The 60948-nt window shown below is 36.7% G+C and overlaps 4 protein-coding genes across 8 annotated transcripts; 1 reads left to right on the top strand and 3 right to left on the bottom strand.

Annotated features, from left to right (window-relative positions):
* Nucleotides 1-4761: 4761 nt before the first annotated feature.
* LOC110706703 (probable ubiquitin-like-specific protease 2B) lies at nt 4762-21384 on the bottom strand. Of its 4 annotated transcripts, XM_021884664.1 has the most exons (17): nt 21104-21384; nt 17600-17940; nt 17421-17514; nt 17200-17243; nt 16821-17033; nt 16643-16718; nt 14580-14688; nt 13660-13731; nt 13428-13559; nt 11258-11458; nt 11106-11161; nt 10792-10900; nt 10357-10447; nt 7770-7889; nt 6429-6833; nt 5445-6008; nt 4762-5408 (listed from the first exon to the last, which is right to left on the bottom strand). In XM_021884664.1, the coding sequence occupies exons 1-17, from the start codon at nt 21243-21245 to the stop codon at nt 5115-5117; spliced, it is 3063 nt and encodes a 1020-aa protein (XP_021740356.1). In that variant the 5' UTR covers nt 21246-21384; the 3' UTR covers nt 4762-5114. The 4 variants fall into 4 exon arrangements, with proteins under 4 accessions (XP_021740356.1, XP_021740353.1, XP_021740355.1 ...); XM_021884661.1 differs by having other exon boundaries at nt 4762-6008; nt 21104-21383; XM_021884663.1 differs by having other exon boundaries at nt 4762-6008; nt 10792-10885; nt 21104-21383.
* A 2638-nt stretch (nt 21385-24022) lies between these two features.
* On the bottom strand, nt 24023-33705 carry LOC110706702 (MADS-box protein JOINTLESS-like). Of its 2 annotated transcripts, XM_021884659.1 has the most exons (9): nt 33579-33705; nt 32829-33033; nt 26589-26667; nt 26221-26282; nt 25998-26097; nt 25457-25498; nt 25254-25295; nt 25000-25157; nt 24023-24529 (listed from the first exon to the last, which is right to left on the bottom strand). In XM_021884659.1, the coding sequence occupies exons 2-9, from the start codon at nt 33008-33010 to the stop codon at nt 24514-24516; spliced, it is 681 nt and encodes a 226-aa protein (XP_021740351.1). In that variant the 5' UTR covers nt 33011-33033; nt 33579-33705; the 3' UTR covers nt 24023-24513. The 2 variants fall into 2 exon arrangements, with proteins under 2 accessions (XP_021740351.1, XP_021740352.1); XM_021884660.1 differs by lacking the exon at nt 24023-24529 and having other exon boundaries at nt 24996-25157.
* Nucleotides 33706-51857: 18152 nt separating this feature from the next.
* Nucleotides 51858-57716, top strand: LOC110706701 (proteasome assembly chaperone 4-like). The gene is made up of 6 exons (XM_021884658.1): nt 51858-53237; nt 55644-55797; nt 56528-56596; nt 56834-56909; nt 57014-57078; nt 57201-57716. Exons 2-6 carry the CDS (start codon nt 55663-55665, stop codon nt 57279-57281), a joined length of 426 nt encoding a protein of 141 aa, XP_021740350.1. The 5' UTR covers nt 51858-53237; nt 55644-55662; the 3' UTR covers nt 57282-57716.
* A 263-nt stretch (nt 57717-57979) lies between these two features.
* LOC110706700 lies at nt 57980-59785 on the bottom strand. Its single transcript, XM_021884657.1, has one exon. The coding sequence runs from the start codon at nt 59669-59671 to the stop codon at nt 58400-58402; it is 1272 nt and encodes a 423-aa protein (XP_021740349.1). The 5' UTR covers nt 59672-59785; the 3' UTR covers nt 57980-58399.
* Between the last annotated feature and the right edge of the window lie 1163 nt (nt 59786-60948).

Below are 60948 nucleotides of genomic sequence, written 5' to 3'. Positions count from 1 at the left end.
TAAATTGGTCGTTTAAAGCCAAATTGGATGGTTCCACCCACCCAATTAGACTCCCGGAGGTTATTAGTGACCATAGTAAACATTTAAGGAATTTTTTTTTCGAGCAAAAAAAGTCAAAAAAATTCCAAAATTAAAGGCTAAGATCCACGTTTTTGAGATAATTTGCAGGTTTCGAGTCCTAGTGTCGAAAAGCCTTTAAATTTTAGGGGATACATCTCGGGGTCTTGTAATTCCGTTTGGAACCATTTATTATCATTATATGTTGTTATAAATGTTCGTGGTAGGCTTGATTTAAAGAAATCGGTGCAAGTTGTAAACCGGTAAATTGGTCGTTTAAAGGCAAATTGGATATTTCAACCCACACAATTGGACTCCCGGAGGGTATTAGGAACCATGGTAAAAAATTTGACAATTTTAATTTCCGGGCGAAAAAAAGCCGAAAAATTCAAAATTGAAGGCTAATATCCACGCTTTTTGAGAAATTTTGAAGATTTCGAGGCCCGGTGACGAAAAGTCTCGAAAATTTTAGGGATACATCTCAGGGTCCTATAATGCCGTTTGAATCATATATAATCATTATATGTTGTCATAAAAGTTCTTGGTAGGCTTCATTTAATGAAATTGGTGCAAGTCGTATACCGGTAAATTGGCCGTTTAAAGGCAAATTGGATGGCTCCATCCACCCAATTGGATTATCGGATGATATTAGGGACCATGGTAACAATTCGGCAATTTTTATTTACGGGCGAAAAGAGTCAAAAAATTTCAAAATTGAAGCTAATATCTACACTTTTTGAGAAAATTTGGAGGTTTTGAGCCCGGTGTCGAAAAGTCTTGAAATTCTAGGGGATATATCCTGGGGTCATATAATGCTGTTTGGAATAATATATGTTCATTATTTGTTGTCATAAATTTTCGTGGTAGGCTTGAATTAATGAAATCGGTGCAAGTTGTAAACCGATAAATTGGTCGTTTAAAAGCAAATTGGATGGTTCCACCCACCCAATTGAACTCTCAGAGGGTATTAGGGATTATGGTAAACATTTTGTTAATTTTTATTTCCGGGTGAAAAAATCAAAAAATTCCAAAATTGAAGTCTAATGTCCACGCTTTTTAAGAAATTTTGGAGGTTTCGGGGTCCGTTGACGAAAAGACACGAGATTTTAGGGGGCACATCTTGGGGTCATATAATGCCATTTGAAACCATATATAATCATTATATGTTGTCATAAATTTTCGTGGTAGACTTGAATTAATGAAATCGGTGCAAGTTGTATATCGTAAATTGTCCGTTTAAAGGCAAATTGGTTCCTACCCAATTGGACTCTCGGATGGTATTAGGGACCATGGTAAACATTTCGGCAATTTTTATTTCCGGCCGAAAAAAAAGTAAAAAAAATTCAAAAATTAAAGGCTTATATCCACGCTTTTAAAGAAATTTTGGAGTATTCGGGGCCGGTGTCTAAAAGTCTAGAAATTCTAGGGAATACATCTTGTGGTTATATAATGTCGTTTGGACCAATATATGATCATTATTTGTTGTTATAAATGTTCGTGGTAGGCTTGAGTTATTGAAATCGGTGCAAGTTGTAAACCAGTAAATTGGCCGTTTAAAGGCAAATTGGATGGTTCCACCCACCCAATTGGACTCCCGGAGGGTATTAGGGACCATGGTAATTATTTCGGCAATTATTATTTCTGGGCGAAAAAAGTCAAAAAATTCCAAAATTGAAATCCACGCTTTTTGAGAAATTTGGTATGTTTCGAGACCCGATGTCAAAAAGGTTTGAGATTTTATGGGATACATCTCGGGGTCATATAATGCCGTTTTGAACCATAAATGATTATTATATGTTGTCATAAATGTTCGTAGTAGGCTTGAGTTAACTAAATCGGTGGAAGTTGTAAACCAATAAATTGGCCGTTTAAAGGAAAATATGATGGTTCCACCCACCCAGTTTGACTCCTGGAGGGTATTAGGGAACATAGTAAACATTTCGGCAATTTTTATTTCCGGGCGAAAAAAATGTAAAAAAATTTCAAAATTGAATGCTAATATCCACACTTTTTGAGAAATTTTGGAAGTTTCGAGGCCCGGTGTCGAAAATCTTTTAGGTTATAGAGGATACATCTCGGGGTCGTATAAGCCATTTGGAACCATATATGATCATTATATTTTGTCATAAATGTTTGTGGTAGACTTGAGTTAATGAAATCGGCGAAAGTTGCAAACCGGTAAATTGGCCGTTTAAAGACAAATTGGATGGTTCCACCCACCCAATTGGACTCCCAGAGGGTATTAGAGACCTTGGTAAACATTTCGGAAATTTTTATATCCGGGCTATATCCACGCTTTTTGATAAATTTTGGAGGTTTCGGGGCCCAGTGTCGAAAAGTCTTCAAATTCATGGAAATACATCTCGGGGTCTTATAATGTCGTTTGGAACCTTATATGATCATTATTTGTTGTAATAAATGTTCGTGGTAGGCTTGAATTAATGAAATCAATGCAAGTTGTAAACCGGTAAATTGGTCGTTTAAAGGTAAATTGGATGGTTCCACCCACCCAATTGGACTCCCGGTGGGTATTAGGGCCCATGGAAAACGTTTCGGCAATTTTTATATTCGGGCGAAAAAAGTCAAAAAATTCCAAAATTAAAGGCTAATATCCACCCGTTTTGAGAAATTTCGAATGTTTCGGGGCTCGATATCGAAAAGCACTGAGTTTTTAGGGGTTACATTTCGGGTATATATAATGTCGTTTGGAACCATATATGATTATTATATGTTGTCATAAATGTTTGTGGTAGGCTTGAATTAATGAAATCGGTGCAAGTTGTAAACCGGTAAATTGCTCGTTTAAGGGAAAATTGGATGGTTCCACCCAGCTAATTGGACTCCCGGAGGATATTAGGGATCATGGTAAATATTTCGAAATTTTTTATTTTCAAGTATAAAAAAGTCAAAAAATTCCAAAATTGAAGACTATTATCCACATTTTTTGAGTAATTTTGGAGGTTTCGAGTAGAGATGTCGATTCGGGTAAACGAGTCGGGTTTGGGTCGGTAAGAGTGGCTCGGGTCAACTCTGGTCGGGTCAATTTGGATTAATTCCATAACCTATGCGGGTTGGGTTTGGGTTGGGTCATGCTTTAGTCTAGTCACGTCAGGTCATACTTCTTATCTGGTTTGGGTCAGGTTAATAACATGTCGGGTTACATTCGGGTTGGGTGAGCAATAGGTCGGGTTTAATTCGGCGGGTTAAAACGGGTTAGGGTAATTATCGGGTTCGACTCGAGTTTGGTTCAAGTAAATAGTTTGCGGGTTATAATCAGGTCGGTTCATTCTCGGGTTTGAGTCGGGTTCGGTTCAAGTCAATAATTTGTTGGTTATAATCAGGTCGGGTCATTTTCAAGTCGGGTCATTCTCGGGTTCAACGTGCGGGTTTTAATCAGGTTGGGTCATTCTCGAATTCAAGTCAGGTTATGTTCAAGTCAATATTTTGCAGGTTACAATCAGGTCGGGTCATTTCCTAGTGAGGTCATATTCGGGTTCAACTAATTATAAATAGATAATTATCATTTTTTAAAGCTAATTATTTCCTTTGACTATAATATATATGGCAATATACTAGGGAAATATAATCTATAAATTAGGAAGATAATTATCTCCTTTGACCATACAACAAATATATATACTATATTTAACTCTTAAATTTGAGGATGATGCTCCTTTCTTTTGCTGGCCTGGACCGACTTGGTCTCCCTAGACAAAATGCTTTGATCAACGATAATAAGGTGGTCTAAATTGTATTTAAGGTGATTTGAAACAGGGTCGGGAACAATTTAGGTTGAATTTAGGTCGGGTCAATAACAAGTCGTGTTGATTTCGAGTCGGGTTAGTAACAGATCGGGTTGAATTTTAGGGTCGGGTTAGTAATAGGTCTGGTAAAATTCGGGTTGGGTCAATAACAACTCGGGTTGAATTTGGGTCAGGTCAATAATAAGTCGGGTTGATTTCGGGTCGGATTTGTAACAAGTTGGGTTAAATTCGGGTCGGGTTGAATTCAGGTCAGGTTAGTAACAAATCGGGTTAAATTCGGGTTTTGACGAGTTAAAACGGGTTTGGGTCAATTTCGGTTCAAGTCGGGTTCAGGTCAATAATTTACGGGTTACATTCGGGTTGGGTTATCTCCAGGTCAATTAATGTTCGGGTTCGGGTCTCACATACTCAGGTCAACTCGGGTCTAGGGTTGGTTTCTAGTCGGGTTTGAGTCACCATTTTTTGTAGTTTAGATGGGTCGGTTAATAATCGAGTTTAAGTCGGTATTTCGAATCGGGTTAACTTTTGACAGCTCTAGTGCAAGCTACCTTTTGGCTTTGCCTAGGCTACATGTTTGTAGCACTAAACATGTCATATCATAGTCTATGGGATCCGCCCATGTGATGGGGTTCGATTCCTCAAAGCTCCTTCTCCTGTGATAGGAAAAGGGCCCCTCCCCCGTAATTTACTGAAGAAAAAAAAAACATAGTATATGGGACGAAGACCATACCACAACCATGACACAAGAGTTCAAGTTAACCGCATGTGGCAGCTAGACATGGACGGTTCTGTCAAGTGTTTAGGCAGCCCTGTGAATTTGACAGCATGACAAAAGAGCTTGGGCAATCCACTGGCACAAGAGTAAGAACTGAAGTCTGAATTTAAAAACTACTAAAATGAGTATAATAATTATAAATCTGACGTTAGAGCTCAATACATATTTTCAAAAATTTCTGATCAAGAGTAATAAATTTCGCGTTAGAACTCAATACATATTTTCAGATATTTATGATCAAGAATGAAAATTTTGACAACTAAACTATACTGCAGCATATGCCAGAAGCCCAGAACAGAAGGTAATACTAAAATGCCTGATTCTTAATAATAACTAGAAGTATAGAACATTTAGAGTTTCTTGGACCCAAAAATATGGACCCAAACAAATAATTCAGACTGTTAGCATTGCCAAATCGCCATGTTACAACACTGAAGATATTCACACCCCATGGCAAACCCAAAGATCCTAGATAGAAAAAGATTAAAGGACATTTACATTTCTATAAATTGGGGGCCTCATACCTCCAGTTCCTTAGACAAGCTTCTTACAATTTCTGTTTCGCCTTCACCTGAAGGTGTAAGCCGAATTCTCTTTGCCAGTCGCACCTCATCTGAGTCTGAAGCTGAATCTTCAACCATCTCATTAATGCCTGCAGTTTCTCCTTCATCTCCAATATTCTGGAATTCTTGATGAGATTGCTCCTTACCCTCTTCATGATTCAGAGTTTGAGTTTCTTCCTTAGCTTCTTCATGATTCGGAGTTTGGGTTTCTTCCTTAGCCTCTTCATGATTCGGAGTTTGGGTTTCTTCCTTAGCCTCTTCATGATTCGGAGTTTGGGTTTCTTCCAGATCTTTGTTTAATAATTCCTTTGTCTCTTCTTGATTCGGAGTATGTGATTCTTCCAGATCACTGTTTGGCAATTCCTTTGCCTCTATTTGATTAGTAGTATGTAATTCCTCCAGATCATTCTTTGAAAATTTCTCAGCCTCTACTTGATATACACGTGAATCCTCCATATCATTGTCCCCGTAAATTTTAGCCAACTCCTGAGAATCCTCAGCTGGGGTCTCCATCATATCACTAGAAGCAGAGGCATAGCTTTCTGTCAAACTGTCTATATTTTCTTTCAGTTGATCAAAATTTTGATTTTGACCAAGAACGTCTTGGAATTCTTGCTCAGATTCAATGATCATCATATCCTCAGAGTCATCAGAACAATTCGAAGAAGGTGGTGAGTTATCCTCAGGCTCCCCTTGATTTGACATTCTCAAGTTCCATTGAAACCCACTATTAAAATCTGTGGGTGTATAACCAATGTCACAAGCATCAGAAGTTATTTCATTCATTTGCGGAAGTTCAGTTTGGCCCAAAGTGGAGGGGTCAAGATGCTCAACATCTCCTACTTCCTCCTGAAAAAGAGCACACAAAATTAATTCCAGAAAAATCATAATTTAACCCAAGGAGAAAAGCTCTCTTATATCAAAAGAGGACTATAATGGGACCTTGTGGTATTTGGCATATAGAGAACTGCATCAATTACATAAAAGACAAGAGGAAGGAAAAGAGGAAACAAATGCAACAAGCTTGGATTACACATTGAAATAGAAACTTCAAGAGGTGTAACAGTTAAAACATTTCAGGTTGATAGAGTATGTGCCCCACAAGAAGTCAACCGAATAACAAAAATTAGCCAACTTTATGGTAGGGGGAAATGACATTGAGGCAAGAAGCCCTCAGTATTGAGATTCCCATATGCTGCTCCTCTCTCTCTATAAAAACATATTTTAAACCATAGATGACCTAGTTACATGCAACCTACAATGACTCACCTTGATTGTTGGCATTGGACATCCAGGCCGCCCAAATGAAGCTCCTTGATCATAATGACACTGTTCAAAAAGCTCTCTCATACCTATACGGGCTATGCTTGAGGCATCGCTGCACTCAGGAGTCCTATATAGCGAGGGCATATCCAGCAGACCCATTTCCATCCCCAGAACAGGTTGGGAGTGCAAAGAATTCACAGGTTTCAATGGGCTCCTCTCTGAAATAAACTCTATGCCATTGTCATTCTCCTTATTTTCTGGTAATGCTGTGGGTTGTGACCCTTGGGAGTCATGATTACAAGTTGTAGCATTGTCCAACGGCCGATTTTCAAGGAGTTCATGGATCAATTTCTGGATACGAACACGCTTAAGAGAAGCTTCAGCAGGCATAAACCAATCCGGCTTAAGCTGCAAAGTTTAAGCATGCTATCCATCAAAATTCAAATATGCAAAAATAAACATCCAATCATTACCTGTTTATTTATGAGGCTGCATTATAAAAGCCAGCCAACGCAGCAACTATACCCTATACGAGATCTTATTTGTCTACTGCTTTGAATTCAATGTAATATAGTAATCTTCCTCCGTTATTTTTTAATCACAACTTGGAGATTTTACACTATTACACACTCCTTTGTCCGTCTTTAGTGATTTATATATAGGAAAACAGTCATATGGGATCTTGACCACCTTGTTAGATTCGTCTCGAAATATACTTTCAAAATATTAATTTTTATTTTTTACAAAAATATAATTAAACATATTAGTGATATAAAATGCGCACGAGCAAGCATGACAACTCAAACATTGAGATTAAAAAAGATTGGAGGAAGCATAATTTTTTAAAATGAAATATGTACTAGTACAATTAAAATAACAATGCAACACATTTTTAATTCATGTCCATAAGGTCCCTCAAAAAAAAAAAAAAAAAAAAAAAAAAGAAAAAAAAAAAAAAGAGGTCCATGAGGCATAAGCTTGTAATTCAGGAGAGATAAAACAAAATGAAGTATTTATCAGGTAACAGGAAATATACAATCATTAAGCTGTAATTAAAAAACAAGCACTGAAAAGAGTAGCAAGTCACAAGATTCTTAGCTACAATTGTTTACAAGAAACAAGTGCCATGCCACTGATTCTATTTTCAATGAGAAACTGGACACTACGAATACTTGTAAGTGAGGAGTACTGGAGAACAAGCACATAGCAGATATCAATACATTTCATCACAAGAGAAGCCATATGATAAGCAAACACAAACTCTACTATCAAATACCTGCATCTACTGAATCTGATCACAAATTACAAAATAGAAGGTAAGATCTGTAGAAACAGAGTACTCACAAAATTCTCAAACTTATTGATCTGGAAAGGACTGAAATTATGAGGTGCTTCGGCTATAAAGAGTTCTGCATAATGAAGCAGGAAAAGGCCGCAATCAGAACAGTTTTCCTGCTGTGGAAGCTGCCATGGAAAGGAAAAAAGTCAGGCTTCATTTAATGTATACAATAGTTTTCCTTTGTTTCCTACAAGAAAACTTATCGAGGAAGAGGAAAGGGCAGTTTAAGGGAGGAGGGAAGTGGGGAGGAAAATAAGGCGTCCCTTCACTTCCTTTCATAAGGAATAAGTTTTCCACTCTCAGGAAAATTATTTTCCACCCTTTACAAACTAAGCAACAGGAAATAAAAATTTCATTTTCTGGACAATGTTATCCATCAAAAAGACGGAGACTCAAGGCAAGAATGAACAGTTCATACATTCCATCCATAAGAAAAGAGTGGGTAAAAGGTAAATTTAATAATAATTTTTTCAAAGCAGGATATCAACTTGTATAATATCGATAACTGTATGAAAGAGGAATAAATTACACGACAATTTACTGCAATCCTTCAATTCAAAACCAATAAGCTTAAAGCATTTCATATATTCTTACATGATGCACCTAAACAATAAAGATAATAAATCACCAACCCTCTACAATAAAAAAATATATCTGTTGTATCATGATGACTTGGGAAGACCTTCATCCATAAACAATCAAGATAAAGGATGTCATGTCGCAACATACAGCTCTGAAATCCATGCTACCCATGGATGTCGAAAGGAGCAGTATGAAACCCATGCTACTGAAATCAATCATCCCACAATTAATTGCCAGTGCCAACCATAAACTATATATAAGCAGCCTAGACCTATATAAATGAAATTGTATGCCCACTAAAACTATGATTCCAGTTTTGTTGCCTGAGCCTATTAAGGCACCATGATAGATTTTACATGACATAATCTAACCTAACTTGGTCAATAGTTTTAATATTAAAAGAAAATTCAAGCAAATATTACAACATAAACAACAAACTATATAGTAAACTGGATATCCAGCCTACAAAAATACAAGAACTAGTATCTAGTCAGTATGCGTAAGAAATAGGAAAATTTGTCAAAAAAAAAAAAAACCTTTCAAATGCACCATTTTGCATTTTGCGGAAGAAAAAAAAACCTTTTAAAAGCTTTATCGTAAAAGAAAACCCGAAGTTTTTTTTTTTTTTTTTTTTTGTTCAACACAACCTGTACCTCTAATTCACTTAATTAATTCTAATTTCTTCTAATTAGCCTTTAACTCTCACTTAACCATATCATAATTAAATTAATTTACTACATCCGTCTCGTATTAGTTGCAACTTTGGGGTATTATTTGTGAGATATAAAATACTCCAAAGTTGCAACTAATATGAGACGGAGGTAGTATTTTTTTTATATAAAAAAAAAAAGCAAAAACCACCACCTCAACCACCAGCCAACCGCCTCTCCCTTTCCCCCTCCCCTGACTGCAGCCCCCTCCCTTGACTGAGCCGCGCCACCTTGAACCCCCTACCCCGGAGACTCACCTCTACCGCCGGCTGAGACTGCCACATCCCAAAAACCAGAGACCTCAAAAACACTTAACAATAGTGTCCAATAAGCTTCCATCAACATTTTCTCTCTCCTCTTTCTCTTCACTTTCTCTCTCCTCATTTCTACAATGGCGTCTTCTTACTTGCTTCATCCCACCATTGCAATACCCCTCAAACATTCAAATCACCCACTTCTTCATTCCAAGATCTTCCTCAAAACCCAAACAACAACCATTTATGTTAAGGGTTTCCGAATTCGAGCTTCTGATGGGAGTAACAATGGCGATTCTTACCTTAATGTGAAAGAAAGCTGTTAATCAAGAGAAAATGTAGATTGAGTTTAATATGATTGCCCAGAATTTGCCCCCTGTTGAGGAAACCCCAGATGTTTTGGAGAGGAAGAGTAGTGAGTTCCAGAAGATTATGGAAATTTCTAAAGAGGAGAGAGATAGAGTTCAGAGGATGCAGGTTATTAATCGTGCTGCTGCCGCTCTTTCTGCTGCTCGTGTTCTTCTTAAGGATAAGAAGGCTGCTGCCATTGCAGAAGCTGTCCGTTCGAGCGCTGCCAAGGGATGGAGTCATGGAGAAAGGGAGGGGGTGGCTGGCCGGTGATAGGGGTGGTGGTTTTTGTTTTTCTGTTTTTATTTATAAATTTATTTAATTATTAAATTGTTAAGTGAGAGTTAGAGTTTAATTAGAAGAAATTAGGTGTTAATTAAGATAATTAAAGGCATTAGGTTGTATTAAACAAAAAATTTCACAATCGGGTTTTCTTTTGCCAAAATGTTAAAAGTCCGGTTTCCTTTTTGAGAGATTGTTATATACACCCGGGTGCACGGTACACCCAAGGGTATTTGTTTGTTCATTTGACGATAAAATGAGCAATAATCATCAAAATGAGCAAAAAAATACTTTTGGTTGCACCGTGCACCCGGGTGTATAAAACAATTTCTAGCCAAAAAGCTTTTAAAAGGTTTTTTTTTCGCAAAATGGTGCATTTAAAAGATTTTTTTAACAAATTTTCCTAAGAAATATACCTCAAGTGACAGAAATCGAAGATTTAAAAATTTCGAAACTACATCTTCAGAAGTCTCTTTTTGCTTCTCTTTCCACTCTTCTGAGAGGTAGCTGCCATTTCAACAAAAATAAAGTTTGAAACCCAATTAATTAATAAAAGAAAAAAAAAAATATTCAATAGCAACCATAATGATACACCAAAGCAGCTAACAAGCTCTTCCCACCAAGACACAGGTTCTATGAAACATACTTTCCACTTTGCCAAAATAGCACGACAGACACCAACATAGTGGGAAGGGAGCAAGGCAAGGATGAAAAAATTCAAGTACACAGGAGCACACAACTTTCAGCACTACAGTGGGCAGAGAGCAGATCACTATAGTAAGCCTGCCTGAAGGACCATCAGTGTACTGTTTCAAAGAAAATATGTTGATGATCCTAATAGAAGGACATACCTTTGAATGAGATCCTTTAACCCTGCATGACTTCCTCTGATAGAGTCCATATGCAATATACAAGGAACCTTCACAGATTCATCAACATTCTCATCTGAAATCAAGGGACCTTACGGTATCAATGTCAGTTTTAGTTTTTGGCACGAAGATATAAAAAAGCATAAGTTACAGCTTCTATGATAAATTTAAAATAGTCCTACTTAAATTACTCATGCAGAAACTGAAGTCTGACAGGTGACAGCTACAAAAAAAAAAAAACTCTTTATTATTATTTTTTTCTCTTGAAAATGAAGTATCATAAAAAGAGCACCTACCATTGAAGTTAGCAACTTCACCAGGATGGCATACAACAATCAAACTCCAGTGAAGACTGATGTTACAAACAAACAGAAAAGTAAGTGTCCACACACATCACGTAACCATAATTCCATAAATGAACTTAAAGCATACAAAGCTGATTTCTTACTTATAATTAACCGGAATAAAAATGTAATCCTTCTCAAATATGTTCACTTTCCTTGTCCATTTCCGAACACGTTGATAACCAGCCTTGCCATCAAAAACACCTGATGGGTTTTTGTCTGGATCAGCCAGCTTGCGGAAAAAGAAGCAATTAAAAAAGTGAAATCTGCCTCTTTCTGTGGAAGCAATTTCATTCTCTAAATACCTGTTCAAGGGCAAAAAATTGTGAGCAAATGTACAAAATGAAAAAAAACCTAATAATCCTTAAATGAAGAGTCTAAGATTACATCAGATGATCAGAATAACTAGATATTGCCTGCTACAAGTGCTACCATTATGCATAATAGATAATACTTTAGCCAACAGATAAAAAAAATTTGGCAAAAACGCCATTTATTCTAAAAGCCATATTTTTAAACAGTTCAATTAATTCAATTTATACAACAGTTTAGGTAAAGAAATTTCTTTTCTGTTTTTTCTCTGTTTTAAAATTATAGGTAAAGAAAAAAAATTGAGCATATGAAAGTAGCTTTGAGCAAACCATCTCCATAGCTCTTGTCTCTCCACAGCAAGCAAGCAAAGAGCCGACGAGACTAACTTGAAATACTTTAAAGAGGCAGACAAGTATGCTAAATATGTAATCCATACATATGATCATCTTTTATATTCATATTTTATTTTTGAAAAAAATAATACAGATAAATATTGACAGTTATATTTTATATAAGTTACATAAAAAGTCAGATAGTCATTATCAAACACTTTTGAATATCATATTATTTCAAAGTTGTTAAGAATGGATATGAATATAATAATGCTAATTTCAGAAACTCAATCCATTATCAGCCATAACAAGACACACAAAATCTCCAAAACTTACAAACACCAACTAAAAGCCAAGATAAGAAGCAATTATCCTAAAAAAAATAATAAAAAAAAAAGTTAAATCCTTCAATAGTGACAACTCAAAGAAATAAGCCAACCTATTCAAAAAAAGGATGCAAATATTGAAATAAATCACCCCTAAGTAAGTGATCAATTCCCATAACCGACATGAACTAAGAAAAAAAAAGGTACACCACCCTTCAAGGCTTAAATGCATTCTCACAACACCCTCCACCATAATTTATCCAAATAAGCATCAAAGGATCTTTAGTTTACACTAACCTTATTTAGACCATAATAGAACAAATCAAAATTCTTGTTACATGTATTAATATAATACACCCTGCCTTGGCCGTATCTTCTTTTAGGCCATTGTATGATGATGGTATTTTCATATGTCAACAAGTACTAATTAGGTATATTTCCCCTATAATGGAACTTCAATTCAGGTTCAAGGCCTTCAAGATAAATTAAATCCATTCAATTAAAAGGGTACTACTGCATGATGAAAATTTAGTTAAGGGGGATTTCAAAGCTCATTCAAATACCATCTCGTTCTTCTATGAAAATAACCAACAAGGAAGAACTTATCCGCAAAGCATTTTAATACAAAGGGGAGTTCTTCCTTTATGGGGGTTATTGTCACTGGGTAGTTGGGATGAGACTCATGGTTGAGGTGTCGATGGTTTGTTTAGCATTGTAAGGAAAAGCAAGTATCTCGTTTACAAAATTGAGTCCAATTGAGAAGTCTAGTGTTGAAAATCGAATAATAAATGAGTAATTGTTTAGATAATAGAGAGGGGTGGCGTTGACTATACATTTATGGGCTAAGAGGTAGTTTGTAATTTTTAGTTAGGAGTAGTTATGACTTCTATGAGTATAGAGCACTTAAGAGCGTTAATGATTCAAAATCCTAAAAGCAAAATCAAATTGACCTTATAGAGTTTAGAAGAATTTAGAGGTACAATTACCAACTCAAATATTACAACAACAAAGCCTTAGTCCCAAAATGATTTAGGGTCGACTAACATGAATTGTCATAAGAAACCGCCAGACAAAGAAAAAAAGACAGAACAAGATAGCCAGCTGCAGTAGTTTGGAAAAAAAAAAAAAGGCAAGTAAAGTGAGAAAAAGAAAGATCATCCAAGTAAAATTTAAGAGAGATTTAAAAGAGTATCAATAATAAAATTTAAGAAAGTTTTGAAGGGAGTGAAGAATTTAGAGGTCAATCACCAACTCTAACCTTTAAAAATAAAATATACAACACAATATCCATGGAGCATACTTACTTAATATAGAAATCAATTATTGTATCATTAAGGAAAGTATCAGGCTCCAATAAATCCACATCTCTTTTACTGATTACAACCGCATCTACAGCACCTTTGGGGTAGACAACCTCTTCAAAAGGCTCCTCGAAACTGTAATAAATTTAAAAACATAAATAAAAATTAATTTTATAATGTGCCTCGAAAAAATGACAGATAATCTATATCAACCCTTTTCAACAATTTCACTTACTTGGGAAGATACGAATCAGAAGAAGACTCACAGTTCTCTAAAGGATTTGTACCTCCTTCGCAAATTTTGCCACTATATACAAAACCATTTAAACATCAAAGGACATAGATAACAGAGCAAAATGCTGTCAATAGAATCAGCAAAGATATAAAGATCATAATCGCATAGCATAATTCAAAACACTAACTTGTACTACGCAATAATTAGATCGGCATACTCCCTCTTTTACTTCCATTTTAGAGTAGACTCTTGTTCCTAGGAAAGATGAGTGGGTTTAAGAAAAAGGTGGACTAAGTAAGAAAAATAAAATAAATAAGGTGGGTAGCTCATAGGTGTTAAGGAAAAAAGTGAATAAAGTGGGTGGGTGAAAAGGGTGTAAATATTGTGAAGGGGGCTATGGTAGCAATATGAGTTTTCCACATATAGATTAATGCAGAAGTAGGTACATCAAAAATAAATTTATTTTTTTTTTAACAAAAAAAAAGAGTACCAAGGTTCAAAATCCATGACCAGTGTAAGCCAATATGACTTTCACAGCCTTGAGATGTCCAGTATTAAAAGGATTCAAATTAAAACAAATACGAGACAATGCAAACAAAACTTTACCCCTATATCTCCTGTTATATCATTGCAGTCAACCTACTTAAAAACTTGTTAGAATGGTATCTGTTCGACCCAGCCAGCTAAAATTGGGCCAAACAAACAACCAACAGAGGGCAGCACAAATGAGCAGACTGTTTTAAGAAACCTAAGCAAAATGGTATCTCAGTGTATGAGAATAAAAGAAAGAAATAACAGAGTGCCACTCAGCCTTCTACCTTCACCTATCCAAAGATTCTATCCAACCCTTCTAAAGCAATTAGACAACATATAACTTTACTACAGACAGATGGTTCCCATAAATCAAATCAGATACTCACTTCAGCCCAAGGTTCCAGAGAGCCTGGTACCTAGTATCAAGTGTCATGATCCACTCTTGTCTCTGGAGCCATTCAGGATCATGAACCAAGAATTCCAATACTTCAATGCCTGCACATCGTACAAGAGTATTGATAAGCAATCACTTGCAAGATCCAAAGACACCCCCAAACTCTCAATCTTATCAATGCTTTTAAAGATTTTAAAACAAATTGGTTGCAGATACCTATTACAATGTACTGGTCAATTACCTAAGAACTGAAATTAAGAAGTACAGCTACAAAACACAAGTTTCACATATATCCTGAATAAAAAAAAAAAAAAATTCCTTCTCTTCCAAAATATTCTAATTGGTTAATGTAGACTCCTATTCCTATGAAAGTTTGAAAAAGGTGAGTATATAAAAAGCTGGATAAAGTAACAGAGAGTGAGGGGAAAGGTGCCAAACTGCCAAAATTGTGGTGTCGTGAAAAAGGATGGGTAATATGTAGTAAGAGCAATTCCATTCGAGTTCAATTCGAATCTGACCGATCCGAAGAAAAAATTCCGATCCAAATCTGTTTAATAGTAGTCCAAATCCAAAAAGTATATGAGGCGGATCGGACTTGAACTCTACGCAAAGTCCGACCGAGTCTGAGTATGAGGATATGCTTTATAATTTGGGACAATTGCATGCTTTTTTGTGGAAAATTTTTGTTATGTAACTTAATTCATAATTTAAATATGTTATGTTTAGACTTTATACCCAAAGTTTTTTCTAATTTTTTACACAACAATATTATATTAAAGTTTGTTAAGGAAAACCCTAGCAATTACAGATATATCATACATATATACATATAAAAATAAAAAAAAAAACAAAAAAGGTAGTCGGATCATTCGAAAGTCCGAATAAAAGGATTGGATTCGGCTCCTATAAAATACAAGTCGGATCAAACTCAGACTTTTCGGATTCGTATCCGATTACAAGGTCTGTTTACTAAACAGATCAAATTCAGATTTAGCCGTATCCAACACCAATCCGATCCGTTGTCATTCCTAGTAATATGGGGTTGAGTAGGATATTATGAAACATTCAAAACAAAAAGTGAGTTAAACATTTGGGAACAAAATGAATAAATAATAAACCATGTAACATCTTAAAGAGACTTGCCATGTTATATTCATCCTGAAAATGAGTTTCAATTCAATTATGTTTCCAAAAAAAAAAAAAGGTTCATACAAAAATGTTAACTTTAGAAAACCCTTTTTTTTTTTTTTGGGGGGGGGGGTGTGGGGCATTCTACAAAAAATCAATTCTATTTCCCCAAACCTAGGATAATATTACCCTGATGTTTCTTTGTCAGACACCCCAGCCCTACTTAGGAAATTGAATTCCCTTGTTTGATAAAGCAACAAAAGATACAAGTACAACAACACAATTAAGTAAAAGCAAATCTTATCAAACGGAAAAGTCAAAGCAAAAGATAAATAAAACAGCAATCGAGCAAAGCATCATCCTCAAGGCCATCACTCCTTTCCCAACACCAATTCACTAACCATCGTAATAACCATTGAACTACCCCAATCATTATACTGTTTATGGGATCACTCGCCATACTTCAACAGCCATAGGTGGCAGTGGCAGTGGCACTTTGAGATTTGGGCAACGCTGACAGTACTGATCCAAGCCAGAGGCAGTAGATCAGCCAAAAATCAACCATAGAAAGGTAGTTCTACCAAAACAACCATCCTCAACAACCATAATAACCACAAAGAAAGTAACAAATTGAGCATCTACAGCTTCTACAATGAGATGCTAGAAGCACTGCTTTGGTGGTAAGAAATAACTGAGTTCAAAATCAACCATAAGTAGATTTGATTAATCAAATCCCTATTACCAAATAGGGGCATTGTGGCAGAGAGTGCCTATGACCACGATGAAGACAGAATGGTGACGAATAATAATTGTTGATCATCACTATGAGAGGTGAAGTAGGAAGAGGTAACATTTGGCAATAATAAGGCCATAAGGGTTATAACCAAAAGACATGTCATCAAACAGCCTTTAAAATTCAAAACAAACCTGTCATGCCATGTGCATTTTCTGCTTCTACTGCATCCCTTGTGAAAAGGTAGACTTTCACTTTAGCAGTACAAGCCTGAAATAAATACCATACATGTGAGCTACATGACTATCGCATGACAGGCAAATGTTAACAATAAATTCATAATAGAAAAGACAAAAGAGATAATTGACATACAACGTTACTCCACTGTGACTCAATTTTTAAAATCTCATCCAGTCTCCATTCGGACCTAGATGCCTCAGATTCCTCTTCTAAGGTTGACATCTCAATTTTGATTGAGGTTTTGGAAAACAATATATGGCAGCCAGGAAAATATTTATCACCGTAGGAGACATAATCAGTATAAACAGCTCCCATATCCATATCCATATCCATATCCATATCCCCCTGAAATATATGCACATTATTGTCAGCATAAACATTGTGTAGCAGACATTTTCTTCTCGATAACACCACTAATAATAAGTCAAATACACAAATAAATTTAAAGAAGGCTTATGTCTACAAGGACATGCCTGAAAAAAAATTATAAAAAGAACAGTAGAGTAATTACCATATACCAACCACTATCTAATTGATCCTCAGCTGGTCCATCTACTGAGAAAAAAAAAGAGAGAGAGAGAGTAATGAGTTTTATTTGATAAGTCCAGCTTTGCCAGCAATCAAATTTGGGAGAGAGGAGGGAAGCTAAACACACACACACGCAAAAAAAAAAAAAAAAAAAAAAAAAAAAAAAAAAAAAAAAAAAAAAAAAGAAAAGAAAGAAAGTTATACCATAATCCTCTTCCTGCTCATAACCAGAAGTGGAAGGACAGCTCTCTTGAATACTATCACAAGTTTCTGATGCCTCGGCATCAGCTGAACCATTCTGCGAAATTCCCATGCAAAGTGAAATTGTGCTCAAACCAAAAACATTAAATAAAAAAAATGATACAAGGAAAATAACAGCATACACTGCATGGTGAATCTGGGATGGAATCACTGATATGACCATTTCCAGATGGAAGTCCGGCAGGACAGGAGATCCTTATCTCCATGTCCAAAGACGAACATTCGGGTTTTACACTATCTCCAGTAAAATGACAGTGCTTTTGCAAGATTCTGTCTGATACAGCACCAAAAACCTCAGCTTGTGGAGAAGCAGCTTTATCCGATTCACTTTCAGGGCGACCAGAAACATCATTGACAAGACCACGATCATCGTCATCAATTGCAACAACATGAATTTGTTTCACATTACGAATTTCTTTCATGCTGCGAATTTCTTTCATCTGAGCAATGGACCCAGAAGAAGCTAATGACAAAGAAGGCAGTCAAATTCATCAATTATCTTACTGAATACAGGCCTGAACATTTACAAGAAAATTTAGCTAGTCCTCTTGCAAAAACATGATGAGAAAGGGCATCAAAATGCAACATAAGCATATGAGATTTTGTGAATGGAGATTGAACACAAACTCGAAGTTAAAAAAAAAAAAAAAAAATGAGTCAAGAAAATACTAAAGCTGATGCCATAAGCCTTTGTTCAACAAGATCCAACTTATCTTAACATAAATTTTTTCAATTTACTCCTGGCATGCAGTAAAACTTACACTGTCACAAATCACAGTGATACACTTCACTCTGATTAAGTTTAAACAGGCAAGGAAGAATGGAAGTTGTTGGGACCTGAGGTATCTTGTATTTGTGCTAAACTGCAAATGAAACCCAGAAACAGCGAGCATTCTTGTTTCCAAAAAAACGAGGGTTTTGTGCTACATAGTAAACATGTACAACAACAACAACAACAACAACAAAGCTTGGTCCAAAAATGATTTGAGGTTGGCTAAAATAAATCATGACGAGGAAGTGTACGCAAAAAGTGAAACAATAAAGGTAAACAAAGAAAAGTGATTAGATGAAAGTGCCGGAAAACGAGAGAAACATAATGAGCAAGATAACAAAGGAGGTTAAAGTGGAAACCCAAAAATGAGGACATACAAAAATAATTTGGGGAAGCCTTAAAAAATAGGGCAAAGAGAAGATAAAGAGAAAAAACAAGTGACAAAAATCATATCATAGGTTTGTGAAAACCTTAAGAATTTGCAATATATATATATATATATATATACAGAGAGAGAGAGAGAGAGAGAGAGAGAGAGAGAAAGAGTTATATTATGTCCACTAAGTAGACTTTTTTCCCTCCAAAGCCATAATTTCCTAATTCCCTCATAGACTCAAAAATCCCAATCACCCTCTTCCAAGTTAGATAACAAAGGAGGTTAAAGTGGAAACCCAAACACGAGGACATACAAAAATAATTTGAGGAAGCCTTAAAAAATAGGGCAAAGAGAAGATAAAGAGAAAAAACATGTGACAAAAATCATAGCATAGGTTTGAGAAAACCTTAAGAATTTGCAAACACAATGAGTTATAGTTATATAGTTATAGTTATATTGTGTCCACTAAGTAGATTTTTTTCCCTCCAAAGCCATAAGTTCCTAATTCCCTCAAAGACTCAAAAATCCCAATCACCCTCTTCCAAGTTTTTTATGTCGACCCCTAGCCCTTTCCAATCCCATCACTTTGTCACTTTTCAAGCCTCCTAACTGGTGCATCACAAAATCTCCATGTTACATGACCATACCACCTTAGGCTATTCTCCCTCATCTTGTTTTCAGTATACGTAACCCCCAAAATTCTTCATAACCACACATCCAACGCAGCTTACGCAACTCCGTCACATTCATCTTATAAACATGACAATACTTCGTTACCCAATTCATACTTCAAAGGTTTCCCTTCAATTTAATTCAGCCTTGTAGCCCTATTCTTATTTAGCTATCCTGCTTTGTATCTATATGTCATATCTCCATCCAACTCCTCATGCCTTTCAACTTCTAACTCCACTAAGCTTACACACCATATATTCCTTCTGATTTGTGCTCCATCCAAATCCTCGAGATTCTCACTTTTCTTTTCCTCTCAATCCACTATCAGATTATTCATTTTCACATTTAAGAAATAACCTTAGTAATTGTGCGATTTGTGCCAAAACCAACTCTGAAATATAGTAAGCGACAGAGGGAGTTTCAATTTTTTTAAAAAAAAATAAATACTAATAACAAATTGAATGACAATAATAATTATAAAACAAATATACTAATAAGGAGGCTAAAGCAAAGAAATAAAATACGGCTAAAAATAAATTCACAAATGAACACGGTCAAGGAGCCCTCCTCACAAATCTTGAAGTTACAAAGCTTCTTATTACAGTCGTATGCCTTGATGAGATTTAGATGGGGTAAAAGTCTAATGGTTACCTATTTTTCTTCTCCAATTCCTCAATTTTCCTCCTAATCTTTATCAAGATGCCTCCTTTTATTGTAAACAACACATCTAAACCCCTCACTTTTTGTGCCTCAAATTCTATAGGGGTTAATACCCACTTTTTTTTCAATTACTACTCTTTGTAATGCTTCATTATATTTGGCACCATCAAATATATCTTGCTTGGAGAAAACCCTAAACCACAAAGCAGAGTAGCCCTAAACATCCACATTTATGTTGTTAAACTTGATCTGAAATGGAATCTACTTGTCACATAAACACAAGACATTCCTTGAAAACTATCAGTCCATCACCCAGCATACAACAGTAATCTCCTCATTTACATCAACATTAACCTTGAAAAAACCTACATTACCCAACTTGTAAACAATCCTGATCCCAACATTGTTAGAAATCCTATCACAACTGCAAGCCTACAAAGCATCTCTACAAGGACCACAAAACTCTTTTCCCAGAAGAAAGGCATTAAAACCAAGGGGCTTTATACGTTCTAGTAAAAATAAGGGCTATCAGGCCAATCACCCTTCCACATATTCTCCCAATTGCACCTACAACGCCATCTACATCCAATAAAAAAATACAATTTTTTTTCGTTTTCCTTCCTCTCACCAACCCAAACAAAAGCATGTTGCATCACATTGCGTGCTAGAACCCAACATGGATACTGAAAGTATAAACAAAATACAATTTTGGGATGACCATGTCTGCCCAAGTGATCACTCACATCTCCAAACTAGAACAGCCATACCTCACATCCAAATTCTTTAGGAGCATTTTCAATACCAAGCCCCACAAAGCACCCAATCAAAACAAACTATACTTAACACAATGCTAATAACCTTAACTTAATTGATGAAATTCTAGGAAAGCAAGACCTATACTACCTAAAACCTCGGATCAAATCCCGTCTACATTAATCCCTCACACAGAAACCTCAATACCAAAAACAAATCAAATGCCAATAACTACAGCTTATTTTTCCAACCAAATAACAAACTTGCAAATAATTGAACAAATTTAAACACCCAAAAATTCATACCAGCTTAAAATTAACATAAATTAAGACTAAACAAATCAAAAAGGAAAGATTAGGAACCGAAATAGAAAGAAAAGGTGATGAAAATTACCGTGTTGGAGGGATTGATACTTAGTCATCGCATCACCATCAACATCGAATTTAGGGTTTGAGAGTTTAGACCAATGATTAAGAGTTTCGGGCAATTCGTCTTCATCCTTGAAATCATAGATGCTCAAATCTCTTTCCTTCATATTTGCATAGAAATTTGCAGGATTCAGGAACCCTAATTGACGACGAAGTTGAGAGGTTTAGCGAGGAGAGAGAAGAGTGAGTTGACTACGGTTGTCTGGATTTGCGAAAAGACGATCATTTGCACGAAACGTTTCGTTTGGGTATTTATAGGTGGAGTGAAGTGAAAATATTGCAAAATAAATTTAAATTAATTAAGTTAAATTCTATCTCACCTACCCTTCTAAAGGAAGCATTAATTTGCCTATTTGGTTTACGGAGTATGAGTAGCTTAATTAATTAAAGTGTTATCGAGTACTTCCTCTGTTTTTAAACACCAACACCTTCAACAATAGACATAGACATGGTCGGCAAAATATAGTTGTGATTGTAGCAGTAAACGGATTAAGTAACTGTTAACTATCAACAAACTGTAAATTGTGAACCTGTGAAAATAGATATTTATACTATAAATTTTTAACAAACTGTCAACAACTGCTTTTATGTTTCAACAGCTACCATTATCATACCAGACGCTCAAATTTTCTATTGATTCAAACCACTCTAAAGTTTTTGCCAAACACGCCCTATAACTTGTGCGTAGTTTTGAAAATGTATATGTATCTCCCTCATTCGACGATTCTTGGATTTGGAAAATATCCTTCAGTTTCGTCCTCTCCTGATTAGAGGTCGTCGTTGAAAGGTTGGTAATGCCTCTTCTATCCTCTATTGGGTTGATATTTGGTGTGCTGCAAACGACCTTAATGTTATGTTAAATTTGGATCTTGAACTAATCTCGAATATTGATATTACTATGGATATGTTAATTCGAGATGATAATTCTTGGGATGTTCTTCTTCTTCGTTGTGTCCTTTTTACCCTATACCTGATGAAACTTGTTGGGGTCTCTCTAAACATGGTCGATTTATGTTAAATATGCTACATTAGGGTTGACTCACAATCTAACTACGTCTTCCCCTAAATGGGAGTTTCACTAGTTATGGAATTTAGATATCCTGCCCAATATTAAGATTTTTTTTATGGCAACTCTTCTATAATAGTCTTTCTATTAGACACACTCTAACCTCTAGGAATATTGAAATTCCTTCCTTTTGTGCTTTTGTAATGCTCACCTTGAGTCTATTCTTTCATTGACATTTCGCTTTTGCGCTCTAGACTTCTCCTTCGATGCATCATTGGATTGGGGTCATACCCCCCCCCCCCTCAACTACTAGATTTCTTTCGTAAAATCAAAGTTCACTCTTCCCATCTTTGATCTCCTTAAGGTTGTTATCTTTCTTTGGAGTATTTGGAAATGTCATAATGCAATTATTTGTAAGAACTCGTCGTCTTGTCTATATTCATGCATTCTCTCCTTTTAAGGAATGGTATACGCTCATTCTTTTTTAGACTCTTTTCACCAACCTAATGATTTGTTCTACTCACAAACTCTTCATCCAACTTCCACCACTGTTACTTAGTCCCCCACTCCCTTTCCGTCCGATTAGCTTTGTAGACTTAATTTTGATGGTTCTACTACACAGAATTCAGCCTTAGCTAGAGTAGTGCAAGGATCATTTAAGGAATCATATTGCTAGTCGTTCTTACAACTAGGGTTTTTGCCAGTTTTTCTTGCTGAGGCTATTGCCCTCCATAATGGTCTTCGATCTTTTGGCCAAAGACCATTTTCTCATTAAAGGGGATAATCTATTTGTCATTAATATTTTGCAAGGACATCTCACTTTAGTTGTACTTGGAAACTTCACGTCCTGTTGGCGGATATTGAGACTATTATGGAATCTTTTCGGGCTTTCAAGTCTCAACATATTTTTGGGAAGGAAATCGGGCTACAAATTATGTTGCCTCATTTATTGGATACTCTATTCCGATTCATCTAGATATCGACCCCTTTTATGGTCAACAAGTTTTCTTATTTTTTTACTCCTTGATAAATTAGGTCACAATCTTGTAAGAATCCGACCCCATGATTATGTTAGCCAAATCTCTCTATTGTTGAATAGATCGATTTCTTACCATTGAATTCCCCGGCTCAATTGTCTCTTCTCCAATTCCCTTTCTTCCTAATTCGTTATCTAAATGAAAGATACTTCATCCCTTACCCTCCTTTCCCTGTAGCTATTTCCTTTCTTCCTTCCTAATTCGTTATCCAAATCAAATACCTCAAACTTAGAAATGCCCTAATATATTATTAGATTTCAACCATTAATTCTTGATTATTTATACATATTGCGTAGTAATTACACGCATAAATTAAATGTAGGGGGCTATAAGCTAAGCCAATTATAGGAAAAACAAAGAGTTAAAAGGGTAGCTATAACGTACAAGGTTGTATATGCTATGGGTGCATTCCTGAAAAATAGTTTTTGTATTTCAAAAGTCTTTTCTAGACACTGTTTCTAAAGAAATTTTGAGGAGTTTACAAACATATTTTTACAAGGGTTTATGATAAATAAAAATTGCACTTGCATTGGTTAGAAATCATAAATTATAGAACATGATGAGTGAGAGCACAAACAAACACTTCATACACAATATACATATGTACATTAAAAAAAAAACAAAAAAAAAACACCCTTTTAGGTTGAGAAGATGGGTAAGGCCATTGAGGCATATCATGCTACACCATATAGAAATACAAGTTTCATTAAAGTAATAATTCAATACATTGAGCAAAATAGTCCATAACTCTGTATTGTTAGATAATCATAATCTAAATCCCTTTTTGGATCGAATGAATCTCATAATATAAATAAACTAAATGTAATTGAAAAAGAGTAAATTGAACTGATAAATTGAACCACAAGAACACGTCCTTATATATGTTTATAAAGGTTACAAATTTACAATAACACAAAAATCCAGAACTTCAAGGATCACAAATATACACCTCTTATAAATCTAGAAAACCGACCTAATACATTTTTATTTTTGGAGAGAACCTAATACATTGACTTAGTGTACAGTATTTTCTATAAGATCAGACACCCAACGTAATAAGGCCCAAATTCTTTGGAATAATAATGCATGATCATTCATACTAAGGTTCAAAATGGATGAAATCAACTGGTTTCAGAATTTCTAATAGTCATAAAATATTACCTTAATTACACAGTACAATTAAGTACACTTAATCTACTATCTCCACACATTAACATAGGCATGCAAATTGCAGAAACTGGCTATAAAATACACCAAGCCAAACACTGCTTATTTGGGTCTAATAATATTAGTGCAAACTTTGACCTTTCACTTAGGTTCTCCAGCAGCTCTTCAAAATAGGCATAGCCTGCAAGAGAAAATCACTATTAAGCATAGTTTTCTATTAACAATGATTAGTTCGTCGTGCAGATTGAAAAAGATCTCTAGTTTAGTATGTATGTCCAATTATAATCGTCACATTTACTAAAAGATAATACAGTACCGAGTAATAATATTTAAATTAAATGAACTTTTATCATCTATTTAGGGCTTGTACACTTCAGCATAATTTCAGTTTAGTTTAGCTCCAATCAGTTTAATTCAGCTGCTAATTTCCTCCTCTTATAAAATATTAATTTAAGTTTAGTTAAGTTTAACTCCAATTAGTTCAATTCAGTTCAGCTTAGCTCAATTTAGTAAATGTGAATAGACCCTTAGGCATGTCATTTATGTGAGATTATTTATGTGAGATTGTGATAACGTGACAGTTAATTCCAGACAAATAAGCTAATGATACACATAAGCAAATAATACCATCCAAGCACGCCCATAACTCACCCTAGTTTAAGAGAAGTGTCCGAGCTATCATCTTCGGTGAGAGGAGGACCGCCATTCGTGATGGACTCCGACGAGTACTGACCTTCTTCGTGGATGGTCGACGTATCAGACTGATCCAGAAGAAGAGCAGGCTTTCTTTCTTGTGATAATTCAATCATCTGCAACCAAGAATGATCCATGCCAACTACAAAAATAAGCTACTATATATTACAAATTTACAAGTCATAAAAATGTCAAATTAAAGGGTGACTTACTTTTTGTTTCAGCTTTTGATTTTCTTCCATTAATAAATCACCCTGCACTTGCAATTTAGTTAATAAACTTGCATTAACAACTGCAAATTTGTCTCATTAAAATTGCATGTACCTCTATCTATACTGTTAAGGAAATATATACTCATATCATCTCTTTAATTTGTTGATTAATCATTGAAGAATTAGGAAATAAATTTTCTTACCTGTTTTTGGAGAGTCTCGATCTCATGCTTTATACGTTTTCCCTGTATATATGCCAAAATTATTAAAAAGAAATTTGATCATACAATTACACAAATGTAAATATAAACACTAAATCGAGCAATAACATTAGGGCATGTTCAGTTCAGCTCCGCTCAGCAAATCTCTTCGTTTATCCCAATATTTAATTTACAAAAAACATACTTCCTCCATTTCAAACACATTAACACTTTAATTAAAAATGTGGGAGTTTTTTGGCCAAAATATTACAATTTTTATGAAATAGAGGAAGTATATATATATTTAGTATGTAGTACTCAATACTCATATAGAATACATGCAAATGGTCCAATAATAGCCAACTACGTACTATACTTTTTTTTTTTTTTTTTTATAGTTAAATTAGGTCAAAATGTTAAATTTAAAACGACTAGAACAATGTACGAGTGAGTGAGTGACAATTATTTTAGAATGGAAGGTGCGGTAGTATAATCATTCCCACAAATTACTAATTAACAAAGCTTTCATTAAATTAATCCAAACCTTAGTTTCAAGAACCCGGGATAAACTACCCTCAAGGATCCTTTCAAGCTGTAGTAATTCCTCCAAATCCACACCTTGAAGATCCTCTCCTCGCAACTTTCTACACGAATCGAAAGAGAATTATCGTCACTTACTTAGATAACCAGATCTCGTAGAGATCTACGAGCAGTTATATATAATTACAACTAATAAACCTTGCTTAAACATAGTATGTACGTACTACCTTAGTTCCTGGTTTTTATCTGCAACCTCACTGTTGAGTTTAGCAAGATTGCTGTTCTCTAGCTGCCATAAAGAACCATAAGATAATCGAATTACTCAACATATTGTTCTTGTTTATATACAACTGTATGTAACATTGTAAATAGATGCATGAACTTGTATGAACTCGAGTAAACAAATGGCTTGAACTTATATGTTCCATATACATGACAATTTACGCTCATGCAGTGTCCATCTTTAACCATTAATATCTTTAGTTTATACGAAGTATGGATTTAAAATTGAATTTCCAAATAAATTTATGGTCAAAGAAAGTCAAAATTTTCAACTACGTACAAACACATGAATAGTATGTGTGAACGAAGATACCTGCAATTCAAGGAATGGTTCTTCTTCCTTCTTCTCATAATTCGCATGTGCACTGTATCGTGCCAAGATATCCTTCATTCTTCATAAAGATCGATCAAGGTTATTAACTTTAATTTAATAATTATGCAACAAATCTCATATTACAAGATCATATTAGACAAAACAACAATATTGTCGTTATAAAACAAGTCAATATAACACTTAGGTCAATTCCTCATTGGATCATACCTTATATCGTTACTAATCCTTGTTATAATGGCTAAATAGTGTGAGTTACAAGATAAGTAAATAATACATAATAATAAAAAATAAAAAATAAAAAACTGTTTTTGAATTACGACTTTATTGTGTACACCACTATTCCATAGTATATTAATGTGATTATATAAGCTAAATTATAAGGTAAATTATACTCTTAGTCTAGAATTGAATATGTATGTCAAAAAAAGTAGCTATCAAGCTCTAAATGAAATGACGAGTTTTTCATCCTACTAAAAACAGTAACTTTACAATGTTGAAAAATGCAAGCCACCACATTCACAAAATCAAAGCAAACATATGTTTAAATTTCCTATCAATCAACGTTAATTGTAAAGTTTTGATCTTGTATAATGTCCATGTATAGCTATATATATTTGCATCAATCATCATCTTTAAATTTCTCTACAAAAGTCCAATGACAAGCAAGCAAGCAAGCATGCAACAATTAGCTGTAAATCTTTGAAGTGAGTGTAGGTCCATCCCTTTCTATGTCTTCACCTTTCGTTTTGTGTTAATCAAGTGTAGGGTTCATACCTAGATCACTATAGATGTATATATCAAAAGTGACTTCGTTCCTATACAGAAATGATGTAAAGATTGGTTCATATACAAAGTCGTATAGACTATAGACGTATACCCATATGGCCATATCAGAGAAGACTTGCACTTTCTAAGAATCCGGTTAGCATTGCTAGCCGGCTATGTAACCAATTGGCAATACGGTGATCATAACAACGGGAAAGGACATAACTAACAAACAAACAAACAATAATAAAAAGCTTGTCAAGTTGTCATATACATTAACAATGGAAAAAACAGATCTAACATCCAAGTATAGGATATAATTAGCCGAGTATTATTGAGGATTGTAATTACAATTATGCTAATATATGCTACACCTCGTAAAAGTCCTAATGTGCAAGCAACAGGATGGGGGACCGTGGGCCAAAATGGCAATGTTAATTATGGTCTAGACTTTTTATTATATGGTCTCCATTGCAAAGTTACATCAATCCTAATGTCTATAAGCGATGCAATATCATTCCCAAACTTGTTTTTTCTTCTAAATATATAATACCACATTACCACCCTCTAATTTGGTAATGAATGGACCTTTATAAATTTTGAGATATTTTTTATGAATAGTATTCGAACATACTATCTAAAAAGATTACTTATTGGCTTTCATTAATATTTATTAGATTAGTGTGTAAATATTTATGCTCCTAAAGTATTTGTTCACACATTTTCCCATAGTCCATTAATGGCATTATTTTTTGTTTTCAGTTTTTTAATTTTTTTTTTTTTAAAAAAAACGGCCACAAAAATAAAAAAAGGAAAAAAAAATCAATTTTCAAAATTATCATGATTTTAATAAAGTTGGCCAAATTTTGATTCATTATATGACATATATTATATGATTTTGAAAACAAAAAAACATAATACTTTAATGATACTAAACGAACCCTGTTGTGACATAAGGCCAAACAAAAAGAGTTTTCCAGATAAAAAAACAAATAATTAGCGAATAAACATTATTAGGATGAGAATATATACATTGATTGTATTTTTTTACAAACTCATATTGATTTGATATTTAACTTCATAACAAGTACTCCCTCCGTTTCAATATAATAATTTCATATGAAATCAATCACATAAAATAAGGAAAAAAAAATATTTGGAATCTAACATTAAAGTCAAAAACAATAAATAATTAGTTTTGCCTTATTTAATTTTTATTTGATTTTTTAGGAAACTGTCAAACAAAATTGCATAATTCAAGGAAATAATTTCTTTACTTAGAGTCTTGTCATCAATTTACAATCAATTAATTTAATCAATTAGAATTTAATATGTATAAAATAGGAAATAAAAACTAAGTTAAAAGTGGAATATATTCAATATGGATAGATTTTTTTTAAACGCCCAAAATTTTATGGGACTAACAAATTGAAACAGAGGGAGTACCATTTATAATCACTTGCCTTGAGAAAACATGAGAGGTTTAGGTTATGTTGTACTCCGTAATAAATAAGTTTTTTCTTGCCAAAAGTATAATTGAGCTATACAACTAAACTAAACTTTTGTATACACTCTGTTTACACTAATATTAGTGTACATCAAGCAGTATAAGGGTAAGCTATTCACAAAAAAAAAAAAAAACAAAAAAAAAAAAAAAAAAATAGTATAAGGGTAATTTTAGCTAATTTCAAGGTAACTTTTTGCCTTTTTTTTGGTAACTTTAAACATAATAAAAATTTTATACAAATAGACAACAAGAAAAGTTTTATAAAGATAATTTAATTACATTCAATCACTAATAATTGGTTTTTAGTCATTTAAAATGTAATTTTACTAATAAAGTGTAGATAATTTTTATTTATATTAGGTTACTTATATACATATTGGGGTAATTTTTATTCATTTCAAGGGTAACTTTTGATTACTTTAGGCTAACTTTATATTGCACTACAAAAATAAAAGCTAAGCTTTTTAGCAACTAAGTTTGGCAACAGATTTTTAAAATGTTGTTAAATAGCAACGAATCTAAATTTTTTCATTGTCTAATTAAAAGCGACATTTTATGCTTTAGTTTTTAATAAACAATGGTTACATATTTTTTATTGTTGCTTTTTAAAACAAATTGTCTTACAAGTTGTTACTAGACGACATCATATTTTTCTCTTGTTGCCAAATAGTAACAAACTATGACAACAAATATTTTATTTGTATTGATTTAGAAACAAACAAATACAATGAATTTTTGAATTGTTTCCATTAGAAACAAGTCTTTTAAATTATTGTTGCTAATTGATAACGCATTATTTTGTTTGTTGCCATTGGAAACGAGTTGTGTTACTTATTGTTGTTAATTTATATGTAAGCCACTTTTTGCTGTAATGTATAAAATTATTTGTTGCTAAAATAACATCAAATAGAGACGGATTTCAATTTCGTCTCTAATTTAGAGACAAATTTTTTATTTTGTCCCTAATTTGGAGACAAATTTTCAATTTCGTCTCTAATATTTTGTTCACTTATTAGAAATTATATACATAGAAGTAAACAAATAGTACTTGGTATAGTTGGTAAGAGATTCACCATCTGACTTTGAGGTCGAGGTCGCAAGTTCGACTCCTACCAAATGCGATTCTTGAGACTGGGGATTCAGAGAGCCTTACATGCAAAGTCGAGGCGAGTTGACCTAACATGAGTGAGATTTCAGATTGGTAAAGGTCGAGATTGGGTTAAACTGAATTGATAATAGGGATTGGGTTTTTGTCTCGTAGTGTTGATAACAACCAATATTAATGATTTGTAGCTATTTTTATGAACCAACTTTAATAATTTGTTGCTATTTTTAGGAACCAACATTAATAATTTGCTGCTATTTTAAGAACTAACATTAATAATTTATTGCTAATTTTAGCAACAACCAATGGTAATCTGTTGCCAAAGTTGGCAACGAATGCACCAAATACAGCAACAATCATGGAAACTATATTTAAATTGATGCAATATTGCAACAAAATTGCTTTGCAACTGGTTTCCAAAATCCCATGGCAACAAGCCTTTTAGCAACAACAAATTTTTGTTTCCAACCCGTTGCTAAATAGAGTTGGCAACGGATTTTTACTGAATAGAAACAAATTTTAGTTGATGCTATATTGATTTTTTTTGTAGTGTTGGATGTACAATAATTATTGTACACCCGATATTTTTAAAAGTTTGTGTACAACTAAATAGAAAATTGCTTTACAAAATAATTATATGATAAAATAAAATTTATAATTCTATTGTAAATTTGTAATAATACATACATGAAGTATAAATTCACGTAGCAAACTTAGGATATGTTCTCATTGATTGAACTGAATATTTTATGAGAGAAAGAAATTAGGAGCTGAGCTGAACTGAATTGAATTTCAATGTATGAGAACAAACTCTTAGTCCCATTTTACTAATTGCCCTATTTGACAAATAGTGTAATAGCCTTTTGGTCAATTGAGGCAAAAATTCATAGGTTGATATATACACCCTTTGAATGTTTTTTTTCTTCCTTCTTTTGAAAGTTAAATGCATTCTGATAGCTCATTTAATCATCAAATGAAAAAAATAGTCACTAATTGTATAATAAAATTTTCAGCACCTAAATCAAATATTTTTATTTAATTGCTTCCATTCATTTAAAGAAATATATTACGTATGGAGTATTCCCTTTTATCCTATACAGACTTAGGGCATGTTCTTATTGGCTAAACTCAGCTGAGCTGAACTGAAACAAATATTTTATAAGAGAAGGAAATTACGAGTTGAACTGAACTGAATTGAACTGAATTGAATTTCAACGAATGAGAACAGACCCTTACTCCATATGATTAAACTGAATAATACTACATGTATTACTATAAATAAAGAAATTACTACTAGTCGGTTAAAATACCAATACTACATTCTGAAAAAGTTATCAACGCAATAATTAACAATTTCTTTTTCAACTGGCACAAGCTTAATTATTAGCAAACCATTTGGACCAAAATAAGACACAAATACACAATAGGAGTATACATTTTAAGTATAGTATAACTAGAATAAATAAATTAAGACAAAGATTTTTAAATAGATTGGGAAGTGCATGTGGCCAATAATGTTGTTACTCAATTAAGGACCAAAATGCTCCACGGATCGCATAGAACTTAAAGATAACGTATAAGATGAAGTGCTATTCGTGAATAATATGATACTTTTACAATGTTTGGTTTTATTAATCATGCTTATGATTTTAAAGTTGTTATACTTTCATATAGTACATCACATTTACATATACTTATGCCTCACTAAAATTCATAGATATGGATAATAATATGACTTTAGATCACTATATATTTTGTATGATGATAAAATTGTAAATGTATGACATTGAAATTATTTTCTAGTAATTCAACTTTCTTCTAGAGTGAAGGAAGGATAATTATGTTGCCTTCTCTATATTTTTATGATGATTTCAATTCCCCACTTTTTTCTACAAATTTTCTCTCTATTATGGTCATGGATCTTTACTAAATACCTTAATGATCATTATATTCAATCAATAGTTACCTAAAAATTCATCATCACAACCATCATTTATTACCGCCTAGTCGCATACTAACTAAGTCATTTGAGTTCTTCCAATCAAATTATTACAAACAAATAAGGTAGACATGAGCTATTTCCCTAGATACAAGTATTTATATTTGTAATTTATTCAAATGACACTTCTAAGAACATGAATTATATTGATGAAAAAAACCATATATGAAGTTAAATCATCCCGATTTAATTGTCACATTACTAATTTGCTACTCATAAGATTTACATTGATCTAGTGTATATTCTGTATAACATTTTATAATCCACTGTTAGTGAATAATTATTTTATGTTACTGTTGATTATAATTATTTTGGGGGAGCGTTTGATACCATCATACATAATTCTAGGGAGTTGTGAGTTTTGTACTTGTCAACAGTAATCTCACTATCATCTATCTACTCTTTTCCTTCATCCCCATAAATTTATTTCCATTAACATGCTCATATTTTATCAGCAAGAATCATTTAAACAAAAAAAAAAAAAAAAGGACCATAAAAAGAATAATTCAACTCATCAGAAAATCAAGAATAATCTTTCACTTGCAAATAACTTTAATTATTTTACAGATCAGATAATAAACTAAACTTCACTATTACCTAATTTTTTTAAAAAACAAAATTATCACCTCATTCTTTCTTTTCAAAAAGCTTTTTCATACTAATTATGAAAGATTGTTCATTTTTAAAGAAAATTTCTACATGGAAGGCTACCATTATTGTCTTAGTCAAAAATAAAGTCAAAACACGATTAGAAGAACATTACGAGACAGAGGTGGTATATGAAAAAATAACATAAACCTTTCCAAAAATAATTGGATTGCTAAGCTAGTAATCTAGATTTACCTGGAGTTGGAGAAATCAAACAATTTGCCAGTAGCAGAGAAGATGATGAGGGCAATATCGGCATCGCAAAGAACTGAAAGTTCCTCAGCTTTTTTAAAGATCCCTCTTCTTCTCTTAGAGAAGGTAACTTGTCTTGCTGTTATATTGTCTATCTTCTTTATCTTTATCTTCTCCCTCGCCATCGATGACGACAATGATGATCTTCCTGCCATTTTTACCCCTCTCAAGCTCAATTATCAGTAAATTATAAAACTAATCCAAATAATAATGTAGATTATACTCTTTCTATAAATATATGGGTAACAAAATATTGAACATTATATTATGTTATGGAGTATTTTATTTAAGACATGAAATTATACAATATTCTAGATCTACAAATACCAATGCAATAAATTAAATTAAATTAAATCTAATCAAGATTTTAAAAGAATAAAAAAGAGTGATGAAAAGAGAGAAAATATAAGAAGGGTTAGTACAAAAACTATATAAAGTAATATTACTAAAATTAGTAAAGAAAAAAAGGAAACCCTAGATCAGAAAAACCCAGAAGTAAAAAAAATGGAACAACCAATAATAGTAGATTAACATGTTTATTAGCAAGACAGAGAACATAAATAAAATAAATATATCTATAAACAGTAAGTATTTTTCTTGAGATTTGGTTTCTTTTTTCTTCCATGAATGAATATGAATATTTTTTTTGCAGAGGAGAGAGAAAGAAAGAGAGAGAGGGCAGACTTTTCATACCTGAGTCAATGAAGCAATGCTAACTATTCTGGGCAGGTATACAGTTTCGTGGAGAAACTTGTCAATATCTTCATATATAAAAAAAATGTAATTAGGGAGTACGAGTACTAGACAAGAAAAGGCAGCCAATTAGCAAGGGAATCGGACTTGCGTGTGGACCTACCTAAGATGTATTCACTTCAACTTATTTCAAATACTTATTACTTACTTCTTAATAAATTCAGATTAGATCAGAAAGATATCAGATCAGATCAGAACTTTTGATTATCGTTAAATATCGTTAATTGCGTATTAAATTTTTTTACAAAAATTACATATTTAAAATGTTCATAATGAGACGAATCTAATCCATTTTGATAATATTTTTCTTTATAGATTAGTATTAATGCGGTCAAAGTTTAGTCAAATTGTTAAATCAGATCAAACTAGACCAGATCAGACCTGAAAAAATTCAGACCAGATCAGACCTGAAAAAATTCAGACCAGATCAGACCTTAAAAAATTCAGACCAGACCTACTAGTTTCAGGTGAAGAGAACAAGTCCTTAGGAGCGTTTTATTTACCTGATTTTCCACTTGTTTTATCATACACTATTATTATTAGAACTTGGTAGCCCTTATCATAATTTATTTTACCTCAACTGAACTTAATCGGAGTATGAAGTTATTACACTTGAAATAAGTGAAAATAAAGTGAATAAAACATATTCCAGCCTTAATAGAATGAGTTGAATTGAAATGGGTAATAATTAATTACTCCATAAAAACAATAACTAGATAGTCCGGGTATTTCTTCAAATTACCACTTTTGTAGTTGAGCAACTGCTAATTATTAAAGACATTTAATAATTTGTACTCCATATGTGTTTTTAATACTTTTAAAGTATATAATATTAATTTAATTTGTATAGTATAATTGACAATTAACCTAAATAGTTAAACAATGATGTTTTTTTCTAAGAGGTTGAATTGAGTGTTCAAATCTCCTCATCCATAATCTTTTAGATAGATTGATATAAATAATAAATTACATGTATCATTTGACTTTTTGCACGGCTCAATGACTTTGATTATAAATATTACTTTATCCTTACGTAGTAATAGTAGACAATAGAGATATTAACATACTTATGTTTTATAATTTAGGTTCATCTTATTGAATATTTTCAACACAAATTAATTTTTCATAATTTGTTACTAGTAGATAATTAGAGATATCAATATTTAAATTTGGGTTCTTTAAAAAAAATGTAAATTTGGGTGTTTAACAAGTATGTCAAATAAAATGATGCATTTATTTTGAAACAAACGAAGAAAGTATCAATTAATTGTGGTCCTTGCACGGTGTGGCTATACGAGAATTTGTTGTATAATAACTAATAAGAGACTAAAAGCCAAATGCAAAGTAGGTTTATACTTAAAAAGAGAGGGATGAAAGTTGTAAAGCTATATTAATTGTGGTCCTTGAATCCTTGTACTGTGTGTTTTAAGTACTATGATGAGTCTATATGAGGACTTAAAGAAGGGCTGTTATACTTGTATTATTATGGCTAAATTCTGGTGACCATTTTTTCACTCTTTTAAATAAGTACTTATAGGCTTATACTCTTATAGTACGGTGTAATGTTACTCATGAAAAGCATAATAGATTACATGTGTGATGTGTTCGAGCCTCTGGTCTAGTCAAGAATCAAGATTAAGCTTTGGGTTGCCTAACTAGTTCATGACACTCGCCTTTTTCACTAACTTCTCAAGTCGTGCTAAGTAGAGGTCAGTGTTGAGCTCGACTCATGAAATATATTTTAAATGATACGAACACGCAAGCATATCAACACCTATTGTACTGTGTTAATACTTTTTTTGTTAACTAAGTACAAATGTGTTAAAGTAAAAAATAAAAAAAACATTAAGTGTCTGTTCTCATTGACTGAACTCAGTTGAATTGAACTCAGCTGAACGGAAATAAACTGAAATTAATATTTTATAAGAGAAGGAAATTAGGAGCTGAGCTGAACTGAACTGAGCTGAGCTGAACGGAAATAAACTGAAATTAATATTTTATAAGAGAAGGAAATTAGGAGTTGAACTGAAAATAAATGTATGAGAACAAACCCTAATTCCTACTAATACATACTTCGTATGCTTTTCCTCCTACTCCCAAAGTGCCGATGATCAGTGGGTTGTCACGCGGTCTTTGATTGTCAATGTAATGTTCGGAATCGAAGACTTTGGGTCTCGAAGAGGGAAGGCGGGGTGGGTAACATGTCCGAGAGGCAGTAGCAGCACCGTACAGAGGTTACACGACATTCCTAATTGGGGGTTTTGAGGTAGGTCTGTTCTCATATGTTTATTTTCATTTCAGTTCAGTTCAGCCTATGAAAACAGGCCCGTATTATAAAATTATAGAAAACAGAAGTGGGTCAAATATAGTTTGTTTAAAAGTATATTGATATGAGAAAAAAAATTAACAAAATTGACCGGAAGGATTTGTGAGAAATTTCGGGCCAATAAAGCCCTTCTCCAAAAAAAAAAAAAAACTTTCGTACATGGGTGAGTGGTTGGAAATTAAATATTACGTATGATTCTCAAGGACATCATAAGCTCTTTAACAACACGTTTAATACGTGGGAATGCATGGAAGTGATGAAGAGAAGTGCTTCTCTAAATAGGGAAGGAATAATGAGGAGGGCTCCAAACCTTTTTCACTTTCAAGTATTCTACCCTAAGCTAAGCCTCAAATTTATGAGACCATAGATTTACTTTGATTGATTATATTCCAAGAGATACCCGATTGCACGAACTAACCATTTTAAGTTGATTGAGAAAGACTATTTAGAGACTCGCACTATAGAATTGGTGACCAAAATAAAGTGAGAAATTTAGCTTAGGTTTGTGTCAAATTGAAGCTAAGGAATGGTACTTATCTTAACTTATCTGATCTTATGAGTCTATTCACTACTACTCTTTTCGTTTTTAAATACTTGTTCCATTTCTATTTTTTGCACTATTCATTTGTTCTACTTTGACTAATGTTTGTGATTTATACATAAGAAAAAATATAGTCTTGTGGGTACTTGTTGGAATCATCTCAATGAATAGACTATTAGTTTTCAATTGTTAGAATTTATACTTATTAATAATTAATGATATTAGTGATCAAATATTAGCATCGATATGCATATCTAAGAGAAATGGAACAAGTATTTAAAAACGAACGGTGTATTCTTTATTATCCAAAAAAATGAAATAAGTGGAGGAGGAGTTGTTCCTGTAATCCGTACAAAAGTGGCAGAGAGTCGAGCGTGATATAATTACCCTACTTGTACGTTTTGGCAGATAACCACGCATCAACCATCACTATCTTATTCACTATTCTTCATTACCTGACTTTCGATGTCTATCCCCAACAATTTAAAGTTATGTTCTATTTTTATTTTTATTTTTATTTTTATTTTTTGAAAAAATAAAAAAGGTGTTCATGCTAATTTGTACGGGCAACTAATTTTCTTTGACTGCAGTTTTCATATGCTAATTGAAAGATAATGTGAGAGGATGTACGTAAAATTACATTCGATTGGATACAAGTAATTTTTCAAATTTATGATCACAAAATAACTCAATGTTATTCTAAATTAGGAAAAAACATTACTTATATATTATTGATAAGAGACATATTAATATTTTTGTTCCCCTAATATATGTTTACAGTCAAGTCATCACATATTTGGAAATTTACGCCTTTTTTTTTTCCCTACAAATCTTTTTCAATCTAACATGTTAATTCTTTATTGTGTGTCATGTCATTACTCTCAAGTCTCTTTCTTGATTTCTTCCTCCAATCACTACACGTTAGGGTTTAATATTTTAAACCCCTAATCACCCTACTTCTTCCTTTTCTAGCTAATTGATATTCCTATATGAATGGTAGGGAAAATAGATGAAAGTATAAACATAAAAAATAGGGCGAGCTTAAATTAATCAATATGGGATAAATGAGACCCATTAGTATGATCATTTAAATTTTTTAAAAGTTATATTGTTTGTATTTCGTATGGAACTTAGGCATGTTTTGTTCAGCTTATTTTCGGTTCAGTTTAGTTCATCTCCAAATAAGTTTAATTCAATTCAGTTCTTAATTTTCTTTTTTCATAAAATATTCATTTCAGTTCATTTCAACTCATTAAGTAAATCAGAGCAGACCCTTATTAATGAGATTGAAATAAATGCTCACTTTTTAAAAGAAAGAATAATAAATGCTCACTTAGTCCCAATGACAGAGCCTAGGGGGGCTGGTGGGGGCCTTGGGCTCCCCCTTGGCTCGTGATAAAATTAAATTATGCTAACATATATTATAAGTTAAGTGCGTGCAGAGAAGTTGATTTTTGTCATTAAATAGAAGGCAAGATGTTAAGGGTTCAAATCATGCAACTAACATATTGTTTTGTTATAATTGGCCCCCCTTTACTGAAATTTTTTGGCTCCGCCACTGCGTAGGGCCTGTTTATGCACTTCAGCTTAAGTTTAGTTTAGTTCAATTCAGTTCAGTTCAACTTCTAATTTCCTTCTCTCATAAAATATTCATTTCATCTCGATCTATTCAGTTTAGCTCCAATCAGTTTAGTTCAATTCAATTCAGCTCCAATCAGTTCTGTTTCGGGGTTTTCTGATGTCCTGCGGGAGAGTTACAATTCCGAGACTGGAACCAGACGCCTGTACCTGCAAAATAACGGAGACTCCTGTGAGCTCCGCCTCCAACGGTCAAGTTAGTAACTGATTAAGGAGAAATTAATACGGAAATTAAAGTGATTAGGGTCTCTCTAGGTGAGAGTGTTTAATGTAGGTAATCTGCTTTGTTAGCGAGATCAGCCGGTTATTACTGTGTGTAATTAATGTGTTTGTTCCGTAATGTTTTTCGTAAAAACCTTCTCCTCCCCCTTAATGAGGATTAAGGGAGGTATTTATAACCTTGGGAAACGCGCCCATCCTAGGTTTAGGTAAACCTAGGGCCGATTGGGCTTCCCTCGGAAATTGGGCCTGGGTGGCCGGTTTCTCCATCTGTATCTGGAGTATGCCACATGTCGTGACATAACAGGTCCAAGGTGGACGAATAAGCGCGTGCCACGTGGCAAGCCCTGACTGTTCCAAACAGGAGACACTTGGCAGGACCTGATTGGTCCACGTGGCGCATTCCGATTGGTGGGAGCAAAATCCCCTAATCATTTGCCCCTCACAGGTGGCACGTGATTGGTCACGTGTTACCTGTGACAGGTGTCGCACAGTAACGGGCGACGGCCTGCTATAGGTGTCAGTCGGCGAAAGGACGAGAGATTTTCCCGCCCAAATTTTGAATTCTGGAAGTGACCCTTCGCCTTCTCACTTCGCCTATATAAGGGAGAGTTGCCTTGAGTCATTTTCACACTTTGAGAACTATTTGAGAACATTCGGACCCCTGAACTTGCTCTGACATTTTGGACTTTTTCTGCCTACCGCCTGTTCTGACAAGCCGACTGCACAGGATTTTCAGAACTTCATCAACCGTCACTTGTTCAGGTAACTCAGTTCTCTTACTCTTAATTTTCTTTTTATTTTCTGAAATGGCACCACGGAAGCACACGACACGACCTAGGTTAGTGATCAGCCGGTCACCGGGGACGGCTGAATCTAGGACTAGGAGTGCCGCCTGCCCTTTTCCGGACCCATCTTTGCCCTTTATACAAAGTCCGACTGTATCTGTGTCTATGCAGAGCAGGATGGCCAGAACGAAAAAGACAGCTAGGATCTCAAATTCAGACGGCTCCTCCCACAGGGTGCCGATTAGTGAAACATCTGACCAGGCGCCAGATGTTGAAGTGAGACAAGGCGGCCTGGATGTCGGCAATTCTGTGGGGGGAGTCATAGTGACCCCTTCCAATTTAACAGTTAACAAATCTGCTCCTTTTCAAAGAGAGGAGGCGGGCCCCTCCGGGAGAGGGGAGGAGTCGTCCTCTTCAGACTCGTCCGAGGACGATTCCTCGTCAAGCTCTTCTGGCCATGCTTCTTTGGGTACAGAAGAGAAAAACAGCCGCCTGTAAGAGGCGAGACTTTCTCACACAGTTGAGAAGGGGGACAATTGGGTGGAACCATCCGCCTCTTACCGAGAGCTAAATACCCCCTTCTACTGCACGGTACCTCGGGGCCGAATCACAGCCATGCAAGAGAAAGTGGAGAGCTTTATTGCCAACCACACCATGGGCCCCGATTTTCTAGTGTTTGTGCCGGATCCAGAAGACACAGTCGTCTGGCCGGCTGGTTCTAGTTACGAAAGCTCCTGCTTTGGCTGCTACGAGGCGGCCATCAAGGCAGGGCTTCGCTTCCCATTACATCCGGCTGTTCAGCGGATTTTGGATGGGTATGAGTTGGGGTTATGGCAGTTAGCCCCAAACTCCTGGGTCAACGTACTCGGCTATGTGGCCGGGTGCGAACTGCACGGGGTGGAGCCGAGCTTCGAGGCTTTCGCCCACATGAACTATCTCAGCCGGACCCCTAAGTCAGGCGGTACCGGCTGGTATCAATTGACAAGCCACAGGGGCTACCTCATGACGAGAGGTAAAGCAAACAAGTGGAAGGACTGGCCTCAGCAGTCGGTGCTCAAGAGGTAGTCGGCCTGTCGAATACTCTGTTGTTTCATACATTTGTTGTTTATCTTTTATTAACTTTGCTGTTTGTTTTTGCAGCTGACGCCATGAGCAAAATCACCGCCTCCAAGACTGCGGCGGCCATGTTGCGGGCCTCTATTATGCAACAAGCTTCAACCGACTCCCCCAAGAAGGGGGCACCCTTGGTGAGCTCCGAACCTTTCACCCTCTTTTCGGAGTGTTTATGCATATACTGACTTTTTCCTCTTTTTTAGACGGGTGCTCCAAGAGCTTCATCTTCCCAACAGCCGGACCCCAAGGCCCGGAAGACGACTGTTGGGAGCTCTCCTGGTTCTGCCAGGAAACAGGTGGCGGCTGAGAAACAGCCGACCACTTCTTCTAAAGCTCCAACTGGGCCGCCTAGAGGTATGAAGTTGTCCTTGTAAATTTTAGACTTGCTCCTTTTTTACTAAGTCTAACCGTTTGTTTATGCTTGATGCAGCCGGCCCCCAGGAGCCTGACTTGGTAGAGATGGCCAAGTCTATGATCAGGGCAGTTCCTCCAGCTGAAAGGGAGGCGGTCAGGGGTGTCGGCACCCTTGCCCTTGACGGGATTGCAGGGGTCCTTGCTGAGGTATACTTAGCATATTTTTTAGTATTTGAATTTCTGGACGCCTGTTTTCTTTTTTGTTTGGAAACTGACGCCTGTTTTTTTTTATACTTAGGCCCTGCTCCGAGTTAACGGCCTTCGCAAGCCGCTTGATCGGAAAAAACAAATAGGTAAAGGCTGCAAAAGCTATGGCCGCCTCTGACTGTGATAAGGTAATGTTTCAAATTGCCCAAAATGAAGTACTGACCATTGATATTCTTTATTATCAGGCGCAGGCTACCGCCGCTGTTCGGGCTCAGTTAGAGGCGGCCCAGAAGAAGAATGACGAGCTGGAGGCGACCATCACAAATCTCCAGGCCGAGCTGAAACCTCTTCGCCTGAAAATGTACTCTTACGAAGCCATGGAGAAATCCTTGGCGAGCGTAAAGGAACGCCTGGTGACCCAGGAGAAGAGTCTTACCCAAGAGCTCTCGGAAAAGGCCGAGCAAGAGAAGAAAGAGCTGGTCCGGGAGATGATGGAAGACTCCGCTCAAATCCAGCGCATGACCTGGGGCCGCCTCTTCCCTAGAGCCGACTTTGCCTCTTGGGAAAAAACGTACCGCCAGTGCTCGGATGCATATAATCAACAGATCCTGGCGGCTGCTGAAGAAGAGGCGTTAGGGGAGGAGTCGGAGGAGGAGGAGCCGGTAGTGGCGCTTGTGCCGCTTGGGGGTAAGGCATCAAAAAAGGATGCAGATGAAGCCGAGTCCAACAAGAAGAGTGCTGACCAGGCGGCAGCTGCTAATACTGAACTGCCCCCTTCTTAAGCTTTATGTATTCTTTCCACGGCCTGCGTGCCGTTTGCTTTGTATTTACCCGGCCAGGGGGCCGGGGCTTTGAATATTTTGCTGGTCTTTAATGACCGGCTTATTTTTAATGAATTTTTGTTTTGCTTCAAATTTGTCTAAGTATTCCATATCTAATATCCAATTGTTCACTAGACCGACTGTTTTACATGGCCGAACGTTGTAGACAGGTACGGAGAGTTAGTACGCCGCCTATGCCCCTGGACGACTGGTTGTCTGTTTCCAGGATAGACGATCAGTCGGCCATTTATCCAATCGGTATTCGAACTATTTTTTCTGGATCCTTTTTAGGCAGGCGGGCTTGTCTTTTGTAAATTTAACCAAGTAGGAAAGTGGTCTGACCAAGTAGATAGAGTATTACCTAGTCGCCAAGGAATTGAGTAGTAGAGAAGACAACCGGCGGGTACCGGTTGTTTTCCCTTTATTGCCAATGTTGTTGGCTTTTAACTCATAATTATTTAACCTAGAAAGAGTAGCGATTGAGGGCCCCTGTTTGTTAAAAACAGGCGGACGACTCATACCTTTTAGGCTCCATACTAAGTTTGAGTGACTATTAAGTTAACATAGTAGTTACTTAGTCTTCGTCACAATCTAGATTGAGTAGTAGAGGTACCAGGCGGCGGAGGCCGGCTGATCCCCTTGATTTGCCAATGTTTGTTGGCTATTAACTCAATAGGTTACCTAGTAGGAATAGGGGTTTGAGTGCCCCTGTTTGTTAAACAGGCGGACGACTCAAACCTTTTAGGTTCCATACCAAATTTGAGAGAGTGACTTATGAGTTAACGTTGGAGTTACTCAGTCGCCGTCACTTTTGTTTGAGAAGTAGAGGTACCAGGCGGTGAAGGCCGGCTAGACCCCTTGATTCGCCAATGTTTGTTGGCTATTAACTCAATAGGTACCCCCTGTATTTATCCCAAGTAATACAGGCGGTCATCTGACTCAGATGTCAACTGCTACCACTGGTTTGATTAGTGATAGAGTTATCCTTGTCTCAAAAACGGCTACGTGGTTGCCCTTGGGGACAGTCGTATAGGTGCAGTGTAATTAGTTTATAGAACAATGTTCCACCCAAAAGGGAGCTGCTCTCTGCGACGAATTTCATCCGGATGGATGCCGTCGGACGCCTGCTATGATGTTGGGACAGGTCATATTAGTTTTGTAGATTTGATCAGTTGACTTGGCGCCTGGTCTGATCATTCGGCCTGTGGCCTTGGTAAGTTCTTGGTGAACGTAGGTGCTATGTAAAAGGAGGGTAGCCGCCTGTTAGGCACAGGGTCGGCCAGGCCCTTATCTTTTTTAGCTAAGTATTGTGAGTAAAATACTCAATGGAGAGTAGCCGACTGTAAAGGTACAGACGGCATGCCCCTCTGAATATAGAGTGAAAAACTCAATGGAGAGTAGCCGACTGTAAAGGTACAGACGGCATGCCCCTCGTAGTACAAAATTGAATAGTAAGTGCAAACTTTTATTAAGTAGCTCTTGACTATTTGCATCATTCAAAAGAAATATTTCTTAAGATTATCTACATTCCAAGTTCGAGGCAACGGTTGTCCGTCTGGTGTTTCCAGACGGTAGGTACCGTCCCTGACTTCCTCATAGATTCGGTAGGGTCCTTCCCAGTTGGGAGTTAGTTTGCCAGACTCATTAACCCTACCAACTGCTTCCATTTTTCTAAGTACAAAGTCCCCTATTTTGAGTGGACGCCTGTGTACTTTTTTGTTGTATGATCTAGTCATTCTCAGGCGATAGATTTCATGGCGCAAGACAGCATTGCCCCTCTTTTCAGGAAGTGAGTCTAATGCCAGGCGCATGGCTTCCCAGTTTGCCTCTTCGTCATATAGCATTACTCGAAGAGTCGGCTCATAGTGTTCTATTGGAAGAACAGCTTCCGCACCATAAGTTAGGAGGAATGGAGTTTCTCCAGTCGCCCCTTTTTCAGTCGTCCTAATGGCCCAGAGAACATGTGGTAGTTCATCCTCCCATAGGCCGCCTGCTCGTTCAATCTTTTTCTTGAGACCGTCTGAGATGATTTTATTAAAGGCTTCTACCTGGCCGTTTGCTTGTGGACGGCCGACAGATGCAAATTAGTTTGCAATTCCTTGGTCACCCAACCAGCTTTTGAGAACAGGCGTCTCAAATTGGGGACCACTATCAAAAACCATAGACATGGGAACCCCGAACCGAGTGATGACATTTTTCCAAATGAATGAAATTACATCTTTCATCTTGATTCCAAAGTAGGCCAAAAGTAGCCCTGCCGCCTTGCCCTTTGAGCAAGCATCCTACCACCTATATGAGAAGCACAGTAACCAGAGTGAAGATCATCTAGTATCTCTCGTCCCTTTTCTGGAGTAACACACTTTAAGAAGGGTTGAAGGTACCCCCTCTTGTGAAGTTCTCCCTTTATCATTTCAAAACAGGTGGCTCGTTTTTTCAGTGCTGCCGCCTGTTGAGGATCATCCGGCAGTGTACCGTTTGTCAGATATGCCCTGATTGAATCCATCCAGGTTGAGCTTCTGTCTAGGATTCCAATAGGGTTTTCCTCGATGCTTCTCTTCTCCATTACTTCCCAAAAAACAGTTCGAGGAGTATCGGAGGAGGCGGATGATGCTAATTTTGACAGTGCATCCGCCTGGTTGTTTTCTGATCTCGGCACTTGGGTCAGATGGAAATCCTCAAGGGAGCCGACTGCTTATCGGACCGCCTGTAAATACTTGATCATGGCCGGATGGGTTGCTTCGTATTCGTCATTGTACTGACTCACTATCAATTGTGAATCAGAACAGGCGTCTATTTTTCTTTCCCCTGCCGCCTTGCACATGCGGATCCCGGCTAGTAAAGCTTCATATTCTGCCTCATTGTTTGAAGCCTGAAAACTGAAGCGTAGAGCATACTCGTACCTGTCGCCTTCTGGCGACTGACATATGACGCCTGCTCCAAAACCATTTGAAGTAGAGCTTCCGTCCACATATACCTTCCATACTTGGTCGGGAACTTGAGAGTTAGGAGGACGAGTCATCTCTACAATAAAATCAGCAAAGGCTTGCCCCTTCACTGCTTTTCTAGGCTCGAAAGTAACTTCGAGGCTCTGTATTTCTATGGCCCATTTGATCATTCGGCCTGACGACTCCATGATGGTCAGTGGCCGCTTGATAGGTTGGTCTGTATACACGACGACTGCATGTGCCAAAAAGTAGGGCTTCAATTTTTTAACAGCCATGAAGAGTGCAAGACCGAATTTCTCCACTAGGGGATACCTTAACTCGGCATTTTTCAGTACGTGACTGACAAAGTAGACCGGGAGCTGACAGCCGTCCCTTTCAGCAAGGAGAACAGCGCTTAACGCATGATCCGAGACGGCCAGGTACATGTAGAGAACCTCTTTGGGCAAAGGGCTGACCAGCCTCGGCAAGGAATGCAAGTGAACTTTTAATTTCTGGAAGGCGGCCTCAGCATCCGACCCCCATTCAAACCTTGCCTTTTTCTTAATTGCCTGGAAAAAGTATAGGCATTTGTCGCCTGATCGGCTTAGAAATCTTCCCAAGGCCGCCAGACAACCTGTTAATTTCTGAACATCTCGGATGGTACGAGGCGACTGCATGTTAATGACCGCCTGCACCTTCTCAGGGTTCGCCTCTATTCCTCTCTGATTGATAAGGAATCCGAGAAATTTCCCAAACTCAACTCCAAATACACATTTCTTGGGATTGAGCATGACATGGTGCCGCCTGAGTGTGGCGAAAGTTTCTCGGAGGTCCGACAGATGATCTTTCTGAAGTTTAGTCTTGACAATCATATCATCAATATATGCCTCGACGTTTCTCCCAATCTGATCAAAGAACACAGTGTTTATCATTCGTTGGAAGGTAGCCGGGGCATTCTTAAGACCAAACGGCATGACCGTGTAACAGTATAACCCCTGATCAGTGACGAAGGCCGTCTTCTCCTGATCTTTCTTCCATAAAGGAATTTGATGGAAACCAGAATAGGCGTCCATAAAACTCATTAAGGCATGGCCGGCTGTTGAGTCGACCAGGTTATCAATTTTAGGCAGAGGGTAACTGTCTTTGGGGCACGCCTTGTTTAAGTCTGTGTAGTCTACACACATTCGCCAGGTGCCATTCGGCTTTTTAACAAGCACCACATTTGCAACCCAGTCTGGGAAGTAACATTGCCAAATGAACCCTGCATCAAGTAATTTTTTAACTTCGGCGGCTGCCGCCTGACTTCTTTCTTTGCCATGGTTCCGCTTCTTTTGCCGTACCGGCTTCTTTTTTGGATCCACGGCGAGTTTATGTACCGCCAAATCAGGACTAATGCCTGGCATTTCATGGACTTCGAATGCAAAGATGTCCTTGTATTCTTTCAATAGGTTGTGAAAGTCGTCACCAAGGTTTCTCAGAGCAGTCGTCCCAACTTTGACTGTTCGGTCAGGACGTGAGTCGTCTAAGATCAGGTCCGCATGCTCACCAGCCGGCTGAGGGCGGAACTCATCCGGCCGCTCCTCTGCCAATGATTGCTATTTTCTTGCTTTTATTGCGGCCTCTGTCTGGGACGCCTTTCTCTTTTTGCCGCCTGCCTCTTGAACAGGCGCACCCTCCTTGACATTGTCAAGGTTTGTTTTTTCACCACTTGACCCAGTGGCCATAACAGTGGGCTTGACATCCGAGAGATAGCACTCTCGGGCCATCCTCTGATCTCCCCTTAGGGAGCCGACTGTTCCATTATCCCTCTCAAACTTGAGCAACATAAGAGACGGGATTATAACAGCCTTGGAATTATTCAGGGTTGGTCGACCCAGAATCATGTTGTAGGCCGAGAGTTCCTCTACTACTAGGAACCGGACTACCATGTGTCGTCCTTCCCCTTTTTCGCCCAGGCGAATGGGTAAATCTACTCGTCCCAGTGGGTGGACGACTCCTCCTCCAAACCCTACTAAAGGGTGGGAGGCCGAATGTATGCAATCAGTCTGATATTTCAGTTTCGACAGACATTTGCTACTGATGAGATCTGAGGAGCTCCCGGTATCTATGAGGATTCGACCAACTCTCTGGTTGGCCACTTTACATTCAATAACGAGAGGGTTGTCATGCGGCCCCCTTACCCCTCCTAGATCTTCTTCAGTGATGACAATCTCAGGAAATGTATATTTGGACGGCCGTTCTTGGTGAACGGAATTTACATCTAACCGCCTTATATTATCTTTGTTGCCCCTAATAGTGGGGCCGCCTCCTGAGAAACCGCCTGCAATGGTGTAGACGACTGCATCATCTGTATCGGAGCTGTCGGTTTGTTGATTCTTTTTGGCCGACTGCTTTTTTGAGGAAGTGTTCCCCGTAGATTTCTTGACATAACTGTCAAGATCACCTTGCTCAGCCAGGCGGTCTAGGTACCGCATAAGACTGATGCAATCATTGGTGTGATGACCAACGTCATCATGATAAGCACAGATTTTATCTTGGTTCCGGTTGTTTGCAGAACCTTTCATGGGGACCGGCTTCTCAATTGAGATCCGTCCCTTGATTTATTTTAGGATAAATTGGTTATCCTTGTTAAACACATACTTTGGGGAGTATGGTTTGAATTCTTTTTTCTTTTTCTGGGCCAGCTGTTTAGAGGAATCAGCCGCCCAGACCTCTTTTCTTTTCTCATCTTTGTTAGACGACTGTTTCTGTCGTCTTTCTCTTTTGTCGAACCTTTTCCCGTCCGACTGTTTTATCGTACAAAGATCAGTCGCCTGTATATAGGCTTCTGCTTCAATCAAGGCCTCTTGAAGAGTCGCCACCCTTTTTCGAACCAAATCAAATTTGAAGGTAGACCCGTCTTTGAGACCTCTGAAAAAGTCGGTATAAGCTACCTCATCCGGTAACCCTTGAATCTGTATTCTCATCAGGTTAAACCGCCTGATGTAAGAACGAAGCCCTCCTTCTCGCCCTGCTGAATTGTTCCCAAATCAAGGGTCGTTTTCTTCGCAGGGATGTTCATGGCGAAGTTGGAGGCAAATAAGTAAGTAAGCGTCCTGAAGCTATTTACACAACCAGTCGGCAGGTTGCCGAACCATTGCTGTGCGATTCCTTTGAGAGTCGCTGGGAAACACTTGCACCAGGTGGGATCATCCAACCCTTGAAGGTACATCAGGTTGGTGAATGCCATCAGATGGTCTTCTGGGTTAGTAGTGCCGTCATAGGCGCCTACTAGTACATTTTTCACTTTGGCCGGCTGAGCGGCTTCAGTAATTTCCTTGGAGAAGGTCGACGGTTGTTCACCAAGTCTAAGCAACCGTAGCTGCCAGTCCATAGGTTGGACGTTTTTTGCTGCAGGTCCACCAAATGGAGGTGGCTGCAAAAAATACTGTTATTGCGGCACAAATGGTAAGTTTGGTACCGCCTAGGCACTATGAAAGCCGGACTGACGGGAGGTGCCGCCTGACTGACTCTCATGGTACGACTGAGTATGCCTCATCGAGGCATTTCGCAAACTGTCTTGAAAGTTTGAAGTAGAGGCCGACTCTGACAATCGGTCACTCTTCTTCTGCTCTAGCAGTAGTCGAGCATCTGTGAATGTTTGCTTCGACCCGTCCGCCTGAATATGACGAACCGGTTTCCTATTTCCTGTAGGATAACGGAATTTTGTGAAATCAAGGGCAGGTGGCTCCCGCTTCCTAGATTTAGGATGAGGAGTCGCCTCTCGCCCTTGAACTGGCTTCCTCTTCAGTGAAGTGGAGGGTTTCTTGGCCGACTGCTCCTTGACTGGAGCAGTCGACTTCTTGTTGATCAACTCTTGAATCTCTCCCTTGAAGTCCCTCATGAAGGTCATGAGTTCGTTCCTTGTGATGGGAGCAGACCCATCAGTCGGCTGTTGCCGAACGGGCGGTGCGCCTGCTGGCTCGCTCCTTTCGGTATGACGGGTACGTCGGTCCCTTAGGGTCCCGTCTGAAGCTGTATGAGTTTCAACTTCAAATTCACTTTCGGTGTCATGGTCTGACTGAACTTGAGGGTCGTCTAGGGGACGCCTCTCTTCAGGAGTCGGTACAGACTTGGATGCCATCTCTGAAGTACTCTCCCCACAGATGGCGCCAAATGTTTCGGGGTTTTCTGATGTCCTGCGGGAGAGTTACAATTTCGAGACTGGAACCAGACGCCTGTACCTGCAAAATAACGGAGACTCCTGTGAGCTCCGCCTCCAACGGTCAAGTTAGTAACTGATTAAGGAGAAATTAATACGGAAATTAAAGTGATTAGGGTCTCTCTAGGTGAGAGTGTTTAATGTAGGTAATCTGCTTTGTTAGCGAGATCAACCGGTTATTACTGTGTGTAATTAATGTGTTTGTTCCGTAATGTTTTTCGTAAAAACCTTCTCCTCCCCCTTAATGAGGATTAAGGAAGGTATTTATAACCTTGGGAAACGCGCCCATCCTAGGTTTAGGTAAACCTAGGGCCGATTGGGCTTCCCTCGGAAATTGGGCCTGGGTGGCCGGTTTCTCCATCGGGCATGGAGTATGCCACATGTCGTGACATAACAGGTCCAAGGTGGACGAATAAGCGCGTGCCACGTGGCAAGCCCTGACAGTTCCAAACAGGAGACACTTGGCAGGACCTGATTGGTCCACGTGGCGCATTCCGATTGGTGGGAGCAAAATCCCCTAATCAAGTTCAATTTAACTCCTATCAGTTCAGTTCAGTCAATGAGAACAGGCCCTAAAGATTAGAGCTTATTAGAGTTGAACTTAACTGAACTTATTAGAGCTTAACTGAAATGAACTGAAATTAATTTGATCAAAACAGGCTCTTAGTCCCATATTAATTAAGTGATAATTTAGGGTTCGTTTGGCATCGTTGTAGTTTTCTGTTTTTTGGGTTTTTTTTTTGTTTTTTATAATCATATGATATATGTCACATAATGAATCAAAAACTATTTAAACATATTTAAATCATGATAATTTTAAAAACTAACAACAAATTAAAAAGTGAAAACATCTTTTTCTTGATTCCTGTTTTTGGTTTTTAGTTTTTTTTTAAAAAAAAAACAATGGCAAACAAGCTCTTAAAGTTTGGTTATTGTTTGTTAGTTGATTGAAAAATTGAAAGGAAATAGTATTTGATACTCTGTAATTTCGAGTTTCCAAAATTTTAAATGAAATGTAAGAAATTGTGAGCCCCTTTTATTTGTAATGGAAATTAAAGAGAAATGTAATCAAGTTACCGTGCATAAAATATTAATTGGTAGTCATAAAACACTATTACGCAACTCTATCATAACATTGATATTGAAGGGTATAGTATAAATGTATAATCGACATGATATGTTTATTTCACTTTCTCAATAGCAATAATTAGTGGATTGCTGTAGCCTTTAGGCATCCCTTCAGTATAAAGAGAACCACAGTTCAACTGCAAGTGATGTCCATGATGAGATTTGATCTGATCTTAATCATCTCATGCATTGAATAATGAATATTAGTCTATTGCCTCCAACCCCTATCGTCCTAGAATAGTTAAGACGTTGGCTTTTTTTTCTTTAATTTTTTTTTTACTATTCATATATTCTAACTTTGACTATAATTTATCTGTGTCGATTATTTATTTTTTTGGTGTTCTACCCGGTTTACCCTTTGGGCTAATCCGGATTCGAGAATCAGTTCTGGGTGGTTAGGTTTCAGTCCCCTCCCGATTGTTGTTGCGGGGGATCGAACACGATCCCCCCTAACAAGTGTAATCCCAATCACCACTACACCAACAACCAATTGGCTGTGTCGATTATTTATAAGAACATATAGAGTATATATATATTTTAATTAACTAATGTAGTTGATGATCATCTACATTGATTTAAAATGTTAGAAATTTGAATGAATGTTTAGGGTTATTACCATTACCATCGATCTTGTTCAAGCATCACTCGTCAATTGTGTTTGAATATTCTTCATCACCTATCTAATCTTGCTCAGTTGCTCCTGGTTCACATTTTATTACTCTGTACAATATACTGTTATCTACGGTCAACGTGTAATGACTACCTATGTCTTTTGGTAATTTTGTGAGCTAGTTTATCTCCATATACTTTTTTTTTTAAAATAAAAAATATTAACAGATTATAGTATTAATCCCTCCATTTTTAAATATTTGCTCTATTTCTCTATGTGCGGAGTTTTAGGAGAACTTGGAAAAAGTAAAAAATATGGAGGTAGTGGGTTGGGTGGAAGAATAAAAAATTGTAAAAAGCATAAGTAGTGGAGGGAATTGGAGAAGAGAAAATATGAAATTAATAAAATAGCGAGTATGATTTATGTTGGGTCCAATAGATGAGAGTAATGAATTAAATAATGTAAAAGTTTTCTAAATAATGAAATGAAACAAGTATTCAAAAACGGCCGAAAAAGGAAAGTGGATTAAGTATTTTAAAAAAGGAGGGAGTATACCCTACTTAGGCCCCGTTCACTTTACCTAATTGTATTAAAATTATTTTTACTGATTCTTTTTTATAAGTTATAGATTTTTACTTAACTGAAATTATTTTTACTGAAAATTATTGTAATGAAAGGCTACACATAATACTTGTTTAGTAGTTTTTTTAATAAAAATCAAAACAAGAAATTATAATAGGTTTATCAAACGCTCTTGTCTCTTCTAAACTCTAGCCTCCATTGTCAATTTTGAAGGGGCTTCCATCGGAATTCACCGGTGGAAAGCCCCAATCTTTATTTTCTTTTAAGCTTTTTGTTTCTTAGGTTACAATAATAATGCCTCCCTCGAAAGAAAAGGTCTATCTCTTTCGAAAGAAAAGGTTTTTCGGACTCCTTCGAAAGACAATGTTTTATTTGTGTTTAATTTGGTCTCCGGTTGTGCGAGGGTACGATTGATTATGGCTCGAATTCGGGTTACGGAATCAGCATAAGAATTAACTTTCTCACAAAATTGCGAAGCGACGACGGGTACACTCAAAAAGTTGTATGAGACAACGAATCGAGAATATGCCGAATTGTTATATTTATATATTGATTGGATTCTCAGCCCTTCCCCGATTAATTCTTAACTTGTTTGATTTTGTTAAATTCGTTTTCATTATTGTTAATTGTTATGTCCTATGGCTTTATTTAATGAAATTTAATGTCCTTTAGGGCTTCTTTTAAAAAAAAAAATTATTGTAATGAAGAGTGAATAGGGCCTTAATCCTACGGAATATATTAAAGTACCGACTAATTCAGAAGATTTTTTTTTAAAAAAAAAATTAAAAAAAATAGAAGATTTTTAAGTTAAAATATCCGAGTAATATAGGTGTTTAGTTTGTGGTGAAGAAGAGGAATCGACGGAACATATCATTCGCAATTGTCCAGCGGCTAGATTGGTATGGAGAAAGCTCGGTGTATCTTAGAGCAGACTTGCTGATCCGAGTAGTTTCTTTGATTGGATGTTGAATAATGGTGATAAGGAAAATCTGGAGTGGGGTGATGAATGGCCGAGGGTATTCGCAGTAACTTGTTGGTGGCTGTGGAAGTGGAGGAACGAGAGAAACTTTAATCGTTCTCCGCAAATCCCAATTGACCAGGTGAGTTTTATTTTTGCTCGTGTAGGCCTAATTAAACAGGCTATGGAAAAAGATATTATGGGCCTTAACAAGAGTAGAAAGAGGAGGGAAGAAGTGTTAGTAGGATGGAAAAAACCTGATGTGGGGTGGGTGAAATTGAATACTGACGGTGAAGCGAAAGGTAATCCCGGCTTGGCTGGAGCAGGGGGAATAATCAGGGGATGCATTGGCGAATTATTTGAAGTATTTGCGTTGAAGTGTGGAGTGTGTACCTGCACGAGAGCTAAACTCGTTGCTGTGATGAAAGGTTTGATGATAGCATGGGATGGGGGTCATCGAAAGATCCAGCTTATGGTAGATTCGGAAGTCGTTGTCCGTATGTTAGTTGGAGACCCTCCAATTAACTCTCACTTTATTTCATATCATCCGCAAATGCAGAGCATTGATTCTCCATAGAGAGTGGGAAATCGAGATTTCTCATTGCTATAGAGAAGCTAACAAAGCAGCCGACTGGTTAGCTAATTTTGCGGTGAAGGCGGAGCAAAACTTCATCTCTTTGAAGCGGTCCTAAGGGATCTTTGGGCCGTTTTATTGGAGGACTTGAGTGGAGTGGTGTGGCCAAGGGTGGTAAAGGAGGTTCGAAGGGGAATAATGTAGCTTAGCTACTATTTAGGTGTAGTTTTTATTTCTGTTTTCTTTGTTTGTTTTTGTTTCTTTAGTTGCTTTTTGTAATTCCTTTTGGGGCTTGCCCCTCTTCTCCACCAAAAAAAAAAAAAAAAAAATTCAATTCAGCTCCATCGTAAACAATTCATTTTAGCTCTATTCACTTCAACTCAGCTAAGTAGGCCCGCCTTAAAAGGTTCGCTTGATGGCTTAAGGTTCCGAGTTGGTATACCCGTTTAATTACCTTGATCGAGGATCGACGGCGTCATATCATAACACAAGTGCCAAACCAAACAGCCAAATCGTGCTTCTCCTAACGCTTCCTCCTTCCTTTTTCCTCATTCCCCCAAATTGATTTGTATCACATTCCAACTTTTCCAGAAATTCAACTCATTCACTCACCAGGTAAATAATCGCCGTTTTTTTTGTTTATTTTATTTTATTGATATGCCACTATTTTTAGCTCTTTAATTCATACAATTATGTGCTTGTAAGTTTTCTCAAATTTCAAATGTAGACTCAGTAAATTGACTGTACAATTTGGACCAAATTTCATTACATTTGGCATGATTAAGCATCAGCGTCATTATGTTGTAAGGTTTGATTGATTGATTGCTAATTTTTCTTTTTGTTAGGTAATTATTGATGGGTTTAGTACTATTATGCAAGATTAGGATAAGGGTAATTAGTATTAATTATTTGCTTTATGATAATGAAATTATGTAGGATTTCTTATGGAATTAGTTATTTAGTTTCAAGTTATTCAATTGGTTTTTCAAAGCAAGGGCTTATTGATTGGAAGTTTATAATTGATACTGTGTTGTTTATCGTGGTGGTTGTATTGAATCTGTGATTTATGAAGAATTTGCTGTCGATTGAGTGAAAGTAAGAAAATGCAAAGTTTGATATTCATCATATAGGGATAAGGGATGTGGGCGAGTTGTAATTCCTTGTGTCCACCAAAAAAGTTAAAAGCTTGATGATCTCCCTTTGAAGCTCGACGATTTCCGTTGTGGAACTTACTTAAATTTGGGTTGGACATGGGAAGTTTTCGAGGTCATAGCTCGTTGAGAATGAGAATTTAATTCGTTGAGATTGAAGCTGTGGGTAGAATAGTTGGCTTTATTGGTTGGCCATGTTCATGTATGGCAATTAGCATGTAATGATATTATAGAGTTGTGTAGCTAGAAGTTAACAAGTCTTACACGGTACAACCAGTGTGGAAGTTTGGGGTGGTGGTGGGGGTTGGGAGTGCAGGAAGGAGAAATGTTCTGCTTTGATTGGAAAACATTCTTCCCTTATGTTCCATTCCCAAATTCCCACCCATTAAAAAAAGCAACCTTCAAGAAATCGGTGTTGTATAACAAGAATTGGATAAGAAACAAAGATTTGAGTGAATTCAATTGTTTGTGAACCAGGTTAATTGCTACATATGTTAATTTGGAGAAGTAAGGTGCAAGGTACATGCTAATATGCCCCAATGTGACCAAAAGAAGAAAATAATCCTTGCAACAACCTCCCTCTGCCCCTCTCTTCTCCCTGTCTCTGGCCTTCCACCATCCTGAAGAGTGAGGAGACAGAGGACACTGCAGCATTACAAATGATAGCTGCTCCTCGTCTTCCTCATACTATCCTCTGCCTTTAAACTTTCTCTCTATTCTCCAATTATCCTAGTACGTCTAATTTTACCTAAGGTTTTCTCATTTTTCCTTATTGGCATTTTCTGTTGCTGAACCAATTGTCTGCTTCAAGAATGAGTCTCATGCTGATGTTAGCAACTATGGTGGTTTCGCTGTTAAACTAACATGGTGATGAACTGCAGTTGTTTTCGTGACCAATTTCATGTTAGATTGGTGATAATTTTAGGTTTGTGTGGCGTGATTGTATGATAGTTGTTAAGGTTCTCGTGCTATCATTTGCTTTTATTGGGCCCATGTGATGAATGATGACAAGTGGCAATGCATTGAGCCCATGAGACAAGAAGTAGCAAGTGAGCAAATTTGCTGTGATACATGGGCAAAAAGGGAATTTTGTTAGGATCTCTACAATTTGGGCAACATCATGGCTTAGGAAGTTATCTTATAAATTTTAAATTAATAAGACATAACTTAGAAAATATACAGGTTGTTTCCTTTTATCGGAGTTTGTTTACTAATATTACTAGGTTTTAGTCTTATAGATGTTGTATGGCATTGACTCATTCTAAATGATGGAGAAAACCCAAAAATAGACAACATGTGAGTGTGGGGAACAGTTGACTTTGGTCTGTTAGTGGGATCAAAGGTGATCTTGAGAGCGTTGTAACTTGCAAGTCATCATCATATCGGCTTGAGTGATTAGCTTAGATTGAGAGATCTCCAATCCTTGTTAATCATGTCTTGCACATTATTTGAAGTCGTGTTGTAGCTTGGTGGATTTTCTCACTGGTTATTGTGTTTCCATGTAAAATCTACTTGTGTCCCTTATTATACTTGTTATGTCCTGTCTGTTATTTCTGCATTCTTGTACTTGTTGATTGCACAATTTAGGAGCCCCAATTCCTTACATTTACTTTTAGAATGAAGTCTTTGAGAGCTGAAACTTAGTGATTAGACCATTAGTTAGAACACAGAACATATCTCTTAATCTGCTATATGCCTTGTATGCTTTTTTTTGTTTATTGACTTTTGTTGGTTGGTGTTAAAAGTATTTTTTGTCCAATTCATGTGCTCTTGCATTTGTCTGGTTTCAAGGAATAAAAAGAACATGATGTGGGATACTGGGATGTCTTATTCATTATAACGTTTAGTTTAAGTATCATGACATCTACAGATACTTGTCAATTGTGGTGATGGATCGGTCAGAAATGGTAGAGACATCTTGTCAGGATCCTATTAACAAAGATAGCGGTGTGGAAATCACGTGCTTTTCAGATGCAGTAGATGAGACACCTGTTCATTTTCAGATAATGCGCTTTAACAAACAGGTAGTTTGATTTGTTTAGTTGTAATGCTGTGCTTTATTGGTTTATATTTACTACGTATTAGGTTTTACTGTCTCTTTCCTAATACTACAAATCACTTACAATACATTGACTTTGAGGCCTTAACAGTAAGTTTGGCTTGGTCTTGCTTAGTGTTCTTGAGTTCCAAGCCATAAGAGGCAGGGTCTTCATTGAAGTGGCAACTTTGGCAAGTGCCTCTTATCAGTCATATGAAGCTTGGGTATAGGATATTCCTATGTTTGTCACTGACTCAGGGCTCTGTGCTGTGATCACAGTTGTAGAGATATGGCTGTATTAACCTAGCCAATCTTCCTGACTCCTGAGGCATCCAAAAATACAACTTTTTATAGCCAGTTGATCTTAGTACATCCTTTCTTCGTGACTAAAAGGCTTTTTGTTGCCAAACTGCTTTAAATTCTGTTGTGGCTTTCATCTTCGCCTTTTAAGATTTGTGTTGAGTGTTGACATCTACATTCAATCTTCTTTTCTATGTAAATTCAAACAATATGCATTTTTGACACTGTTCGCCAATAAAAACTATATTTGGGATTTGACATGGCTGTTTGGTATACTTACTTCCATGAGTTTGATTAACCATTGCTGATATAAATATCTGCAAACCCTGTTAAGCCCCTTACGCTTCTACTCCAGATTGTTAAATTGTCTCTTGAAATACTGTTTGCCTTACTAAATACATTACGGTTTTATTTAGATTTATGCATGGATTGGCTGCATCTCTGCTAAACTCGGGCATCTTCATGCTGCTGGCCCGACAAGACCTGTAAGCAACAAACATTGAGTTAAATCTATGATTTTCTATTTGTTTTTTTCTGTTTCGCCGTAGAGTGTATGTATGTATAAACATCAGCAAGAACTCTTGTTACAAATTTTGATATTGCAAGCTTGCTTAAATGGTAGTCTTTGTATAAGGATCCTTCCTGTTCATGTTTATCACTTTTTTTTTTTCATCATAACCTTGTTGACTTTGCTGCCATCTGAATTTCAATATGGCATGCAGAACAATACCGTGAGCGTGACTTCAATACTTGGGGGCACTTCTGATAATACTGGTGTTGGCATTGCTCGTCGGTTAGGTATTATGCTCTTTTTGCTCTGATTTTGTATTTTTATGTCTAAAACTTTTGTTAATCCCTAAATAAATGAGCCTCTCTGACCTTTTTAATATGATGGATTGTAGTGCTTCGGACTGGGTTGAATATTATATTGGCTTGCAATCTCCCGAAGGGTAACCCATTGCTAGAGGTTTCCTGCGCTTCATTTAAATTTCAATTTTTAACTGCCTCATTTTTGTTGACGAAGTTATATCGTATGATGTAATACTAAATTTTAACGGTTTGATCTAAAAAGAAAATTTTAACTTGTAGATTGGTGCTGAGAAGAAGCTGCTAGAGAAGTTAACGAGTCTCGGATACACAAAACCAAGATCGGATAATCTACCTCAATAATAAAAGATGGGTCTGCATTTCTGGAGAATAGAGACCAGAGAAACCCTCTATGCATGACCTCCTCTCTGATGAATATTTGTGTGTTGAAGTCTACTACGTATGATGATTAACATTGCAACGTTTTGAGGATGCCGTGGTTGCAGATGGATGAAGCTACTGTGAGGATGCTAGCTTGATTGATATAACAAACACTAATTGATTAGTTGATGCTGCTTGGATATACCTGGTGCTCCTGTGAGATTTGTAACTGATTTGAATTTTTATTTTTTTAAAAAAAATAGAGAAAGAGATTGAAATGAATAGTACAAAGTTGCAAGAAAGTTGATTTTCTCATTTTCCTTTTTCTGGTTTGTTGAAGGATATAGTTGATTTCTGTAGGTTAAACCTGGAAAATATAGTCTTGTGTATGATAAAAATGCCACAATTTCCTCTCTATCCCGAATCTGCTTCCTCTCCTCCCTTCCAATCTTCCGTCCCTTCACCTCCTTTTCCTCAACTTATTAAGACATTACCTCTCAATAAAGATCACAAAGAATTATGGAGTCTGATTAACACATAATTTCCGTCGAAAACAAAATTCAGTTCAAAATGCTTTCCTTTGGAAAAAGCACAACCTAAATAAATACCAGTAATGAACTAATGATGCACTGTACTACATACGAGTAGTACACTACAGAGCAGGAGTATAACAGAAGATGTAAACGGATAAAACTAGAAAGAACATGTCTATTTTCAGCTTTCAATTTTTTCTGAGGATGAACAAAATGCTGTAAATAAACATAAATGCATCAACCCCCCAAACTAGGGGAAAGCCCTAGATTACATATTCACTACAAAGGTACAGCATAAATAACTGTGATTATGTGAGTTAGTTCTACAAAGTACAAACTACTGATACATCTAAATTTTAATCTACACTACCAGATAAAAAAAAAAACACCAACAATAACACCTGCTTAAACTTCAAAATTCTTCACTTCTCCCTCATCATTCCATCCCACCTTTAGAAGTGCTAATTTTCGCATTTTCGCAATCATATAAATAATTTCCATAGAATCATTAGCCATCATCCTACATTGTCTGACCAACCAAATTCCACAACCCCATCCACCACAATCCTACACAGGCAATGGATTCTTCCGGGGGCGGCCGCGCTTCTTGGCTGACTGAGTGCCCATCCCTGGTGGCACAGTCGGAAACCCTGCTGATACATTATTGTTATTACCCAAACCAGCAGATGCACTGCCATCTGATATATCAATACCACCAACAGGCACATTCATATTCATAGCTGCCCCGCCTCCTTGAGGCGGGGCAGGCGTTGTAAACATGCCTGCAGGCATCCAATTCGGAAAACCCGAATTCGGATTATTGCTGTTATTATTACCATTATTACTGCCATTATTGTTCACATTCACATTGTTCAAACCATCTTGATTAGACCCAACCTTCTTCTTCCCCTTAGTAGTAGTCTCGAGCGAGAACCCTAAGGGGAAGAACCCCCAACAACAATAATACGCCTCTTTTCCAGGCACCATTGGTGGGAGTGAATTTATTACCGTGGCATGATAAGCTCGCTCGCAATTCTGGCATCGAAGACAGCAGTCTTCGTAAGCCCTCGGAAATTCATACAGAACATAACAATACGGGCAGGCTGTCCAAAAATTGGTCATCCTGCCCGTTGCTCCCCCACCCCGTCCCGCGCCCACGGTACTGCCTCGGGGATTTTGTTTCTTACCCGAGGCAGTATTCGGGGCGGCAGGTGGCGGCGATGGATCGGATGAGTTAAATCCTGATTCATCGCCGCCCCCTGCGACCCCTCCACGTGGGCTCCTTCTGACGGGCAATTTATCTTTCTCGGCCCCAACCCCACCACGGGGGAGCTCAACCTTCTCGTAAACGTTGAGCTCGTGGTCGTAAAGCCCCCGCCTGGAATGATCCGAAAGAAGAGCCCACGCATCCGCGACTAGCTTAAATGCAGAGTCCGCAAGAGGGTAACGGTTTTTGTCGGGGTGGAGGAGGAGAGCGAGACGGCGATAATTCTTCTTGAGAAGATCAGGGTCGGATGAAAGAGATTGACGATTGATTTGAAGGATGCCATACCAATCGTAGTGACGGTTGTTAACTACTCGATGTTCCGACGCAAGTAATACGTCGGTAATAGCCAAGATCTGGTCGGATCCTTCGAGAAGGGGTTCGGTTTCCTGGGCAAGAAGGGCGAATTCTCGTGACCCGGTTAGATCTCGGGTCTGAAGGAGCTTCTCAGCTATACCAAGGAGACGCTCTGCTTCTGCCCTATTCGGGTTCAGATTTGGATTTGGAATGGTGGTTGTGGTGGTTGGTACGGTGGTGGGGTCGCTATGGTGGTGGTTGTGTTGATGGAGGTCCATCTTTTTGAAGAGGAGAGAGAAAATGAATGAAATGAAAATGGGAAAATCAAAAATAATTTAGGATATAATTTCAGAGTAATTTTTATTACAAACAGTAGTACTGATGCTGTTTTTATTAAGTGAATTGGGAGTGTAAAAGATGAAAAAAAATTAAAAATGGAATTCTCTACTCTTTGTAATAATTGCAATACCTTTTCTTTTATGGTCATTTTATAATAAGGCAAAAGCTCGCTTAGCATTACTTACACCATTCGACCCGTGATTTTGTCCTGCTTTCTAAATTAGTACAAGTATCATTTAAAGTAATATTTTAAATGCTTATCCAACGCCCCGGGGGCATTTGTTAGTAAGATCATTATAATAATTGCAATTCTTCTTTATCTGATATGATTACACTATTATTTTATTGTATTAATTATCTTTCCTAGTAACTCAACTTTTACAAATAGTACCCATTTCATATTATATGCAATGAATTATTGATTTAACATCAAGTTTGGATATAAAATGTCTAATCGTTCTAAATAATATGAAATAGATGTAGTATTTTATTTTTATTTTTCCTACCAACCCCACTTATGCTACTTTTTTTTTTATTATTATTATTACTCCCTTCGTTTTTAATTACTTACTTCATTTCTCCATGCGCGGAGTTTTTAGGAGAAATTAGATAAAGTAATAAAATATGGAAGTAGTGGGGTAGTTGAGAAAATAAAAAATTGTAAAAAGCAAAAGTAGTGGAAGAATAAGAGGAGAGAGAGTATTATGTTGGGTCCACTAAGTGTTAGAAATGAATTAAATATTATAAAAGCTTTCCATAAAAGGAAATGGGGCAAGTATTTAAAAACGACCGGAAAAGGAAAGTGGAGCAAGTATTTAAAAACGGAGAGAGTATTTCTCTATCATACTAATTATACTGTATTTTATTCTACCCTCTCCGTGTATAAATACTTACTCCATTTCTTTATGTGTGGAGTTTTATGAGAAATTGGAGTAAGTTATAAAATAGGGAGGTAGTGGGGTAAGTGGAAAAATAAAAAATTGTAAAAAAACAAAAGTAGTGGAGAGAATTGGAGAAGGAGGAACATGGAGTTAATAAAATATGATTAATGGTGGGTTTACTAAGGGTCTGTTCACATTTACTTAATTTCATTTCAGTTCAGCTCCAATCAGTTCAGTTCAGTTCAGCTCTTAATTTCCCTCTCTCATAAAATATTCATTTCAGCTCAGATCAGTTCAGCTCCTCAGTTCAGTTCAGCTCAGCTCAGTTCAGTTCA

This window comes from Chenopodium quinoa, unplaced genomic scaffold, assembly GCF_001683475.1.
Source record: "Chenopodium quinoa cultivar QQ74 unplaced genomic scaffold, ASM168347v1, whole genome shotgun sequence".
Lineage (NCBI taxonomy): Eukaryota > Viridiplantae > Streptophyta > Magnoliopsida > Caryophyllales > Amaranthaceae > Chenopodium > Chenopodium quinoa.
Note: the sequence above shows the minus strand (reverse complement) of the source record. Positions and strands in the feature narration are given on the sequence as shown.

What these genes read in the sequence shown, in the direction of transcription:
- LOC110706703 (XM_021884661.1), bottom strand. Translation starts at nt 21,245, where the DNA reads ATGAAGGAAAGAGATTTGAGCATCTATGATTTCAAGGATGAAGACGAA. An exon ending in GTATCAATCCCTCCAACACG is followed by an intron (nt 17,941 to 21,103) that starts GTAATTTTCATC and finishes CTTTGTCATTAG; the next exon opens with CTTCTTCTGGGTCCATTGCT. An exon ending in GTCCAATGCCAACAATCAAG is followed by an intron (nt 6,009 to 6,428) that starts GTGAGTCATTGT and finishes GCTCTTTTTCAG; the next exon opens with GAGGAAGTAGGAGATGTTGA.
- LOC110706702 (XM_021884659.1), bottom strand. Translation starts at nt 33,010, where the DNA reads ATGGCGAGGGAGAAGATAAAGATAAAGAAGATAGACAATATAACAGCA. An exon ending in TCGAGACTCTCCAAAAACAG is followed by an intron (nt 25,296 to 25,456) that starts GTAAGAAAATTT and finishes TTGCAAGTGCAG; the next exon opens with GGTGATTTATTAATGGAAGA. An exon ending in ATCAAAAGCTGAAACAAAAA is followed by an intron (nt 25,158 to 25,253) that starts GTAAGTCACCCT and finishes TCTTGGTTGCAG; the next exon opens with ATGATTGAATTATCACAAGA.
- LOC110706701 (XM_021884658.1), top strand. Translation starts at nt 55,663, where the DNA reads ATGGATCGGTCAGAAATGGTAGAGACATCTTGTCAGGATCCTATTAAC. An exon ending in CTGCTGGCCCGACAAGACCT is followed by an intron (nt 56,597 to 56,833) that starts GTAAGCAACAAA and finishes TATGGCATGCAG; the next exon opens with AACAATACCGTGAGCGTGAC. An exon ending in AGGGTAACCCATTGCTAGAG is followed by an intron (nt 57,079 to 57,200) that starts GTTTCCTGCGCT and finishes TTTAACTTGTAG; the next exon opens with ATTGGTGCTGAGAAGAAGCT.
- LOC110706700 (XM_021884657.1), bottom strand. Translation starts at nt 59,671, where the DNA reads ATGGACCTCCATCAACACAACCACCACCATAGCGACCCCACCACCGTA.